Raw genomic sequence first — 72,089 nt, forward strand, 5'->3', positions numbered from 1 at the left:
TTAGTATAATCTCTATATGGTAAATATTAACTTTTCCCATTTTATACATTCATTCAAATTTTATATTTTTATGTTATCTTGATTTAACATTATCAGTGTTTCATCTTTGTTTTCTTTCATGGTTAACACTTTCAATATCTTGTTTGAGAAATTCTTCATAGTATTTTAGTAACAATGATAGTCATTTACAGTTTTGTTTATTGACTTTATAGTTTTACTTTTCATTAAGGTTTTATACCATCTGGAGGCCACCTTTCTATGGAGTTAGGTAGAAATCCAAGTTGGTTTTTGTTTTTTTTTTTCTTGTAATGAGCCAATTTTCCCTACACTATCTAATAAACAATCTGTTCTTTCTATATGCATTTGTGATGCCATCTTTATCATGCATTAAATTTTCATATATTCATAAGCATGACTCTGAGAAACATTAGGAGGAGGCAGTTGGCAAAGTCTGCTGTCAGAAAGAGGAGGTAGAAAATAAATGTCTATGAATGACTGGTCAGGCCATGTAAGATTACATCAATTTCACTCTTGCATAAGACATTGATCCTGTCCTTATATTACCCAGATTGCTAACATAAAAAGTTGATGAATAAAAGTACAGTGGAATTTAAAATGTTTCTTTGAGGGTATTAGCTCTTTGCTTTTCCTAGTCAAGGTCTGAAACAACCAATCTCCCACATACAGTGACTTTCCAGAGACTTCAATCTCCCTACAGATTTCCCAAGTTGGTTGCATTTGTTGCTGTTTTTTATCAGAATACACACTTCCCTTAAGCTATTGTAGCTACTTTAGGTTTATTTCTCTTAGCAGACTGAGTTTGCTATTATTTGTCATAAGCCAGAATCTGCTCAATGCCATCTTCATCTGTCTCATTTTTCCTAAAGCTTCTGAAACTATGTTATTATCATCCTTTCTTCTGTGCTGCAGCCAAGGAGTTTTTCTTCTTTATTTATAGAAAATTATTTTATGTCTTTTTTCTTTTCAGGTAGGCTTAGGCTTTTGGAAACATATCTTCTAGAGTCATTATTAAAATGGAATCATAAAACCTAGTACCTGATTAAATGTGAAATAAAAAAATTTTCATGTGCTTATTAATGGGAATTAAGAAGAGCCTGTATACCACATTATGACAAGTTCCAATGCAGTATGTATTTATATAATGCTTTATAACTGACAATGTGCTTTTAAATCCATTTATTCACAGAAATGTAAGTTGGTAAGGTATATTCACCTTACTAATGTGCATATGCATGAGGTCTAGTCAGTATCTCACAATGTAAGGCCAGAAATATTGATTCTCCACTTTAAAACACAGTAAGATTTCTTTATTATCAACAATTTTTGACTATTTCTCCAAGTATAGTGGTACTGCTTAAGGAATTTTTCATGTTAACTAACAAAAGTGCCTAGCCTTCCCTTATCATACATTATTTTACTGAGCTACCAATTATTATACCCTGAGGAAAGAAAAACTAATTTTATTGTTAGCTTAGGTACAACACAACTAGGAAGTTAAATCTACAACAGAAAATCAATTCATATAAATTCTTTCAAAATTAACTGCACTTTTAGACTATTCATGCCACTGCTTCTCTCCAATAGCATGGATAGTGAAAGTTGATGAAATTGCTAAATTGAGTTCTTCAGAACAGCAAACTGGAAAGTTTCCAGAAAGTTAACACTTTTCTTGATTGAAGATCAGATCATTTATTTTAAGGAACACTCTCTTCACAGTATCACCCCAGAGCATTTGAACCGGGGGTTTCAAAATCACAGTTTGAAGTTTCTCATCTCACCAACTCCCACATCGAAGCTAGGGTCAAATATGTTGAAGTTATGAAACAATATACTCTAAACTAGAACCAAAGAATAAAAAAAATGTGGAAGTCGTAGAAAGTCAAGAAAATGCAATCCTGTTTTTTTTCTTACTTGCAGACTTTGAAACTTAAAGAAGAATGATGTCTTCTGAAGTTTTTATAACTTGTTACATAAACACCATTTTTTAGGAAGGCATATCTACTGCTTTGTTTAGAGACTATACTTATTTTATCATTTGATGGATTTGCATAATTAAAACATATTGGCTTGCAATGCTGAAATGACTGGTTTTCTGATTGGCTAGATAAACATTACCTATTTTAACGTTATATATGTAATCAGATTATATTGCTCTGTTTTGGTTCTTTTGGTATATCATGATACACCCAAGTTTCTCATTTATTCACTCCCCTTCAGTTTTCTCAATATCTTAATTTCTGAACAGTTTCAGTAACCTAAATAAATTGTATCGCACTGCCATTTTGGTAATGGTTAGGTAGTTAGAGTAGAAAATAGGAGTCCAGAAAGACTGGAAAGGAAAAGCCCATGAAAATAGAACAAAGGAAGATCTGAGGACCAGAGTGAGGACCTCAGGTAAAGCAAACAGTACTCCTGGCTAGCCCCACTTACATAGTGTAAGCCCAGGGGGAGGAGAAAAATCATATAAAAAGAGTCAAAAGGCCGGGGGTCTCTCTTGCACTCTCACTCTCTCTCTCCCTCTTCTCTTCACATCTTTTGGGTCGGCATGCCCTCATGCCTTGAGGATGTATTTTCCTTTATTTTCTAGATAAAGCTGAGCCGTAACACTGGTCCATCCGAGAGCTGTGACACTGGTCTGTCCGAGAGCTGTAATGCTGGCCCGTCTGAGAGCTGTAATGTTGGTCTGTTGCTTCAAATTTTTGTTGCAATGAGACAGAACTGAGGAAATTACACACTCCCCCTACAGTAATATTACCCAAATGCAACTTTCTTTTCTTGGTTTCCTGGTGGAGTTCTTCTGGTGACACATCTCCCTGAGAGGTATTTTCATTAGCAATTTCTGGAGGACACTTTTACAGCAGTTTCTTCCAGTCTAGTCCAGTGATTTCTCTGTCATCCAATGGTCTGGACTGTTCTTAAACAAGGTCTGAATCAAGCTCTAGGTTATCTTCTGTGGATGTTCCATCTCAGCTCTAGGGTTAGTAGGTGCACTTACACATGTTATTTTTGTATTCTTTAGATTTCACTTCACTTCTTAGGCAATTCTCATTACTCTAATCCCCTGTTACAGTTAATAATACTTTATATTCTTCAAGTAACTGTGTGGTTTCTGCCTCTTGATTGAAACCTAATTTACATATACAAAGATTATAGTAGAATGAGGTTGAAGACAATCTTCACTTCCAGTTGATTACTTACAAATAGAAAGATGACTTAAAAAAATAGTAAATGCTAATGGAGTTTATTCTTATGGGAAATTTAATCCCACAAAAAGATGGTGAAACTTAAAATAAAGAGGGGAAGAGACAGATACCAATGCCTTTAATCAATAGTATGGGTTAAACAAGTGGTCAGGAAATGAACATGATTGTCAAGAGCACAGGGAACTTCATATGGTGAAGTATAGTTACATATTTCAAGATACAGTTTCTTCAAAGTTTTACCTCATAATATTTAAAGCAGATATCAAGAGCCCAAAAAATAGGTGCGTTTTGTAAGAGTGTGAGATTTAAACTTTGAAGCTAAAAATACAGAATTAAGAAAATACTGATTACTAATTTCTCCTTTTTTCTACCTCTGCTGTATAAAATATACATAAATGTGAGATTTTTCATTAAAGAAAATTTCAGAGAAATTGGTCTCCTTGATGGAAAGCCTAGGCTCATTTACCAGTGTTTTTTTTTTTTTTTGTCCACTTTGAAAAAGTATTATATTTTTGAATCATTGCTTAATCTGTAAAAGAATTTAGCTAGCAATTTTTCCCAGGTCAACAATAGGTACACATTTTTGAATAATGTCCAGTAGCCTTGGTTATATAATTAGAGCAGATGGCAATGTAAACAAAGTGAAACATCCCTAGCTGCTTACACACAACCTTTAATTAATTTAATATATATTAAAGCAATTAATTTTGAGATTTCAATTGAAAGTGGTTATGAAAAATATTTTGCTTGTTTCAAACCTGCCTAGTGAACTACAATTATATAAGATATCAAGAATAGTTTTTACATGTTCTCCAGAATTTTTATTGAACTGCCAAGCACACATAGGTCATGTGAATAGACAATCTACAAATAAATGCCAGATCATCATATGAAAAATCTTAGCTAGTGGACTCCAAACTTAAGAGAAAAATCTAGTGCAATATTTAAATATTTAATTTCATTTTAATTTTTTAAAAATCAGATGATTTATGGCTATTACCAAAGTCTCATAAATTAAAATCACAATCCTAGTGATTTCTTTAATCTTAAAAATAACAACCTCTAAAATCTATTTTAAACAGGTATTTTTGACAGCATATTAAAAAGCAGAGACATTACTTTGCCAACAAAGGTCCATCTAGTCAAGGCTATGTTGTTTCCAGTAGTCATGTATGGATGTGAGAGTTGGTCTATAAAGAAAGCTGAGCACCAAAGAATTGGTGCTTTTGAACTGTGGTGTTGGAGAAGACACTCGAGAGTCCCTTGCTAGATCTAACCAGTCCATCCTAAAGGAGGTGAGTCCTGGGTGTTCATTGGAAGGACTGATGTTGCAGCTGAAACTCCAATCCTTTGGCCACCTGATGCAAAGAGCTGACTCATTTGAAAAGACCCTGATGCTAGGGAAGATTGAAGGCGGGAGGAGAATGGGACAACAGAGGATGAGATGGCTGGATGGCATCACCGACTGAATGGACATGAGTTTTAGTAAACTCCAGGAGTTAGTGATGGACAGGGAGGCCCGGCATGCTGCGGTTCATGGGGTCGCAAAGAGTCAGACATGACTGAGTGACTGAACTGAACTGAAATGAACTATTTTTAAACAGTTCTTTGGATAATTTGTAGATTAAAAATTTCCAAAAGATTTTAAAGCAATCAATTCTAGATAATTCATTGAGAGTTATAATCTCACTCCCTTTAATTTAAATAAAGTGACTTACTGTTTCACCTTGAATGATTTCCTAATAATTAATATAAAAATATTTTAAAAATTTAATAAGCAATTTTGGCCCCCCCAAAAAATCACAGTTTAATTTAACAAAACAAATACACTGAACTATTTCTTACTATTCAGGCCTTGCTTGATACTTTAACTTTGTCAAACACAAGGGAACTTGAAAACAGACTTTTCTCTAACCAAAACTATAGTGAGGACACAGCCCACCAACACCTTGATTTCAGCCTTGTCAGATCCTATCAGAGGCCCCAGCTAAAACATGTTGAACTCCTAACCCATAGCAAATATGAGATGAGAAATCTCATATATCTCAATGTTTTCTGTTGGTTTCAAATTACAGATATGTTTCAGATCAGTCAGTTTCCTATAATTTTCCCTCTGGTTATGTTAAAATTCCAGCATCTGTACTAGTAAATAGAGTCGTTCCTGATCATCATAATCAGAAATTTCAGTGTTTCCTATTACCTACTTAACCAATGCCATTAGTAGTTTTATTGTCATGAAGTTGTAAAATTTTATCTAATTTCCCAGTTGTATGCCTTATGCCTAAGTATCTGTAAATGTGATATGATACTAGAATGGATCACACTTATATAACTTACTAACACTTCAAAGTGGACAATATACTGTCAATGACAACAGTGGAGCAAACCAGAATAGAAAATGTAAAGAAGTATAGTTATGATATTTTCTGTTCTGAGGAAGGCTTTGCTGGTAGTCTGAGGAGAAATGTATCCCATTGCAGGTAGATAATTGACATTCCCATTTTCATAAATAGAAGAGGACCTCTCTAAATTCCCAGAGATCACACTCAGATCTCTGCCACGTGGCCCTCTCATAGGCCATCTCCCATTTTAAATATCTTCCATTGCAAAGGGTTTAGTTCTTTTTAAGGGATCATATTATCTAATCAACATACCCAGGATAATCTCCTTTCAACTCAAAGTCAACTGATTTGAGATTTTAATTGTTTTTATAAAATCCCTTCAATTTTGCCCACATTCAAAGGGAGAAAGTAATACAAGTTGTGTATATCAAGAGATAAGAATCTTTGGAGCCATTTCAAAATTTTGCCTACCATGGTGGTTTTTTCTGATGGAGTAAGAGTGGCTAAGGGAATCCACAACGAGAGCTAAATGAACTACAGACACTCTTGAAGTAAAGTGTAAAGTGAAAATTGCTCAGTCATATCCAACTCTTTGCAACCTCATGTAGTATACAGTCCATAGAATTCTTCAGGCCAGACTACTGGAGTGGGTAGCCTTTCCCTTCTCCAGGGGATCTTCCCAACCCAGGGAGTGAACCCAGGTCTTCTGCATTGCAGGTGAAATATTTACCAGCTGAGCCACAAGGGGCAGATACTCTTACTTTTCATTATAAAAAAGTTGTTTTGCAGTAATTTTAGAAGACTAAAATAGATGAAATATTTTAAATTACATTTCTCTTTGTTCCTGTCTAATTCAGCAAATTAGCCTTAGTGTTTTAAAAGAAACATTCATAAAGAAGCATATATTTAGCTAAGATAATAATAACAAGAACAATAAATTAGTTTCATATTCTTTCATTTTGCACACAGAAAAGTCTACCTTGTAGTCGTCCTTATCTATTAAATCTCCAGTAGCATCTGATTAGACATTTATGTTTTACCTTTTCATCAAGTTATTATTTATAAACTGTCCAGAACAACACAGTCTTATAAAAAGTTTAATGATTTACTAATATAGAGATGATTACTAGTCCCCATTTAATGCACACAGTTTTACTTATTTTACCAAATTTGCCTACTACAAGCTTTAGACAATTGATTTATATCCTTATCTCTGACACAAATGTAATTTTAACAGTAATAAAGTCATAATATGTCTTTGAATTTTTTAAATTAATAACATATATTAAACTATTATTTCTTATATAACTATAAATATAGTTATTATTAATAACTATACTTATTAGATCATATCCCAGGAACTATTGTAGCTATTGGGAATACAGTAGTGAACACAGAAAAGGTTTCAAACAACTTTACATGGGTTTGGGAAGAAAAGAAACAAAACAAAAGTCTAAGAAAAATAGTATTCAAGAGTAGTAGGGACAATGAAGAAGTAAAATCAATCACCTTAACTTTATTAGATACAATTAGGAAAGTCTAGTATTTTATTCAAATATATTTCTGAAATGTGGATAATTTAAATAATTGAGCTACTGGCCACTTTTTAAGTTAGTGTTAGTTAGCTCAGTCATGCCCAACTCTTTGTGAACCCATGGACTGCAGCCCACTAGGCTCCTCTGTCCATGAGATTTTCCAGGCAAGGATACTGGAGTGGGTTGCATTTCCTTCTCCAGGGGATCTTCCCAACCCAGGGATCAAACCCAGGTCTCCTACACTGCAGGCAGATTCTTTACCAACTAAGCTAAGTTAAAAGGCATTAATTATGAAACAATGGTCCAATAATATTCATTTAATGGTGTTTGGAATGTTTCCTATGTTAATTGTTCTACATAAGTTTCCTACTTATTTTTGTATATATATATGCATTTTATTAGCAAGGAACAGATTTCTAAAATTGGGTTTTTGAACTTGTTACGGGCAGTAGGCACCCTCTAAAAATGACTCCTAATAAACCCTATCTACTGTTATTCATATTCTTGTATGATCACCTCCCCTTGAGTGAGAGCAGAACCTAAGGACTTGCTTCTAAATATCAGAATAAGACAAAAGTGATTGGATGGTACTTTGGATATTAGATTATAAAAAGACAGCCTGAAGGTTTGTCCCTCTTCCTTTCTGTTTCTTCTTGCTTGCTCATTCTAATGAAACAAGCTTCCATGTTGTGAGCTGCCACATGGAGAGTCCCAAATGGTAAGGAACTGAGGAAAGTTGCTGATTGACAAATAGCAAGGAACTAAGGCCCTCATTTCAAGCTGGTAGGATCTATATCTTAACAAGTGATCATGCATGGAAGTGAGATAATTCCCACCGTAGATGAAGCCTTTACTGCAGACTTATGAAAGGCAGTGAGCCAGAGAACACAGTGAAGTAAACACCTGGATTTCTAAGACACTGATACTATGCAGTAACGGATGTTGTCTTGAGGTACTAAGTTTGGGACAACATGTTACACGAGAATAAATATCACTAGAGAGTTGTGTATAACCTCCTTCTGCTGTTCTAATTTTTACTGATTGCACATTTTTATTCCCCCTCTAGTTACTAGTTTGCAAATTATGTCTTTCTTCTTTTCACTTGAGCAAGATCCAGAGGTACTCCTACTCTTTACTCTTCTTTTTTTCCCTATTCGAAGACCAAATATCACATTTACCAGTCTTTATGTGATTTATTTATTATATTCATTTATTAATCTATTATATCATCTAAAAGTTTAAGGTATGGGACAAAATTGTATTTCCTTGAAATGTTAAGATTTTCTTGTGGCAAAGTTGAGAAATTATTTTTGCATTTATCCCATGGATATGAAAAGAAAAGCAAAAATCCATTAATTCTTTAAAGAAAGTTATAAATATATCTAACCTAAGTTTTTTTAACTAGATGATTCTATAACCACACTGTCTACTAAGTATTTGTTAAAGTTCTTAAAGAGATGGAATACCAGACTGTCATACCTGCCTCCAGAGAAATCAGTATGCAGGTCAAGAAGCAACCGTTAAACCTGGGCATGGAACAACAGACTGGTTCCAAATTTGGAAAGGAGTATGTCAAGGCTATATATTGTCAATCTTCTTATTTAACATCTGTACAGAGTACATCATGTAAAATCCCGGGCTGGAAGAAGCACAGGCTGGAATCAAGTTTGCAGGGAGAAGTATCAATAACCTCAGATATGCAGATAACACCACCCTTATGGCAGAAACCTAAGAAGAACTAAAGAGCCTCTTGATGAAAGTGAAAGAGGATAGTGAAAAACCTTGCTTAAACTCAAAATTCAAAAAACGAAGATCAGGGCATCCAGTCCCATTACTTCATGGCAAATAGATGAGAGAAACAATGGAAAGTGTGACAGACTTTATTTTGGGGGGCTTCAAAATCACTACAGATGGTGAATGCAGCCATGAAATTAAAAGACACTTGCTTGTTGGAAGAAAAGCTATGACCAAACTAGACAACATATTAAAAAGCAGAGACCTTAGTTTGCCAACAAAGGTCTGTGTAGTCAAAGCTATGAATTTTACAGTAGTCATGTATAGATGTAAGAGTTGGACCATACAGAAAGTTGAGCCCCAAAGAATTGATGCTTTTGAACTGTGATGTTGGAGAAGACTCTTGAGAGTCCCTTCAACTGCAAGGAGATCCAACCAGTCAATCATAAAGAACATCAGTCCTGAATATTCATTGGAAGGACAGATGCTGAAGCTGAAACCCCAATACTTTGGTCACCTGATGCAAAAATACTGACTCATTTGAAAAGACCCTGATATTGCAAAAGATTGAGGGCAGGAGGAGAAGGGGACAACTGAGGATGAGTTGGTTGGATGGCATCACTGACTCGATAGACATGAGTTTGAGTAAGCTCTGGGAGTTGGTAATGAACAGGAAGCCTGGCTTGCTGCAGTCCTTTGGGTCACAAAGAGTCATACACAATTTAGCAATTGAACTGAACTGACTGTAAGAAGTAAATTATACTCCTTGCCATAATTTCATTCATAGATAATTCTCCTGTATTTTTAATAAATATACCTTTATGTATTTAGTTCTTGTAGAGTCTGACTTTTTTGTGTATTTACCATTTATCATTATCTAATGTCACTCTGTCCTATTGGTAGCAGTAATCATCTTGTAATTTCAACTTCTCCAGTATATATTTTTCCACTCTTTGATTTCTGTATTAGTTAGCTCAGGCTACCATCATAAAATACCATCAATTGAGTGGTTTAAACAATAGAATTTTTTTGTTGTAATTCTGGAGGCTTGCTGATTTGGTTTCTGCTGAGAGCATTATCACTGGCTTACAGAGAGATCAACCTTTTACCAAGGCCTTCCTTGGCTTTTCTTGGGGCTTTCAGGAAACAAGAAAGAGGTCTCTCATTTTCTCTTCTTATAGAGTAATTAATCCCATCATGAAGACTCTTCTTTTATACCTAACTTAACTTTGACCATCTCCTAAAGGTCCCATCTCCAAGTACCATCACGCTTGGTTAGCGAAAGGAGGACATTCGGGCTTCAGCATATGAATTTGGGGGGATAACAGATATTCTATCCATAAAAATTCCCAAACTTTTTTATCACATTTTTAAAAACTTACTTCTAATAAAAAGCATGAGTATAGTTCTTAAATCAGTCTGTCTCTTTTAAAGTAGAAATCAGTTCACTCAATCTTTAAAGAGTGTCATATGATTTAATAATTGCATATTATATTTTTTGAAAAGCGGATAAGATCTCTCATAAAGACAGTAGAACAACAAGAGTGAAAAGAAAAGCCAAGTGGTGATAATCTTGCACAAGCAATTTAGTACCAACTGGTCAGACAATTGGAGAAGGGAATGGCAATCCACTTCAGTATCCTTGCCTGGGAAATCCCATGGACAGAAGAGCCTGGCAGGCTACACTGTCCACACTTTTGAAAAGAGTCAGATACAACTGAAGCAACTTAGCACGGTCAGACAATATGATGAAATTAGTTTTACTTTTTAATTATTTATGTATCCATGCATTTATCATTGGATATTTCCATTGATTATTCATACTTTGGGAAATTATAACACTTTTCAAATTCTGTTTTTATATCATCTTTTATATGAAATTTGTATTTTAATTAAAATATTTCAACTTTTAAAATATTAATGCTAATTTTACTGCAGTAAAACTAAATAGCATACCTTGTTTCATTTCTACTTTAAAAATCATGGAGCTGTCATTATGACTTACTAAATTGTCAGTATTTTCTCAAAAATATTTTATGCAAAATTTTAAACTTATAGTTCAGAATATCATAAAGAATATAATATTTATTTACTAGCATTTGCCATGTCTGCTTTATTAATTTATATCCTAGAAATATACACATTCAAAGATAAACAATACAGCCATCATACATGTAAGTATGGCTATTTATTTGAAATATGCTCAAAAACCATTAGAAAAAAATCTTAATACTTCACCACTATGTATACATCTATTTTTGAAGAGTATATTATCCTCTTTTGATATTATCTGAATAACTTAGGCTTATTTCTTAAAATTATTTCATATTGAGAACATCCTAAAAGCCCCAAATGTAACACTGTGATATATCAATTATAATATATGTCTTCAAATGGGTTCATTTATTGTACTTGTTGCTACATTTTATTAACCTCACTTTTCTAAAAACTAACTTTGAAGTAAAGAGACATTGCTGGTTTGATTGACTGAAAAAATTCACATTCTATATTTGTAGGATTAGTTTCTCACAGTATTATTTAACATCTTTTTTATATTACCTACATTTTCTGTAGTGTAGAAATCAGAGTGGTCTAACCTAAAAGACTGAATGGATATGGATTAATATTTCTGGTTAGAGCATTTCATAGATGATGCTAGGAACTTTGTGTTGAATCACATCAGAGGGGGCTTGATCTAGGTCATCTTGTTTTTAGTAAAGCTAATTTGAACACCATTGAAAAATATTTATATATATACTCTAGATACAAATTCTGTATTTGATATGTTATTTGCAAATATATTTTTCTCATTTTGCCCATAATCTTTTAACTTTCTTGATGGTATCTTTGCCTTTTAAATTTTAGTGAAATCTAATTATCTATTTTTCCCAAGTCATTTGTACTTTGGGATATGATATATAAGAAAATATTCCCTAACCCAAGGTCACATATATTTACTTCTATTTCTTTTCCTAGGCGCTTCATAGATTCATATTTTGACATTAGAATGAGGATACATTTGGAATTAGTTTATGTATATGACATGAGTTGGGTATCCAATTTTATTTTTTTGCATGCTTATCCAGTTGTCCATGCATCATTTGTTGAAAAGACTGTTCTTTTATTATTGAATTGTCCTGCCCCTTGTCAAAATTTAATAGACCGTTAATCTAAATAATTTCTAGGCTTTAAATTTCATTCTGTTTATCTACAAGTCTGTTTTTAAGGCTACTCTCATACTATGTTAATCACAGCTTTGTAGTAAAGTTTGAAATTTGAAATTGTGAATTCCTGAACATTGTTCTTCTTTATTTAGATTATTTTTCCTATCCTGGGTTCTTCACATCTCCAAGAAAATTTTCGAATTAGTTTATTATTTTTTGGAAAAAAGAAAAAAAATAAACAGCTGAGATTTTAATAGGCATTATGTTAGCCCTAGAAATCAATTTGGAACATATTGCGATCTTAACAATATTGAGTCTTTTGATCCATGAATATGTGATGTCTTTCCATTTGTTTACATTGTATTTCATTTCTCTCAATAATGCTTTTCAGTTTTTAGTGTATAAATCTTGTACTTTCTTGTTAATTTTTTTTCTAAGCAATTATTTTGATGCTATTTTAAATGGGATTGATTTCTCAAATCCGACAGATTTTTCATTTCTTGCTTGTAGATTACAATTCATTTCTGTATATGAATCTTATATTATGCAAATTTAATTAGCTAATTTAATAATTAGATTAGTTTTTAGTGAATTCCTTAATATTTTCAATATAGAAAATCCAGTACTTATATAAATCAAGATAGTTTTACTTCTTTTATTCCATCGTTGATGCTTTTTCTTTTTCTTGTCCAGTCACACTGGTTAGGGCATCCAGCACACTATTTAACAGAGGTGGTTAGAGTCACTTAGTAGATTTTTCCTGACCTTTGATAGAAAGAATTCAATTTTTCATCATTAAATATGATGATAGTTGTGTGTTTTATTTTATAACTGTACTTTAGCAAGTTAAGGAAATTCCATTCTACTTCTAGTTTCTTTAGCATTTTTTATCATGAAATAGAGTTGAACTTTGTAGAATGTGTTTTTACATCTATTGAAAAAAATCATGTGTTTTTTTGTCTTCGTTATATTAGTATTTTACTTTACAGCAATTAATTTTTTGGAGGTTAAACTAACTTTACAATCCTTTGTATAGGAAAAGATTCACAGCTTAATCACATCAGAAAGTATTCTGATGTGATTCAATACAAACTGCCTAGCACATGTATGATCCTTCCAAAGTGTTGCTGAATTTAATTTGCTTGTAAATTCTTGAGGAATTTTACATCTATATTCATAAGAGATACTGGTCTGTACTTTTTATGTTATGTGGTAGTATCTTTGCCTGCTTTTGGTTTCAGGGTAAAATCTCCTTCTGGAATGAATTAGAGACTGAATGTCAGCAAGACGATAAGCTAGGGGATCCCAACACTCATCTCCCCCAAAGGACAATAAAGACAAACACATACAAACCAATGAAAATAACTTGAATGGACTAAGATATTAACTGTATGTTGAATGTCTCATTTTGTTGCCGATTTCATTAAGTGATCCATCTGTGTTCTCTCATTGCTTGTTGAGATTCCTAACAAACAAACAAACAAACAAAAAAATTGTCATGCAATTTGTTGATCTCCATTTCTTTGGACTCAGTTATTGGACAATTATTCTGTTCTTTTGATGGTATCATGGCTGCTTGATTGTGTTTCCTGACTTTGTATTCAAAGGAGACACTTCCTTCAGTTTTTATTGATAGGTTTAAAGAAATATAATCAAACAAGAAAGCAACAGTATAAAAATAAAATTTTATACACCAGTAACAGCAATGAATGAAAAAAAGCAAAATAGTTATGATTAATATACTTGATAAGTCCAAGATAATTAAAATATCATCTTTTTATCATAGGTTAGTTTCTCTAGATAAGATTAAGAATTTGAAGAAACAAAGTAAACAAGAATGTTTAAAAATCTAAGGTTTCAGCATATAATAAAAACATTCATCATTTCTTTTATCTCATTTAAAATTTTTGCCTTGACATCTATCTTATCTAGTTAAACTGTCACATTTCTTTTAAAATATATTTATCTATTATGCCCTTATCATGTTTTAATATCCTTTATTTTCAAAATTTCTTTATGTTTTCCATCAGATTTTATGCTTTTCTTGTTAGACACATAGCAGATTTATTATTCCAACAAAATCTCAATCTCTATCTTTTAATTAAGTTAATTATCTTATCTTTCTAATCCTGTTTATTGTAATTGTGATTGCTATTGCTTGTTGTTCAGTTTCTAAGTCCTGTCCAACCCTTTTGAACCTTATGGACTGTAGCCCTGCACGCTCCCCTGTTCACAGAATTTCCCAGGCAAGAATACTAGAATGGGTTGCCATTTCCTTCTCACGGGATCTTCCTGACCCAAGGACCAAACCCATGTCTCCTGCATTGCAGGCAAATTCTTTACTGCTGAGCCACCAGGGAATCATGATTACTTTGTCTAATTATTTATTGTCCCAATTATTTTTGTTTTCTATTTTTGCTGTTTCTCTCCTTTTTCCTTTTTTACTATACTTATCAAATTTCTTTCTTTCTCCTTTTGTCTAATAATATTAGATGTTAAAATTTTATTTTCTTTGCCTTTATACCCCCAAAATTTAAATAAAATAAAACAAAGAAAGTTCTACCTTATCTGTTCACTTAATTTATAAATAATTCTTCAGATATGTATAGTGACCTATTCATTCTCCAGACTCTGCTATTTTTATTTGGTAAAATCAGTCAACTGAGCCTAATACAAATAGATACCAATAGTATATATTAGGTTTTCTTTTTTTTTTTTTGATAGAAAATTTAATTGTAAAGAAGTCAATATCTTCTAATTAGAAAACCACCAATGCACTGTAAATTATGTATAATTTGACTTGCACAATTCAGAAGTGAATAAGTGAAACATTGATGGGGAAAAATGATTCTTTAGGATGTAGTTGGCAAACTAAGGCCTATTAGTAAATGTTGAGTGTATAATTTCCTCAGTTCTGTCTCACCACAGCAAAAATTTGAAATGGCGGGCCAGTGTTACAGCTCAGTTTTATTTGGCAAGCAAAGGAAAATACATCCTCAAGGCATGAGTGCAGTCGGACCCAAAACAAGAGAGGGGCTAAATTTTGGCTCCTCTTTTTGTACTTTTTTTTTTTCTCCTCCCCTTGAGCCTACCCTATGTAAATTGGGCTAGCCAGGAGGGCTGTTTGTTTCACCTGAGGTACTCACTCTGGTCCCTGGACCTTCCTTTGTTTCGTTGTCATGGACTTCTCCATTCTTTGTCTTTTAGCCACCACCATTTTGGGCTCTTTTTACCTATTTTAACTACCTACTCTTCCCCCCTCAAGAGATGGGAGGCCCGATTCTTGGGAGTAGGGGCGTCAAAGTCTCTCTGGCTACTTCCTGCTGAACCTGGATAGCAAGGGACATTGGGCTTTCCTCTCTTGCTATTCTCAAGCCTTAGACTCCTTATAGTGGTGTCCATCTAAGGGTGAGTGACATTTTCCATGGTCAGGTATAATTTTATATATCCTTGTTGAACTGGCAATGAATGCTGTAGATTGTTGACAGGTGTATTGAGTGACCTCTTCTGTTTTCCTCCGCAGCTTGACTCGTGAGCAGTGAATCCAGGAGTCGTGTTCTGGTACCTTGACTGCTGGTGGCAAAGGTTCGGTCTTTATGATCTGAAAATTGGAGACTACTGCCTATGCAGATCTTCTTATCCCATCCAAGACAAAGCTGCTTCCATCAGTGTACCAGATTTTCTCAGGATTGGCCAGAGGGTCTTCTGACAATCTCTCTTGGGATATTGTCCAGTGGTCCAAGGTTTCTAGGTGAGAGTGAAAGGGGAGAGCCCTCAGCAGTAGGCAGGAAGGTAGCTGGGTTAAGAACCTCACAAGGGGATATAGTCAGGCATGGATTTTTCCATCAGCACTACTTGATATCTGAGGATCCTTTGATCAGACATCAATAAATGGCCTCTCCCATTCAGGAGTTTCTTCATTTGGTAACTGGTAAAAATAGTTTGCCCTCAAGAGAGAATTTTAAAGCATCTTCTATCAGGACTGAAATAGCTATAAGATTTCAAAGGCGGGGAAAGATCTCTATCCTATAATGGAGTAGGATACTCAGGGACCACCAGAAACTGGTGGGAATATATCTGTCCATCCAAGCAACTTGTCCATCCAAGTGCTCAGGTGAACTTTTTGTTGTTTTTCTTGCAACACCTGAAATGGTACAGGTTTTGGGGGAGAAGTCTCAGAAGTAGGAGGTCAAGACAGAGTACGTAGCCCCTGTGTCAACCAAGAAATTCTCAGACCTAGCTGCCACATCCAGTTACACCCTTGGCTCCTGCCCTGTGATGATTATCTGTGACAGGAAGGCTGGCTGGAATAGGCCACTTCAGTCCTGTTGAACCATCATGAGGGAAGGCTTAGCACTTGACCTTGAGGCTCTTGGGGTTGGATATTGTAGCGTATTCCCCCCGCCAAGGGCCAGCTATTTTCTGGTTGTCCCTCCAGAAGATTGTAGAGGCAATATTGTGGGCATGGATCCTCTAACTGCAAGCTAAATGACACACCCAGAGGCACCTTGACAGTTACAAGGCACTATCAAAAGACCAAGGAGTAGGCGGTTCCCCAATTGTTGGAGTGATCCTCCAACTCATTAACATATGAAATCACCCAGCTCACAAAAGCTACCACACCACATTTCATGGCAGCCGCATACACCCTCTGTCATGGCACACACTCTGTAGACTGGGCTTCTCTATGAATCCAAACAAATCTACCTCTTACCTATAATTGAGTCTCTCACTGAATATTTTGCAATGAGACATCAAGAGCCTGAGCTTCCTTAAGTCCTACAGCCAGGCACCATGTGTTTCGGTCGAGCTCAAGTCCCAATCAGATACGACTGGGAAACTAAGCATAGCACAGAGTCCCTACTACATGGGTTTGAGTACCAATCATAAGTAAAGAGTTTCAAACACAACTTTCAGAAATGGAAAGATGATGACCTGCTCAATACTTTGTAAACCGTGGCATAGATGGAGACAGAAGCTGACAGACAGAGGAAAAGGCAGTGGGGAAATCATCCTGAGGATTCCCCTTCATAACCTGCTGGAAAATCTGCTAAATACCTGACCTGTGCTCACAGTTTTCATTGGCCTGATCCTTGGCGCAAAGATTAAGGACAGAAGAACTCTCACCTGTTTAGGCAACAGCTACTAAGGCACAGCAGATAGTCAAGTCTTTGGGAAAGACTGGGGAATAACCCTTGCCAGGTCCCTCAATTGCACCCACTGCTGCTCACCTGTTCACAGGGGGTTTGAAGAAATAAGAAATGAGAGATTGTAAAGGAATTAAGATTTTGTTAGCCATATGTCCTTCTAACTGTTAGAAGTTAGAATAGGAAAAAGGAGTCCAGAATGGTGGTGGCTAAAAGACAAAGGGAGAATCCCATGAAAATGGAACAAAGGAAGATCTGGGGACCAGAGTGGGTACCTCAGGTGAAACAAACAGCCCTCCTGGCCAGACAAGTTTATGTAGCAGAGGCTCAAGGGGAATAGAAGAAAATATATAATAAGAGGAGCCAAAATTGAGCCAGGAGGTATTTTGGGTCAACCTGCCCTCATGCCTCGAGAATGTATTTTTCTTTGCTTGCCAAATAAAACTGAGGTATAATATGGAGCTGTAACACCGGTTCATCTGCCACTTCAAATTTTTGCTGCAGCAAGACAAAACCGAGTACATTACAACTCCCCTTACACAGTCATAGGGGCGAGGGCCTCCTACCTTAACCAGAGGTCTTCTGGAATCTGAGACTGAACTGTATGAGCTTTCTGCCAAGTTGTTCTGTTTGTTTGTTTGTTTTGCTCTTCTGCTTCCAGCACGCTGGGCTTCTTGTCACTTCCACTGTGTTGGGTTTTCTTCATCTTCAGCTTCCATTGCAGGAGCTTTCACTGAATTGGGCTTCTGTTGTGGTTGGCCTGTGCCTTGCAGGGGCTAAGCTAAGGTTGTTTCAGCCACGTTAAACCAGAGAAATAGCACTAGATATGTTGGGAGAGTGCATAATTTCCTTGGTTCTGTCTTGCTGCAGCAAAAATTTGAAATGGCAAACCAGTGTTTCAACTCGATTACAGCTCAGTTCTATTTGACAAGCAAAACAATATACATCTGAGGCATGAGGGCGAGCTAACCCAAAGAAGAGAGGGGCTCAATTTTGGCTCCTTGTTGTATGTTTCTTCCCCTACCCCGAGCCTGCTGTATGTAAATTGGGCTAGCCAGGAGGGCTGATTGTTTCACCTGAGGTCTCACTCTGCTGCTCAGACCTTCCTTTGTTCCATTTGCAAGGATTCTCCCTTCTTTGTCTTTTAGCCACCGCCATTTTGGTCTCCTTTTTCCTATTCTAACTACCTAACAGTGAAGTTTGTCCTGCTGCCTGTTTTCATAGGACCTGAGAGTTAGCAAAGTTTCTTTACAATTTTAAATGTTTGAAACATATTTTTTAAAACTAAGCTTTCAGGACACTTAAAAATTATATGAAATTCAAGTTTCAGTGTTGTTATGAGCTGAATTGTGTCCTCCTCAAATCATCCATTGGAGCTTTAACACCCAGTAACTCAGAAAAAGACTGCCTTTGAATCCAGAGCCTTTAAAGAAGTAATTATGTTAAAATGAGGCCCTTAGGGCAGGCTCTAACCCAATCTGCTGGTGTTCTTAAAAGAACAGAAAGTTTAAACCCACAGAGAGACACCAAGGCTTGGACACATAGAGGAAAGGCCATGTGAAGGCACAGGATTAGGTGGTCTGCTAGTCAAGGAGAGAGACGTCAGAGGAAACCAAAATGCCAATGCCTTGAATCTGGAATCCAAGCCTTCAGAACTGTGAGAAAATAAATTTATGGTGTTTAAGCCTCCCAGTATGTGGAATTTCATTATGGTAGCTCTAGCAAACTAATACAAGTGTCCAGATAAAACAAACAGATATGCTCATTTGTTTATGTTTCTCCTCTGTGGCAGCTTTCACACTTCAAAGGCAGAGTTGTTGTTGTGACAGAAATGGTATGGCCTGCAAACCTAAAATATTTACTAACTGGCCTTTTTCAGAAAATGTTCGTCAATTCCTGGTGTAGAGATTGGGGAATATGTACTTGTAAAGCTGTGATTTTGAAAAGACTTTCACAAATGTTTTAAATATTAACTAGGGGAATGCTATGGCACCCCACTCCAGTGCTCTTGCCTGGAAAATCCCATGGATGGAGGAGCCTGGTAGGCTGCAGTCCATGGGGTTGCAAAGAGTCGGATATGACTGAGGGACTTCACCTTTAATTTTCACTTTCATGCATTGGAGAAGGAAATGGCAACCCACACCAGTGTTCTTGCCTGGAGAATCCCAGGGATGGCGGAGCCCAGTGGGCTGCCATCTATGGGGTCACACAGAGTCGGACACGACAGAAGCAACTTAGCAGCAGCAGCGGCAGGAAAATGCTAGCTGATAACAACTTTTCTCTTTCCTTGATGCTGCAACATGAGAGGGAGGGAAGAAAAGGAGGATCTAAATGCTAGGGCTACAAAACATTAGCAGTATATGTGCAAAATAATTTCTTAATTAAACATGCCATTATTGTAATTGTGAGAAATGAATTGTTACCTTCATAGTAAATCTGTAAGATTTTGGAAGGTTGTGTAAACTCACAGGAGGTAATTTTCATGCTGACATATCTGGAATCATTGGGCTTTCCTGGTGGCTCAGATGTTAAAGAATTTGCCTGCAATGCAGGAGACCAGAGTTCAATCCCCAGGTTGGGAAGGTCCCCTGGGGGAGGGCATAACAATCCATTTCAATATTCTTGCCTGGAGAATCCCATGGAGAGATGAGCCTGGTGGGTTATAGTCCAAAGGTTTGGACCCAACTGAAGTGACTTAGCACAGCACACATCTGGAAACATTAAGCCCTGGATCATACTGAGAATTGTTGTCAAAGAAAAACTCAGGTGAATCCAAAGAAGTATTTTAATAGAAGGATAATAATAAAATGACAGGTTACAGAAGTTAAATTGCAATTATAGTAAAGAGTTAATAATGGAAGCAACAGCAGTGTTACTATCAACTGGTTCTTATTTTCTCAAGAGTTGCAAGAAGTGTGAAAAAATAATGTGAGAAAATATCAATCCAAATTTTTCTGTTGAAATTTGGAAAAATCATGTATCTCTAGGGACACAGTAGGTGTAAAGAGTTGCCAATGCCTAAGCCTTCCAAGGAGAGAAGACTCTCTAAGTCCCAAGAGAAAGAGGTGCATGATGAAATGGAGCTTTCTTGCCAAAAACTGTTGGATTGGGTTTCTGAAGCTTTATTCAGTACAAAAACAAATTGTAGGCAGTAACCTAGGTCTCCCAGCAACACAGACACACAAGAGAATGCAAGATTTTATTCCATGAACTCACACAATTAAGTGCTCTAAACACTTGTGTTCTTATTCAGTATGGAAGGTACAAAGGAAAACAAATGAACAGGTACAGTACTATTGTATTCTTGTATTCTATAAGTGAATGCCCCTACTATGTGCCAGGTGCTTTCACTGGGTGTGAGAAAGTACTATCAAGCAGGCTCCTTGTACTCCTATATTTAATAGACTTATGGATGTATGAAAGTTGTCTTTCACTAATACATTTGCTAATGTAATAATTTCTTTAAAAAATAAAGATCATGAAATGTTAGCTTGATAAAAGTACTATGTGTAAGATAAATTGAATTATTTTCAGGAATTATAGGGAAGAAAACAAAGTATATCTAACTTATAAAAACTTTTATTGAACACTCTTTAGAAAAGCCCTCATATCTACCAAAATATAGATGCTAAAGAACAGTTCAATTGTAAAAGTTAAAAGAAAGTTAAAAGAAAGTTAAAAGAAAACTAAAAAATCATTGATTAAACCTATTTCCGATGCTCCAGATTTTTGACAGATATTCAGCATGCATGTGGGTGGAGAGGACTGCTATGCGCATCATATTTAGATTTTTTTCCACTTAACAAGAATTATAATTTGATAGGCAACTGCAATTTTACTTTTCATAACAGTGTTCCTTATAAATCTACCAGCTAACAGCCAGAATGTGTGAGACATATACATTATAAAAAATGGAAAAAATGAGAACTTGAATAATGATTTTTAAAATGTGGAAATTATGGCCAAAGTTAGTTTCTCACTTTAAATATCATGAAATTAGGGAATTTAACACCTCTATTCAAAATAAATTATGATTAAAGACTGAAATGACTTTCTTTAGATTTCATCCTTTAGAATTAAACAAATTGAATATATTTTATAAACCTTTTCTAAGAATTTATGGCTCAGGTGCTATAATAGATGCAACAATTTTGTACCTTTGCATTCCTAGCTCGTGTAATGTTGAGCTCTAATATTGTGCTCTTGCTTTAATTGTGATAAATATGCCTTTGGTGTTTTTCTCCAAATCATAACATTTTCTACTACTTCTGACTCTGGATATTTGTAATATTAAGTGTCAAATCTACCTGAAACAGAACCTGTCTTCATATCCTTAAGGTAATTCCATCAAATAAGGCTTATATTCAGATGAAAGAGCACTGGCCCATCTCCACTACTATTATATTCCCTAAGGTAACAGCATTTATGAGCTCATCATCTTTTTTAGGCACTAATATCAATAAATAGTAAAATAGTAGAAAATAGTAGTAAAAGTTACAATAATTACAATAAATTACAGTAAATAGTAAGGAAAAAAAGGGGGGTATTTAATTTACCTGCTCTTTATTTCAAATTGTTTATCAGTTCATTTATCTATTTATTTATTTGTGTGTGTGCGTGTGTCCGACTATTTTTTTTTTCCATTTATTTTTATTAGTTGGAGGCTAATTACTTTACAATACTGTAGTAGTTTTTGTCATACATTGACATGAATCAGTCATGGATTTGCATATATTCTCCATCCCGATCCCCCCTCCCACCTCCCTCTCCACCTGATCCCTCTGGGTCTTTCCAGTGCACCAGGCCTGAGCACTTGTCTCCTGCATCCAGCCTGGGCTGGTGATCTGTTTCACCCTAGATAATATACATGTTTCGATGCTGTTCTCTTGAAACATCCCACCCTCGCCTTCTCCCACAGAGTCCAAAAGTCTGTTCTGTACATCTGTGTCTCTTTTTCTGTTATGCATATAGGGTTATCATTACCATCTTTCTAAATTCCATATATATGTGTTAGTATACTGCATTGGTCTTTATATTTCTGGCTTACTTCACTCTGTATGATGGTCTCCAGTTTCATCCATCTCATTAGAACTGATGCAAATGAATTATTTTTAATGGCTGAGTAATATTCCATGGTGCATATGTACCACAGCTTCCTTATCCATTCATCTGCTGATGGGCATCTAGGTTGCTTCCATGTCCTGGCTATTATAAACAGTGCTGTGATGAACATCAGGGTGCACGTGTCTCTTTCAAATCTGGTTTCCTCTGTGTGTATGCCCAGAAGTGGGATTGCTGGGTCATATGGCACTTCTAATTCCAGTTTTTTAAGAAATCTCCACACTGTTCTCCATAGTGGCTGTACTCACTTATCTATTTAATTATTTCTCATTTTTAAGCATTTTTCATCATTCTGCCTCTTTTTACATTGTTAGTATAGATGATAATGACAAAATTTTTAATAGTAACCCTAATGAGACTGCTAGCTGGAAAACCTGAAATCTCATCCAGTATGTATTGCATATAATTAAAAGAAAGAAGATAAACTAAGGAAGGCTGGAGAGAGAGCAGGTACGAAGAAGGACTAAAGAAGTAAAGGCGAGGGTGGGATGTTTCTTGAGAACAGCATCAAAACATGTATATTATCAAGGGTGAAACAGATCACCAGCCCAGGCTGGATGCATAAGACAAGTGCTCGGGCCTGGTGCACTGGGAAGTCCTAGAAGAATCCAGTCGAGAGGGAGGTGGGAGGGGGGATCGGGATGGGGAATACATGTAAATCCATGGCTGATTCATGTCAATGTATGACAAAAACCACTACAATATTGTAAAGTAACTAGCCTCCAACTAATAAAAAATAAATGGAAAAAAAATAAAGAAGTAAAATGGAAAGGAAATAAGGAGAAAAAAAAGGAAAAAATAAAGAGTAAGAAAGAATTTAATATTAGAGAAAAATCTAGCAGCTCTCACAGCATTCAGGTTCTTTTTCACCAGGACTCAAGAATAAACAGTGTTAAATGGGTAGATATCAGCTGGCCTGATGTAAATCAAACTATCAAAATATTCATTGGAGCAATTTATGTTTACTTACAAAACACATAGAAATATATATTTCAGATGCATTTCTATTATTTCAAATATGTCTGTATTTTGGGAGATTTAAAATACTCTTTATCCATTATAATACTTATACACAAGTATTTTCTAATTTGTTATCAATATGTAATCTTATATTTTCTAATAGGAAGTCAGCATTTTGCTCCTTCCCTCACTATCTCCTTTCCTGCCTTCTTTTTCTCTTTCTTGCTTTCTCTTCTGTTTTTTTTTTTTTTTTCAATACACTTCTCTTTTATTCTTCCCTACATAAGATCATAGGATTCACAGCTGAACCTACAGAAATTGCTTAGAAAACTATTAGCAATAAGGAAAAGTATATTTACTGATATACTTCTTTAAAATGTCCCTTAAAATTTTTAGTTCAAATTCAATTGTCTATATTATAGATGCAATGAGAACATACAAAATTTCCAAATATTAAATACAAGCATGGGTGGATATTTCCCTGGGTATTAAAAATAAATACCATTTGCCATATTATATAAACAGAGTCTTAGACACTTCTCTTGATACAGAGAATTCTGAATCACTTGCAGGGAATAGATGGAGGATGTTTTTCTCATATTCTTTTATCATCCAGGTTTATATCTAAGGGAAACTGATGCATTATTAGTCACTGTTATTCTCCATTCACCAAACTGTGCAGTAGAAGAAAGAATCAAGCTTCACCTAGGACATATTGTAGTCTACCGGCCTTTGCTTTTCTCTAGGTCTACACAGTGGAATAGACATTTTCTTCCTTTTCCTCAGGCATTATATTTCATGAAAAATTCATTTCTTCCTTCCCTACCTCTGAGTAACTCTTTGTAAGAAACATAGACAAAAGGAAGTGACCTTGAGTCCATTTGAATGACTAGTCCTGAACTGTCGGCTTACTGTTTTCTGCTTTCACTGTGCATGTCACAATTCTTATACTGCCTCTTGCATACTAATTGAGCTGCTATCTTCCACTGTGCTTTGCTCATAGCAGTTAGATCCTCCAGACAGACCTCAGTCAGCTGGCCATTATTGAAGTAGGTTGGGTTCAAAGTTCCTCAACAGACTAAGTACAAAATCTCAGCTTTTCAACCTTGTTAAATAGAAGCATTGGAAAAGCAAAATGCTGTTGTTCTGAAAAGTTAAAGGAAATGCAATGTCAGAAAATTTTAAGTTAGAAAGATATCATGACACATTACTCTGGGTTTAACAACAATTAAAATTATGAGTTCAGGAATGGTTAACTATGCAATGACTCAATATCAGGATAAAACTTCCCTCAAACCCAACCAATAAACAAAAATATATATATATTATAATATTTGTCAATAAAAACCAAATAAATATGTGATACTGTTAAAATAATGCTAAAGTAAATTCCTAACATTTTATATACACTCCTTAGCATTCCTGAGTCACTGATAAAAATGCAGATGTTTATTATCATGTCAGTTCTTTTCAAAGAATAACAATGCATCTGCAAATTAGATGAAATCTATTAGTCAAAAATTATCAACAAGGAATAACAAAGACAGAAATATTTAAGGAAATGCCATCAAATTTTGAGAAGGTAGTAGTTAGACATCTGGAGAAAGAGTTGGAAATAAAGATAAACAATACTTCTTAAAATTCTGAGGTAAAAGGGAAAGTCTTTTCATTCTGTACTTTATAGCCCTCTCATAATGGAATGTGAGACTAGCTGCTAATTCCTAGCCTAAAATAATCACTCCTAATGTCCTTCTCTTTTCTTCTTAGGATTTGATTATCATTATTATAAAGCATGAAACAGAAGGTGTTTCACCTTGTTTCAGAATTCCTTTTTAATATTATGATGTAGAACTAGCCAAACAGGTATTCATTGTTTTTTGTTTGTTTGTTTTTAAGCTGTTTAAAGAGCTACACATGTGGGCTTCCTGGTATGATTATCAGATGAGGAAATGATACAATGACCTTGATGTCTCATTTGGCATATATAAATCATGGACTTTCAAGAAATTTATTTATTTTGTGTGTATAATCTTTCATGACCTGCATGTGAGTAAAAATAGGGGGGCTTCACTGTCATCCCTTTGCTTAAGGATAAGTCCAAATACCAACCTGATTCTTAAGGTCCGTCATGACCTAGTCCATATTCCATTTAACCTGGGGAAAATATGTATTATACTGAAGTTGCTTGCAGTGTTCTAGAAATATTAATTGGGGCAAAATTTTCTGGTCTTTTACATCCTTACTAGTTTTCTCCTTTCAGTTCAGATCCATTCAGTCCCTCAGTCATGTCCGGCTCTTTGTGACCCCATGGATGCAGCACGCCATACCTCTCTGTCCATCACCAACTCCTGGAGTTGGTTTTCTGCCTTATTGTTCATTAAATATTATTGTGAGAAAATTCTTTCTGAGTTTTCCACCTTCTCATTAAGGGTTTAAAACTGCCTGCAGGCAGTATGTAAGGGTTACAATGACAAGACTTACCATTTATGCCCCATTTATCTGGGACTCATGTTTTGTGCTCCTTATTATTTAATATTTGAAGATAGTTTTTCTGATGTCATCCAGATTTCTATTTGTTTAAGTCAGAATGGTAATTCTGGTTCTTCTTCTCTGTCTTGTCCAGAAGGTAAAAAAAAAATCCTTCCTTTGTTAAAAATTTCTGTCTCTTCTTTGTTTTTCTCTAGAATTATATATATCACTACAAATAAAAAAAAATATAAATATATAAAATAAATATATAAATATGTGTATATATATATATAGTATCTATATAGTATCTATATAAACATTAGTTTTAAAAGAGGAAAAATTACAAGAAACTTTCACTTTTCATCTTTTCTAATAGGTATAGCACTTCTTGCAATCTGGCAATATTCAGATAAATACAATCTATTTTACATGCAATAGGTCATTTCATATTTTTAAATTCAGCCTTTAAGAACAAAAAACACAATTGACATGAACTGTCCTATTTTGCAGAAGAACCTGAACTTGAAAGTTTATTTAAATTGTTTAAAGTCATAGCATTTTTATTTATAGTCATAGGATTAAACTCTACTTCTACTGTATTCTTAATACTGTTATCTCCAAGAATGCATACATCGTTACTTTGCATTATTTATTTCCATCATAAACTTATTCAGCTGTTACATTTTCCTTCTCAAAAACCAGATTCATTCTCAAAGGAAGAATTACTGATACTGTCAGACCTTTAAAAAAATTAAAATAATAAACAAAACTCATACATTGAAATATAGTGTCTGTAACTGACAAGGATATCAGTGGATTTAAAGCTTCTCAGGGTGATTATTTTGAAGACTATAATTCTTTTCTATATATTTGTTTAAAAATAAATAACATATTCAATGACATTAAAATAATATTTAAGTCACAAATGCAACTTATAAATAATCATCATTTCAATGCATGATTCTGAAATCATAATGCATCCTTATATTGTTCTCTGTCTTCTAGCGAAGTTAACAGAAGAATTTTCCAGGGGTAAAGAATGTAATTAGCAAATCAATGGGCTAATTTAAAGATATGGAATTTTCAATAATAATGAGGGTTAATATTTCTTATGGGAACTGGCTTAAACTGGGTTATAAGAAGGTATGAAAGTTGAAATAGATTAATTATCTTTGAAATTTGGGATACTAAGATTGAACAAAATGCTTTGTAAACTCTATGAAAATGATATCCTGTGTCAGCAATTCAGGTCATAGATATAATTTTCTTCCTTTATTTGCCCTTTTAATTTACATTTTAAATATTTTAACTGTATACAATTGAATGGTAATGATAGTTTATGGGATTCTTGCCAATGACACTGAAAATATACTAGTAGTTATATATACCTTGGTACAGATTGACTGGGAATTCTTGAACAAGCAAAGTTTCTTAGCAGTCCCATTTATTGAACAGAAGATAAGTGGGATCCATTTACTGGATCTCTAGATCCAGATTTTAAACTTATATTCTGCATCAGAATAAAACTTCATTAATACACAGGCTGATTTCTCAAATAAGCCTTAAAATTAGACTCCCAAGTTAAAAATTTTATCTACCCTTAATTCTTCACTTATTAATTCTATGAAAAAATGAATTCACTTTTATGAAAAATGTGAATTAACTATTACTTTTCATGGTTTCTAGTTTTCTGTAACTACTTTCCACTTGTAATATCAGTAGCTGTACAATTTTTACTTGGAAATATGGCAAATGGCTGACTTCCAAAACTTCCTGACAATATAAATTAATACATACTATGAGAGGTACCCCCATGTGGTATAAGAAAGCAGTCTTCTGGGCTGTTTTTACAGAAGCAGCTTAAAGCAAAACTGAATAGTTCTGGCTCCCATACAACAGGCATGAAAACACTTGTGTCTTTAGTGTTGTCCCTGATGGTATGTAATAATTCACTCTAAATAATTCTAGTTTCTACTTTAAAAAACAATGAGAATGAGAAAAAAAAGGCATTCAATATATGATACATTTATGCGTGCTTTTGCCCATAAATGTATACATAATATTTCTATCTACTTATCTCACAAAAAGAGCTTTGATGATATATCTAGACTCTTCTATGAAGACCACTTTCATATATCAATTCTTCACTGTAAGGAAAATATTAATATAAAATTCTGATTAATGTATTTCAACATATAATTTCAAAATTATATTTACTTTAAATAGCAAGCTTTCATCTTACATGCCAAATTATAATATTAATTATGATTTAGGAAGATAAATATTTATCCTTTTTTTTTCTTTAACTGGCAAAGATGTGTAAGATATATTTTAAGATCATGAGTGAAATTTTTCTATTAAAATAATTCTTAAAAAAAAATTACCAAATGAAATAACAGTCACTGTTCCCTAAAACTTCCATAACATGCACAGACTCAGAGGGTACACACATCAATATAACTTTATAAAACATTTAAAAAAAATATTTCTAAGTACAGCCACTCTGGAGAACAGTATGGAGATTCCTTAAAAAACTGGAAATAGAACAGTCGTTCAGTTCAGTTCAGTTCAGTTGCTCAGTTGTGTTGACTTTTTGCGACCCCATGGACTGCAGCATGCCAGGCATCCCTGTCCATCAACAATTCACAGAGTTTACCTGAACTCATGTCCACTGAGTTGGTAATGCCATCCAGCCATCAAATCCTCAGTCATCCCCTTCTCCTCCTGCCCTCAATCTTTCCCAGCATCAGGGTCTTTTCAAATGAGTCAGCTCTTCGCATCAGGTGGCCAAAGTATTGGCGTTTCAGCTGCAACATCAATCCTTCCAATGAACACCCAGGACTGATCTCCTTTAGGGTGGACTGGTTGGATCTCCTTGCAGTCCAAGGGACTCTCAAGAGTCTTCTCCAACACCACAGTTCAAAAGCATCAATGCTTCGGTGCTCAGCTTTCTTTACAGTCCAACTCTCACATCCATACATGACCACTGGTAAAACCATAGCCTTGACCAGATGGACCTTTGTTGGCAAAGTAATGTCTCTGCTTTTTAATATGCTATCAAGGTTGGTCATAACTTTCCTTCCAAGGAGTAAGTGTCTTTTAATTTCATGGCTGAAGTCACCATCTGTAGTATGACCCTGCAATCCCACTGCTATGCATACACACTGAGGAAACCAGAATTGAACAAGACACATGTACCCCAACATTCATCGCAGCACTGTTTATGACAGCTAAGACATGGAAGCAACCTAGATGTCCACTGGCAGATGAATGGATAAGAAAGCTGTGGTACATATACACAATGGAATATTACTCAGCTATTAAAAAGAATGCATTTGAATCAGTTTTAATGAAGTGGGTGGAACTGGAGCCTATTATACAGAGTGAACTCAGAAAGGAAAACGCCAATACAGTGTATTAAAGCACATATATGGGATTTGGAAAGATGGTAATGATGACCCTATATGCGAGACAGCAAAAGAGACACACAGATAAAGAACAGACTTTTGGATTCTGTAGGAGAAAGTGGAGGGTGATTTGAGAGAACAGCACTGAAACATATACGTTACCATATGTGAAATAGACCGCCAGTCCAGGTTTGTTGCGTGAGGCAGGACACTCAGGGCCTTTGCACTGGGGTCACCCTGAGGGATGGGATGGGGAGAGAGGTGGGAGGGTGGTTTAGGATGGGGGACACATTTACACGCATGGCTGATTCATGTCAGTTTATGGCAAAAACCACTACAATATTGTAAAGTAATTAGCCTCCAATTAAGATAATTTAAAAAATGATTTCTTAAAAAGAATGCTTTTTTGGGACTCATGCATGGACATTTCAAAGAATAAAGCTTTTTCTATTTTCTTTTTTTTTTTAATTTAAATTATTTATTTATTTTACTTTACAACATTGTATTGGTTTTGCCATACATTGACTTGATTTTGATTTTTGGCTTGTTTTTTTTTTTTAAACAGAATTTTTGAGAACCTCCTGGAAAGTTGCTATATTTTCAAAATTTAATTTTAACTGTTTATATAGAAGTTTCTCAGTTAAATAGCACATTCCTAGTAATACAGTATACATATTACTTGAAGTAGATGAAAATATTATAGACTTTCCACTTACTACTTCTTAAGTTACACAATATTTTGATACACTAATACAATATCAATTTCCTTAATTTGAATTTCAGACTTCCTAAATAAGTTTTGATGCATGGAATACACTATAAAACAAGGACAATGTTACCATTGATTAAATTAACTATGGTAGTTTAGTTGCTAAGTCGTGCCCGACTCTTTGTGACCCCTGGGACAGTAAGTAGCTGGCGCCAAGATCCTCCGTCCATTGGATTTTCCAGGCAAGAATACTGGAGTGGGTTGCTATTTCCTTCTCCAGGGGATCTTCCGGACCCAGAGATCAAACCCGGGTCTCCTGCATTACAGGCAGATTTTACTGATTGAGCCATGATGGAAGCCCTAATTTAGCTATATATAAGGATATTTTCCAAAGTCATATATTTTATTTTTCTGAAAGTCTGTCACTTTAGCATAGGCATCGTATCCTCTTTATTGTGTCATCCACTTGCTAAAGATGCATATGCCTATTCAGTAACATTTACACTTCACTGGGGGCTCAGACGGTAAAGCGTCTTGTCTACAAGGCGGGAGATCTGGGTTCGATCTCGGGGTTGGGGAGATCCCCTGGAGAAGGAAATGACAACCCACCCTAGTACCCTTGCCTAGAAAATCCCATGGACGAAGGAGCTTGGGGCAGGCTACTTACTGTCCATTGGGTCACAAAGAGTCGGGCATGACTGAGCGACTTCACTTTCACTTTTCATTCATATTATTTACTCAAAATAATATTCTATTGATACTCTATTTTAAGGATTCTAAAAGCTTCTTGGCTGACAATTATTTTTTCTGTGTACTCTTCCTTTACCTATCTGTACTTTGCAAGTCATGTCTTAAAACCATTAATAGAGTTAAAACCAAAGTGGCAAATGAAAGGTTACATATATAATGTGAGCTACATGGCACTGATGTGAGTAAATTTATTTTTGTGTAGCTATTTTAAAAAATTAATAACTGAACTTTTTCACAAAATTAGCTCATTTTGTACATAAAAATCTATATGCTCTACATTTTAAAAAGCATATTTGCCTAAATTCAATATCCTTTCCTTCTAAATAATGAAGAAATTGTAGTTTAGAAAGTGAAAATATATAAATAAATTGAAAGTTAATTATAAAGTGTTCTTATCTCCCTATCCATTCTATATTATTGGGGTACTGTTCTTTAACATCATAAAGGATACACTGAAATGTAATTATGAAACTCATGACTTGTCTTTTCTAGTGATTAAAATAATACTAATTAAAAGCACAAATGTAGAGGTTAGTTTATTTTTTCAGTTTTATCCATAAGTATAATCAATACTTATTAATTCCAAATTAGTACATTAGATAAATTAGATATTTAGTATGTGTCTACTCTGATATAGACATCTTCTAAGAGCTAATGATAATGATGTCTCAATTCTTATGAATCTTCTATTTTAATGAATGATACAGACACAAAATAACAGAGATATGTGATGTGTGAAAGTTACAGTAAAACAAGAAATAGAAAAACATTTCAGATCTGAATGTACTTAGGCAGCAAAACATGTAGCAAAATACATAAGATAAATTTGTTCTTGGAAAAGGGAAGAATGAGGGCAAAAGGTCTGTATTAGTTTCTTGAGGATGCTAACACATTGCTATAAACTGGATGACTTAAAAGGATAGGTATTTGTTGTTTCATAGTTTTAGAGGCCAGAAGTCAGAGATCAAGTTGTCAACAGTATCATACTTCTCCTGGTAACACGTTTGTCCCTTCAGTTAGTGCTGTCACCAGGAATTCCTTGACTTATGACTGCATAACACCAATTCCTTCTCTCTGTTCTCTTACTGCCATCTCTGTGTCCTCCTCCAGGTCTCTAATAAGGACATTTTTGTTGGCATTAAGACCCACCCATATAGTCGAGGATTATCTCACTTTGAGATCATTAATTTCATTACATCTACAAAGATCCCTTTTCCAAAGAAGGCCACATTCACAAATTCCAAGAATTAGAATCCTTATCTTTAGTGGGGTGTCTATTCAACTCTACAGGCTCTAAGGCAAAGACATCTATGGATTCTCAACAAAGAATGTCATCATGTTGTTTTAGAGTGAAGAACAGGTTAAAACATTACCAGGGACAGTGATGTGCATTAAGTTATAACCCCCAAGAGATATGTTGAATTCCTTACAATCAGAATCTGTGAAGTGAACCTATTTGGGGATAGGGTCTTAGCAGATGTTCAAGTTAAGATGAAGTCAATAGGGTGAGTACTAATCCATTATGATTGGTGTCCTCATAAAAAAAAGGAAAATTTGGAGATAGACACAGATATTCACAGAGGGAGAGTGATATGAAGATGGTTCTGTACAGAGATTCTCCTGATGTAACTGCAAGCCAAGGGATGCTAAACATTGCTGGGTACTGCCAGAAACTGGTAAATAGCAAGAAAAGATTGTATCTGGAGTCTCAGATAAAATTTGACACTGGAGAACCTAGACTTTTGTCTTCTAGACTCTACAACTGTGATGTATTAAGTTTCTGTTGTTTTAAACCACTCAGTACTTGGTAGCACTAGCAAAGTAATATAGGAAGGTATTATCCAGGGCATTAGGGAAAGATAAATCTAGAGCTTTGAAGACTATGTGTATCCACGAGGGACTAAATTCAGCCACATGTAATAGAAAATTTAAATGGCAATGTAATTCATTTCTAAATATATATTTTTGGAAAATTTATTCTATAAAAAGAAGTCCAGGGCTGTTATGATGGATTTAGGTTTTCATTAGATATTCAGAAGGATTCTAGTTATCATCTACGTTATCTTATAGAAAGTGATCTCTATCCTTATGAGATAGCTGCCAAGGTTAAATGATGCATCCACATTGCAAAACACTGAAATGAGGAAAGACCAAAGACAAAATAGCATTTCCAACTGAATCTATTACTGTAGAAACATTCCTGAAACTACCACAAAAATACCTGACCTTACCTCTGTCTTACTTCTGCAAGGTATGATAAGAAATGAAGTTATGGAGATAATCATAGAACACGTCAAGTAAAATCAGAATTCTATTAATGAAGAAAGACTAGAATGGGCAAACATGGATATAGGGTAGCCTCTGCAGTGTATGATGATAAGGATCTGGAATTTTATGCTGATTAACTTTACAATCCATTTCAGGTGACTGTGAACAGTGGATATGAAAAACTGATCTATATTTTTAAAGGTTATCTCTGCTTGCAGTGTTGTCTACAAACCACAAAAGAACAAGAGCAGGGACATGGAAACCAATTAGGACATTTACACAAGAGGTTATGGTGGCACAGATTAAAATGCCAGCCGTAGAGGAGGGAAAAGTGGTGATTTTGGATATATTCCAAGTTAAAGTTGACATAAAGTTGTAAAAGTTTAAATCTGGGATGTTTGCTTAAAACAGGAGTGAATGATGACTCCAAGATATTTATCCAGGAGACTGGAAGGTTGAAGTTTTCACTTCCTGGAATGGGGGATATTGCAGGAGAAACAAATTTAATGGTAGAAGTAAAGAGTTTTGTAATGTTAACTTTGAAATGCCCATTACACTTATCAACATGAATATTCATATAAATAAGAGGTTATGAGTCTGACGTTTAGAAATATACCAGAGTTAGAGATTTTTATTTAGGACTCATATACTAGATTTTTATTTGTTTTGTAAGGAAAAATCAATATGGTAAATATCAATTTGCAATAATACAAATATAAAAGTTTAAGTTGCATTGTTGTCATTAGTATTTTAGTGATATTTATCTAGACATTCTCTATGCATTGAATTTTACATATAAGATAGATTATTGTATGGTACAATAGAGAATTAAAAAAATAACTCTGTACTGTCCTCATAAAATAACAATTGTCTTTTCTTTTCCCATTTATGTTTATTAGTTGGAGGCTAATTACTTTACAATATTGTAGTGGTTTTTGCCATACACTGACATGAATCAGCCATGGATTTACATGTATTCCCCATCCCAATTCCCCCTCCCACCTCCCTCTCCATCCGATCCCTCTGGGTCTTCCCAGTGCACCAGCCCTGAGCACTTGTCTCATGCATCCAGCCTGGGCTGGTGATCTGTTTCACCCTTGATAATATACATGCTTCGATGCTGTTCTCTCAAAACATCCCACCCTCGCCTTCTCCCACAGAGTCCAAAAGTCTGTTCTGTACATCTGTGTCTCTTTTTCTGTTTTACATATAGGGTTATCATTACGAAAATAACAATTCTTGAAGGATATATTGTGCAGTAGAACGTCCTAAACTCTCTTTGAATGGCACATCAGGAAAACTTTATTATATGAAAACATGTTTATTAGAATGTGCTTAAATATGATATTGTAAAAGCCAGATTTTTTTTTAATTTGAAGATTATTTTTCTTCCCTCTCATTTGCATGAATACTGCTCTCTATTACTTTTCATTTTGAATTATGTTGGGGAGTTGCTTTCTTTAATTGGTTTTATTTCTCTTTCTGACATTTTCATATATTGTCCTGTAAAAGATGAATTTTCAAACAGTTAAGACCTTTACAAATTATCTTAGGAATTACAAATATCTATTCTGCCATTTTGGATTTTCTTCTTAGCAGGAGGATTGAAGGTTGTGATTTCCTTGCAGCTCAAGGCAGTTGATCCTCAGTAGGAACAAATGCTCACAGCAACCATAAAACTTGAAAAGATTATTGTCTGTACTCAGATATGCCTTTTCATATGAAAACAAAGATTCTGAATGCTACAGATAGCTGCAGGGATTTAAGGTTTTGCTTTTGTTTTTGAAATAATACAGTAGTTACAAGCTATGAAACTATATAGAGTGAGTATCATTAAAGAGAGTCTTTCATGAACATTTCATTTTAATTCACTTCATGTGAAACAAAGGCTTATATAGCAAGCAGTCAAAAACTAAACACACATCAACATTGTGTTATATAGTACATCATTGTAAAAAAACATCAATTCTTTTTTGCTCCTTGAATATTGGGCCTTTCTACTTAAATAAAATTTTGAAAATGGATATATTATTTTCTCAATTTTAATATAAAATTTGGTTGAACCTCAGAAATTACATACAAGTTAGTTTTGACTTTAAACAAACATTGGTATTCATTTTGTACATAATGGAACATATTCATATCAATGAATAATGCCAGGATCATTTCAAAATAATTTGAAGATATTTGTCTTAGGATAGTTATATAATAGGTTGCTTGATGTCATGCAATAAAAATTTAAAAGAAGTCAAGTGACCCATGAAATAGTCTGCTCTCCCACTACGTACATATGAGTAAGTCATTTCACCTCATTTCCCATTTTATAAAATAAAATTTTATTCATGATTATTAGAGATCTTTAGAGGAAACTCTACAGGAGTCCTCAAAATGGTGTTAGGTATGTCACAATGGGTATTTAACAAAGATGTTAATGACTTGTACGGTGACTCTAATTTTAGTTTTGAATAATTATAATCATGCAATTATGATTTTCAAATCTGTCATTTGAAAATATTCTGGAAAATTTTTATGCTTTAAATAAAAAGCAATAGGTACTGTGAAAAACTAGCTATGATTATAGTACTGGATAACCTATGTTGTCCATATAGTAAGAACTCTTAATGAGAGTAAAGTATAACAAAGTTAACAAAGTCAATCTGAGAAGATATGGATAGGATTGCTAGAACTAGAACTGAAACATTGTAAACCATAGTAGATCTCTGAAATTATGTTTACAGATAAGCTTAGGCCTATGAAAGGAATAGTTTCCTTTTACATAAGAATAAATATTATTATGCTTTTATTTATTTTTAAAATTTTATCTGAGGATTTTAGTGAAAAATTGTGATCATGATAGCTTTAAATTCATAAAAATAATTGGAAGATTAACATTTGGAATGAGGAAAGGAAAAATCATATAGAAGAAACTGATCATTAGGACTGTGTGTGTGTGTGTGTGTGTGTGTGTTAGTTGCTTAGTCGTGTCCGCCTCTTTGCGACCCCATAGACTGTAGCCCACCAGGCCCCTCCATCCATGGGATTCTCCAAGCAAGAACACTGGAGTGGGTTGCCATGTCCTTCTCCAAAAGGAACTATAGAAAGAAAGAAAGTGAAGTTGCTCAGTCTTGTCCAACTCTTTGCGATCCCATGGACTGTAGCCTAACAGGCTTCTCCATCCATGGAATTTTTCAGGCAAGCGTATTGGAGTGGGTTGCCATTTCTTTCTCCAGATCATTAGGACTGGCAGAGCTCAAATCCAATGATTATTTTAAGGATCATTTCAAGCACCAAAAAATTCAGTAATTTTCTGCCCCATAGGTCGTGTGTGCATTCGTGCATATGCTCTCAGATGTATGACTCTTTGCGGCCCCATGAATGGTACCCCACCAGGCTCCTCTGTCCATGGAATTTTCCAAGCAAGAATACTGGAGTGGGTTGACATTTCCTTCTCCAGGGGCCCAATAGATCACTTTACTATAAATATGATTTAGAAGGCACACCTTAAGTACACACATGTATCTTAACTTGCTTATCCTAGCATCCTTTCAATTTTTTTTTACAGTGATAATATTTTTCTCTATATCTTTAAGCTTAGATCTGTGAAATATCCCTTCAGTTATTTTTTTTCTTTACTTCATTCCATTATTGTTGTTCAGTCGCTATGTCAGGTCTGACAGTTTGTGACCCCATGGACTGCAGTACACTGGGTTTCCCTGTCCTTCACTATCTCCAGAGTTTGCTCAGATTGAGTTGGTGATGCCATCTAACCAGCTCATCCTCGGTCACCCTCCTCTCCTTTTATATGTTTGCATATATATTTTAAGTAGTACAAATATGTCTATTTGGATAATGTGGGATTATAGGGGGGATATATTATCATGGTCAGAATTGTGTGCCATATTTATACGTTGAGGTCCTAACCCCAGTACCTCAGAATGTGACTGCATTTGGACAGAGGGTCTTTAAAGAAATAACTAGCATAAAATATGTAGGTCTTTTGGTAATATGAATGGGTCTTAATCCAATATGACTGGTGTCTTCATAAGAAGAGTGCCTTTGAGCACAGACATGTGAACACATAGAGGAAAGACCAAGTGAAAACAAAGGGAGAAAATGGCCATTTACAAATCAAAGAGAGAGAGAGAGAATACTTAGAATGAAACAAACCAGATGACACCTTGATCTTACACCTCTAGCTTCAGTAACTGTGAGAAAATAAATTTCTGTTGCTTGCATCACCCACTATGTGGTATATTTTATAAAAATCATAATGAACTAATACATATATATTCAATTATCTTAAATAAAGGAAAGTAAATAAAAACTACTTAAATGAAATCCACCATGGAAAATAGAACTACTATAGAGTTCTTGAAGAATGATAAGGGCAAAGAGGTGAAATAATTTCTTAATATTATTTAGCTATGCTAATACTTATTTCTACCTCCATGTTGTTAATATTGCAATATATTATTATCTTTATTTCTTTATCTATGCTAAGTGAGTTATACTTAAAAAAAAAATTTTAAGCACTGTCAAGCACTATAGTGGAAAAACCTTTATTTCCCCCAAAGATTAGTACTGTTTTTAGATATTGATTATATTCTAAATAGTTGCTATATGAGACATTCATATACATCATATATTTTTAAATAGTTTAATTACCAATATTTATTAGGATTTGGGGAAGATCCTGCTGTGATAAAATATTTTCCACCTGCTGAGTACTTATTTTACCACAAATTGATTTTCCTTAGTTCAGTTCAGTTCAGTCACACAGTCATGTCTGACTCTTTGCCACCCATGGACTTCAGTACACCAGGCTTAGTATGCCAGGCTTCCCTGTCCATCACCAACTCCCAGAGCTTACTCAAACTCATGTCCATTGAGTCAGTGATGCCTTCCAACCCTCTCATTGTCTGTCATCCCCTTCTTCTCCTGCCTTCAATCTTTCCCAGCATCAGGGTCTTTTCAAATGAGTCAGTTCTTCGCATCAAGTGGCAAAAGTATTGAAGTTTCAGCTTTAGCATTAGTCCTTCCAATGAATATTCAGTACTGATTTCTTCTAGGACAGAGGGGTTGGATCTCCTTGCTGTCCAAGGCACTCTCAAGAATCTTCTCCAATACCACAGTTCAAAAGCATCAATTCTTTGGCACTCAGCCTTCTTTATAATCCAACTCTCACATCCATACATGACCACTGGTAAAGCCATAACTTTGACTAGACAGACAGACCACTGTTGGTTGTCTCTGCTTTTTAATATGTTGTCTAGGTTGGTCATATATTTTCTTCCAAGGAGCAAGTCTCTTTTATTTTTATGGCTGCAGTCACCATCTGCAGTGAACCCAGACAAATCAAGTCTCTCACTGTTTCCATTGTTTCCCCATCTATTTACCATGAAGTGATGGGACAAGATGCCAGTCTCTTAGTTTCCTGAGTGTTGAGTTATAAGCCAACATTTTCACTCTCCTCTTTCACTTTCATCAAGAGGCTTTTAGTTCTTCTTTGCTTTCTGCCAACATGGTGGTGTCATCTCCATTACTGAGGTTATTGTTATTTCTCCCAACAATCTTGATTCCAACTTGTGTTTCATCCAGCCCAGCATTTCTAATGACATACTCTGTATATGAGTTAAATAAGCAGGATGAAAATATACAGCCTTGACATACTCTTTTGCCAATTTGGAACAAGTCTGTTATTCCATGTCCATTTCTAACTGTTGCTTCTTGACCTGCATACATATTTCTCAGGAGGCAGGTCAGGTGGTCTGGTATTCTCATCTCTTTAACAATTTTCCACAGTTTGTTGTCATCCACACAAAGGCTTTGGCATAGTCAATAAAGCAGAAATAGATATTATTATGGAACTCTCTCTCTTTTTTGATGATCTAATGGGTGTTGGCAACATGAGTTCTGATAACTCTGCCTTTTCTAAATCCAGCTTGAACATCTGGAAGTTCATGGTTCACATACTGTTGAACCCTGGCTTGGAGAATTTTGAGCATTACTTTGCTAGAGTGTTAGATGAATGCAATTGTGCAGTAGTTTGAGCATGCACAACTGGGTGTTGTTTTTGCTTTGGCTTTGTCTCTTCATTCTTTCTGGAATTATTTCTGCACTGATCTCCAGTTGCATATTGGGCACCTACTGACCTGGGGAGTTCATCTTTCAGTGTCCTATCTTTTTGCCTTTCATATTATTCATGAGGTCCTCAAGGCAAGAATCCTGAAGTGTTTTGCCATTCCCTTCTTCAGTGGGTCACATTTTGTCATCATGACCCGTCAGTCTTGGGTGGCCCTATGTGGCTCATAGTTTCTTTGAGTTAGATAAGGCTGTGTTCCAAGTAATCAGATCAGTTAGTTTTCTGTGATTGTGGTTTTCATTGTGTCTCCCCTCTGATGGAGAAGGATAAGAGACTTATGGAAGCTTCCTGATGGGAGAGACTGACTGAGGGGGAAACTGTCTTTTTCTGATGGGTGGGGCCATGTTCAGTAAATCTTTAATACAATTTTCTGTTGATGGGTGGGGCTGTGTTCCCTCCCTGTTATTTACTTGAGGCTAAACTATGCTGAGAGACTGAACTGAGCTGAATTGAACTGAAACTATAGTGGAGGTAATGAAGATAACAGTGTGCCCCTTCAAAAAGGCCCCATGCAGGCACTGTTGCATGCAGTGCCCCCAAACCTGCAGCAGGCCACTGCCTCCGCAGTGAGACTCATGCCTCCGCTGGAGAGTCATGGACACTCACGTGCAAGTCTGGGTCAGTCTCTGTGGAGTCACTGCTCCCTTCTCCTGGGTCCTGGTGTCCATAAGGTTTTATTTGTGCCCTCCAAGAGTCTGTTTCCAGTCCTGTGTAAGTTCTGGCAGCTCTATGGTGGGGTTAATGGTGACCTCCTCCAAGAGGGCATATGCCATACCCAGTCTCCTGTACCCAGAGCCGCTGCCCTGCAGCAGTCCACTGCTGACCCGCACCTCTGCAGGAGACACTCAGACACAGTTCTGTCTCAGTCTCTGTGGGGTCTCTGGGTCCTGGTGAGAGCAAGGCTTGTTTGAGCCCTCTGAGCATCTCTGTCAGGTATGGGGTTTGACTCTAAATGTAATTTTGCCCCTCCTACCATCTTGTTGGGGCTTCTCTGTTGCCCGTCGGATGTGGGGTATCTCCTCAAAGTCACTTAAAGTTTATATAAATATGAATGACCAGTTTATTAAATGGCCATATTTACAGATTTGAGAAGTAGATACAGAAACTGAAATGATGAAAATGAAAATCAAGAGGCTAGAGTTCTCATAACAGTAATTAGACATATTTAATTAGCCCCCCTTTTTTTAACACTTTAATTCCATTTCCTTACTGGTAAATGGAAAATGAAATATAAGTTTTATCTCCTTTTAGTTCTAAATCCTATTACCTACAGTCTGTGATAGGGGTCAGTATAGGACAAGACAGTACTTACTTTAGGTACTTTAGTCCATACAGTCTCTGTTGTGAACTCAGCGCTGCTCAATTCAATTGTTGAGCACAAAATCAATTTTAAGTAATATATATATATATATATAAAAGAATATGTCTATATTTAAGTAAACTTCGTGTATAAAAATAAGAAGTGGGCCAGATTTGGGGCATATGCTGATTCTTGTTCAGTTTTACCTAGAAGTTTTACATATCACTACCTACAACAACCTCAGATCTAAACATATATATATATATATATATATATATATATATATATATATATACACACACACATATATATATAATTTACGTTTATATGTAAATTATATGTATATATATATTTTCCTTTAGTAGAGTTATACATATATTCCTACTAAGGGAAACAATAGCTAAGATCTATGTCTCACTTAGAATATAAATATGAATAATAAAAGATTGTATAAAAATAAATGATTAAGCAGGTTGTAAAACAGTACATTCAAAATAGCAATAAATGTAAATAGTCACAAGTACTACCTAGACATAACTAGTGGAATTAGTGTAAATCAAAATAAGAATAAGATAATGCTTTTTAATGTCAGTAAATTTTAAATAGTGTGGTTACTGCTACTTCCTTAGCATTGCAGTAAAAACAAAACTCTCAAATACTTTGACCACCCATATAAATAAAGGATGAAGAGTGTTGCATTAAAGCATTCATTTATACTTTTGTTTACTGTTGTGTTCATATTGTTCAGGTGTTGTGTTTGCTTATTGTTCTGGGCAGGTTTTACAAAGCTTGGAAGGATCAGAGGCATCAATTTAAATGGGCATTACAACTCAAATGAGAGAAATAAAATAAAATAAACTTTCTGGGAATATCCATGGGCAGTGAAAGGAAATATAAGAATGCCAACCATATTTAAACTACTTTTAAATAAAAATAATTTGGCTTAAAGTATTTCACTCAATATCAGTCCGTCATCTGTCAGTCAAAGAACGCCGCTAACACACTATGAACACTTCACAATGTATGGCCAAATTGTGTACAAGCCACTATTACATTATAGTTACATTATACCGAATATTTCCATCTTTGGGAAATCTGTCAGCCTTCCACGTTGATCTCGCTGCCTTTTCTCACAGGTGCTTTTCTATGTCATAAAAGTTGTGTGTGTGCTAAGTCACAGTTCGACTCTTTGAGATCCTATGGACTGCCGCTGTCCATGGGACTCTCCAGGCAAGAACACTGGAGTGGCTGCCGTCCTCTACCTCCAGGGGATTTTTCTGACCCAGGAATGGAACCATAGTCTCTTATATCTCCTGCATTGGCAGGCGGGCTCTTTACCACTAGCACCACCTGGGAAACCCGTCATCAAGGTTATCCGTAGGTTTACTTTCAGTCTCTCCCTTGGCTTGGCTCTGGCTCAGTCCTTCCATTGTCGATGTTGTTTCGGAAGCAGCAATGGCTGCAAGGTCAACAGTGCCTGCAGGAGAAGTAGCCAGTCTTTCCCTTCTTGCTTTTTCTTCTATTACTGGGTAACATACGGGACAGGAATGGAGATGCCATGGCCCAGAGGATCCCGAAGCAGACCCTGAGGATGAGACCTTCATAAAAGGCTGAGGGCTTGTTGAGACTGTCTTGCTTTTTGTTGTTGCTGTCATTTTGAAATCTAGAGTTCTGGTCCTACGACTTGAGGATGTGGACTGCCTTCTTCCTAGCATGCTGCTTTTCTTAGGAAAGAAGTAGGGTAGGGGTGAGTGTGGGAAAAGGAGTGAGAGGCTCCTAAGGTGGTCTGAAGAGCTCCACAAGTTAGTGAAGGCAAGTGCTGTTTGACTATGGTGATGATTTTTACATAAACACTTATGTAAACTTGATCAGGGATGATCCTTTTTATACCTTGATGATATTGCAGGCAAAAGTCCTTGGTGACTGGGAAGCTTCTTTTAGAGGTGGGAGAATGGTAGTCCCCATATTTCTGTGGTCAGGTGGTGATGCCTTCCTTTGGGAGCAGGGTGGGAGTTCTCTTTGAGGGTAAAGAGGAAAATCTCCCCTGTATTCCAGAAGAGCATTTCCTTAGGCAGGAGAAGGGCGAGGACTGAGAGACAGAGGGTGGGGAAGGAAAGAGAGGTCATCTTCTGATTGGCAGCAGGGGCAAATTCTCTGTCTACAGGGAGGGAAGTCTCTTTCTGGAACTTTCCTAGAAAAGCACTCCAGGAAAGAGAATGTATCCACAGCCTGCCTCAGTTCAGTTCAGTTCAGTTCAGTCACTCAGTCATATCCAACTCTTTGTGACCCCATGAACCGCAGCATGCCAGACCTCCTTGTCCATCACCAACTCCCAGAGTTTTCTCAAATTCATGTCCATTGAGTTGGTGATGCCATTCAACCAGTTCATCCTCTGTCATCCCCTTCTCCTCCTGCCCTCAGTCTTTTCCAGCATCAGGGTCTTTTTCAATGAGTCAGCTCTTCGCATCAGATGGCCAAAATACTGGAGTTTCAGCTTCAACATCAGTCCTTCCAATGAACACCCAGGACTGATCTCCTTTAGGGTGAACTGGTTGGATCTCCTTGCAGTCCAAGGGATGCTCAAGAGTCTTTTCCAACACCACAGTTCAAAAGCATCAATTCTTTTGTGCTCAGCTTTCTTTACAGCCCAGCTCTCACATTCATACATGACCACTGGAAAAACCATAGCCCTGACTAGATGGACCTTTGTTGACAAAGTAATGTCTCTGATTTTTAATATGTTGTCTAGGTCAGTCATAACTTCCCTTCCAAGAAGTAAGTGTCTTTTAATTCCATGGCTGCAATCACCATCTGCAGTGATTTTGGAGCCCAAAAAAATAAAGTCAGCCACTGTTTCCCCATCTATTTGCGATGAAGTGATGGGACTGGATGCCATGATCTTAGTTTTCTGAATGTTGAGCTTTAAGCCAGCTTTTTCACTCTCCTCTTTCACTTTCATTAAGAGGCTCTTTAGTTCTTCTTCACTTTCTGCCATAATGGTAGTGTTATCTGCATATCTGAGGTTATTGATACTTCTCCCAGCAATCTTGATTCCAGCTTGTGCTTCCTCCAGCCCAATGTTTCTCATGATGTACTCTGCATATAAGTTAAATAAGCAGGGTGAAAATATACAGCCTTGATGTACTCTTTTTCCTATTTGGAACCAGTCTGTTGTTCCATGTCCAGTTCTAACTGTTGCTTCCTGACCTGCATACAGGTTTCTCTAGAGGCAGGTCAGGTGGTATGCTAGTCCCATCTCTTTCAGAATTTATCAGTTTATTGTGATCCACACAGTCAAAAGCTTTGGCATAGTCAATAAAGCAGAAATAGATGTTTTTTCTGGAACTCTCTGCCTACTTCATTATAATAATTCTAATGAGACTTCTTGAGTAGAAAGTTGTTCAGAATAGATGGAGCCAGCCATTTAAAGACTGCTGATTTTTTTAGCCATGTTGATATCCCTGCTGTACCGAATCTGCTGCTCATGTTTTGCCACTTTCTCCTTTGGGGGTTTAGATGATTCTAGTATTGTAGGTTCAGGTGTAGTGAGGGGCGCTCTTACTTCTGGTGTCATTTTGTACATTTAAGATTGGTCATTTTACCTGAATTTCCCTTTGGGGAGAGAGAAGTCCATCTTTTCCATGTGTGGTTGGACTGTACGAGGTTAAAAACAACTTTTTGGCAGCAGAGTCACTGGAGGTCACAGCCGGTACCTTTGCCTTGGACTTGCTGAGGAGACAACCTGGTAGTTTTTCGTTGACCCTTAGGAGGTTCCTTTTGTGGTGACCTAGAAGGTAAGATAATAAACTGCATTCAGATAAGGTTGTGGATGAATGTATTTTTGATTTACTGGAAATCTGTGCCTTTTATTCCTTGGTGGAAGAAATATCTGCCTTTGGTGGAGTTCTCCTGAGAGGAATGTCCACCTTTGGGACTCAACAGCCTTTGTCATGGCTGTGAGCTTCAGTAGCAGGTGGTGCACTGAATTGGTTGAGGATCAGGAGAGCTAGAATACATGCGGGTCTTCAGTTTAAAATGTGACCTAGAGAGTCTTCTCCTTTTATATATGATATATATGGATAGTATATATATATATATATATATATACTTTTCTGTCAGCATGTTTATTTTTCCTCTCTGGACTTTGATATAGGTTCAGATTTGAGAAATTTCAGGCTGTCACTAATAGTCTTGGCCTCCTTCACTAAAGCTTGTTTATTTTCTCTTCAGATTTTGGAAGCTCTGGAGTCTTCTCCTTCATTTCTGGAATGAGGAATGAACTCCCCAGTTCTTGATTCCGTAAAAATGAAATATTCAATGACTTTTCTGTCTCTCTCTCCTAGCAGGAGAGATTGGTCTTTTAGGGAAAGATGGGTTAGCATCTTCTGGACCTTTCTGTTTTTCTGTTCTGCTTCCCCCCCCCTTATCTCTTATCTTTGTCTTTGTCTTTATCTTGCTTTCTTATAGATGGCAAGTTTCTTATGCAGTCTATCTCTGTTACATTTATTCTTCTTTGTGTTGTAGGAAAACAGAGTGGAATACGGTCATGTTTTCTTGTGCCTGCAGTAGCAGCGGCCATAATTCATCAATTATCTAGTTTTTCTTTCTTTCTTTCTTTTTTCTTTTTTTTTGTTTCATTCAAAAACCAGTTAGGGTGATGTGATATTTTGGAGTCCTGAAATTTTCACTTCTAGCTAGTTGGACATAAACTTAATCATGATATTTTAAAATCCAAGGATTTCTGTCATTTGTTTTGCTATCCAAGGCTTTATAACCTCACGATCTACTTTGCTCATGGTTTCTCTCTTCTTCACTTGCAGATAGCCAACTTTTGTTGTATTCTGTATAGCTTTTTTCTCTGTGCACACACTTTGATAATCCCTTTTTCTTCTCATAAGCACACTACTTCTGTTGGATTAGGGACTTAACCTTTGTGATGTCATTTAACCTTAATTACATCCATAAAGGCTCTATTCCAAATATAGACACATTAGGGGTTAGGCTTCAACCTAAGAATTTGGTGATGTACAGTTCAGCTAATACAGAGGGAACTTAAAGTATAATAAAAACAGTTAAAAGCTGTGTATTTCAAAGTAATCATTTTACAATGAATAAGATGGGGATGAAAAGAATTGACTTATGTAACTTTGGAAAATACTTAGTATTTTGACTGAGTAATATAAAACTAAAGACAAAATGAACTGTACAGAGTACTGCATTCTATAAGTAATATTTAGTAATGTTTCTGCAAAGTGTATAAGTTACAATTCTAAAACTCTTTAATCTGTGTATTAGTTTTAACAAATAAGTAAATGTAATTTTAAAGCCTAAATTGGACTTTGGAATAGAAAAAGAATATTAGTTGAAAAACAAGTGAAATAAAAATAAAATATAATTTAGTTATCAGCTTTATGCTAATATTAATTTCTCTTGTTTTAATAATCATATTATAAATATTTAGGATGTTAATATTAGGGGAAAATGGGTGAAGAGTACAAATTTTTTGTAATTTTTCTGTACATGTAAAATTATTTCAAAAGAAAAGAGGATATGAAACATAAATTTAAGTCAAATTTTCAATTCTGAAATTTACTAACAACTACAGTGTGTTTTCTTGCTCTTAATGTCATCCTAGTTTATATCTAGATATGCAAAAAATAAATTGTTCATGTTTAATTTTTCAGTTGCAATTATTACATTTTGTGTATATACTTTGATTTCCTTCTAAAGTACTCAAAGTTCAAGATAAATTTTATTTAAAACTTAAATAAACTTTGTGAAAATATTTTCAGAAAAAAAATTAAAGAATTCAGAAATGGCAACACTATAGAATAGGGTAGATTGGGATATTGAGTTGGATGATTTTTTTCTACTTCTTTTCAAATAAGACAAAGGAAGTTTGAACTTAATGATGATGAAATGACTAAGACCTTGCTAGCAATGCATTCTGTAGGATAGGTAATAAGAATAATGATCTAATTCAAATTATTTCTCAGGAAGTCATACGTACCCAGCTTAGCATGTATCATTTCAATATGACAATAATTGAATCACCTCAAACAGTACATGGAGGTGTGAGTTAGTTTAACACTTAATGAGTGTCTTAAGTTTTACAGTTCCAGGGAATGTTATTTGAGGTGTGCTTTGAATAGATGCTTTTAATACATTGATTTGATATATTTCTTACTTTCCATGGTTCATAAATTTTTAAGACTATTTTTAAATTAAAAATTAAAAAATAATTAAAAATTCAACACAGCCCTTGCTTTCTTAAACATTATATTTTCTATCAAACAAAGGATGACTTAGACTTTTTGTTGTGATGGTGACAGTGGCATTGATTCTGAAAGAGCAAAATTAAAGACAACTAAGTATAACACATTCTAGTAGATTCATAAAGTTTCAGGATTAAAAAACACTTTTATGAATTATAATGGAATCCTTTTCTAACCCAAGATGCCAGTATTCAAAATAAAAAATAATTTCACATTATCTTTAATACATTTATGGGATCATTTTTAAAAGCCACTTATATTAATCAGATATGAAGACAACTAGAAAAGAAATGGCTGTGTAGATATATTACTTTGACTAATACAGTTCAATTAAGTGAAGGTAAATGAGATTTTTATACTGAATATTTGTAATAAGAGGAAAGAAAAGTTAAAGAAGCAAATTAACACTATTAGTATTTCTTCAGCCTACAGCTACAAAAAAAGAGTTTGAAGAGTTACAGATACATCCTGGTTTCATTCCTTTTTATTCATTCCTTAAATAATCAAGTCAAAATATATTAGGCTTCCTTAAGCCACCTTTAAATCACCAACAGGATATAATATTTGTTTTTTGAGATTTTCAGGTAAATGTTTATATTATTTTCATGCTTAATGTGAAAGAAGATAATTTGAACCCTGCCATTTTTAGATTGATTTACATAAAATAATTAATTGAAGACTCAGACTCACAATGACAAACTTTGTAAAAATTTGGATAAAATTATTTTAAATTTCTGAACTGAAAGGAATTATAATCCTCTGAACTCCTAAATCTTTAAATATACTACAGAATAATACATATTCTAAGTAATTAGAGTAAGTGAATATAGAGAACCATCTACCAAAACTATATCTCCTTACATCATTAAGTGTTTCTGAATTATTTAAATAATTTAAACAGGATCAACATATTTTAATATTAACAAATATACTATTAATCGTATTGTAATATAGTACCAGTTTTAGAGGAAAGAAGTCACAAATTTAATATAGCACTTTTCTATCAGAAAACATATATTGTGTTAGACTTTCACATGGTATTTGAGTGATATACTGACAAAGATGCTCTGAGGCCTTGCTTATCAAGGTGAAATTCAAGGACCTGCAGCAATTGCATCATATAGAAGTTTGTTATAGATGTAAAATCCTGGACCCAGCCTTGAAATTCTTGGCTTATAAACTGCATTTTAAGTTTGGCAGATATTATTCTAAGAAACTGATTATCTAATTTGGCTATGCATTGGAAAAACTGAGAATTAAAAGCAAGCAAACAAACAAAAAGCACTGATGCCATTTAAGCCCTACAACTCCTGATTTAGTAGGCAGGAAATGCAACTTAGACATGGATTTGTAAAAAGTTGCAAGTGATTCTAATAAGCAGCAAAGTTTGAGAACCACTGCTCTAAGAAACATTATCAATTGTCAGTAGGTAACTTGTTGACACCTGCTATCCACCTATTGGTCATTTAGATCGATAGTAATTTTATTTCTGTTAAAAAGAAATTAACTTATTAATATGTCCTTGGAAAAGTTGTGTATAATCCATAAGATTATTAATTAGAAAGAGTTACTTCATAAAATTTTCTCTTTAAAGAGATGGTTGATAATTCATTTGTAGTTAAGAATTTCATTTTAATTATTATTAACATGCTTTTCATCTATAACTTTATAGTTTTCTTAAATTGATCATGTTTTAAATATCTTTGCTTTAATCCAATTTCCAAATATATATATTTTGAAATAAAAAAAACAGCATTTATTTTTTTTGACAGTTTCAGTATTTGGTTTTGCTGGAGTTAGTGTTTATTTACAGCATTTAATAGTAAGTTAGTAGAAAGGTCATATAGTTTTTCAGTACCATACAAAGTACATTTAAGCTTTTTCCCAATGAAAAGTGCCTATTTTAATCTATACTAGGTGTTTTTTAGTAGAGTTCTATTTGTTTCAAGTATTATGCCCTTAAGGAACAGGTGCCACTCCTGAAACCTGTCTTATATCATTTTAGATAGTACCAATGTATAAATGGCTATTTAATAAATACCTATGGTGAGGCTTTTCCTGATGCAATTAAAGCATGCATTATGTATAATAATATAGTATTTATTTCAGCTGAATTATCTGAAGTTAATAATTCTACATCATAATTTAGAGTTCACCCCGAAGACCCTTTCAATAAATATATAAATGATATGTTTCTTATTTTGTTTTAATAAGAACCATGCAAAAAGAACTTTTTAAACATCTCCTCCACTATTATCTTTAACTTACATTTGTCCTTGTGTGGAATGTGCATTTTTACAGATTGTGGTCATAAAAGGTAAATAAGGGAGAAGGAGTAAATAATATAGAAAAACAGAGTGCAAATTTAATTATCACTAACTAATTAGTCGGACATGACTTAGCAACTGAACAACAACTAGCTAATTAGCATCTTAATGAAAAGTCTAAATGTACTGATTTTAAGTAGTTAATTAATGTATTGTATCAAACTATAGTGTCAAGATGACATAAATTATGTAATCACCTTTAATCTGATAAAAGTCATTCTATTACTCATACACAATCTAATTGCTATGTAATCATCAATATAGTTATAAAATATTTTAAGTGTTTAAATATATATGAAAATATACAAAGAGAAATATATATCCCTGGCTCTTCCCTATTTTAAAGAGAGCAAAAGCCTTCATCTGTACAATCCATCCCACACTGTTAGCTTTAGATTTTTGAGACCAGAAATCCTGATGCCTAGGTTAATGTCCAGTCAGTTTTGACTGGCTATTAATCAGTCAATCAGCCAAAAACTGACTTGCCATTAATCTAGGCATCAGGAGTTCTGAGCTTTTATGATAAGCACATTTGGAAATCTTGAATTTTAGATTCCTATTAATACATATAGTTGTAATCAAATTTGTGGGTGGAATTTTGATGTTTTAAGTAAAACAGATATTTTGGAAGTTGCACCATAATATTTAATGATATATGTCACTATATACTTTGCCTTTGTCTCATTTAAAAAATAAAATTAATATAATAAATTATGTATATTATATACCTGAGAAATCCTACATGAACTTTTTTCCATAAGGGAAATAAATAAATAAATAAATAAAGCAAGCACCCTTTCACCCAAAAAATTCCACTGAATGAAGGAAACTGTCTCATGCCAGAAACACAAAAAATGAAATTAAAAATAAGTGTGTGTGCGTGTGTGTGTGTGCACGTGTGCATTCTCAGTCATGTTTGACTCTTTATGACCCCATGGACTGAAGCCCACAGGGCTTCTCTCTCCATGGGATTTTTCCATGCAAGAACACTGGAGTGGGTTACCATTTCATCCTCCAGTGAATCTTCCCAACCCCAGGATAGAACCCACATCTCCTGTGTGTCCAGCATTGTAGGAGGATTCTTTACGACTGAGCCATAAAAATAGCATTGTAATGCTTATATAAAAACTGAATTTCAAGGAGAATGCAGTATGATTATAAGCACTTACTTAGGAATCTTAATTCCTTCTATACCTAAAATGTCAGCAGAATTAGTTCAAGATAACTGTTGAAATTTTGGTTTCCACTAGTTGGAATTTAATATAACCACCATCATTCACTTCCTAAGACTGTTATGCACTAATTAAAGACTATAAAGCACCTTGCAAATAAAGTGCTACATACATGCCTAATAAGGCTAATAACATTTATAATGATACCAGCTGTTGAAACCCAACAGATATACATAATTAATGGCAGTTGAAGTTTACCTACAGGTTTTCCATCTGCTTCATTAGAATACAATTTCCAGAATTTAAAAATAGTACTTTTAATTTAGAAATTAAGGTTTTCCTTCACACCCATTCTAAAATATATATAATTTTATATATGGCCTAAAAATAAGCTTAATTTCTTGTTACAAGAAAATACCCAAAGTGAACCTTATTAAAACACACACACACACACAAACACACACACACATCTGGAAATATCTCTTTCTCTAACCTTATTTGTATGTATGTCATTTCAATATCTTTAATTTTAGATGAATATTAACATTAGTTTAATTTGACTGTGTCACCAACTTTGTACAAGACTATATACCAAACACTACATGGTCCCTTCTTTAGGCAGTATCCAGAATAAGGCTGAAAGATAAGCATTGCTAATACCTAGATGATATATTTTAGGAAACTAAAGGTAAATGAGGTATTTATAGAGAGATAACTTACAGCAATTGGAGAAAAATACCTTCATAATTTAACAGAAGACAACAAATAGAGAAAAAGTCTGAAATTTACTGGCAACAATAGAAAGAGAGTGGACATAAACCTAGATTACACATTATGCACTTTGAAAAAAATCAACTCTCTGTTTCAATATGAGGGGGGTGATATTCCTTATAATAGTATACTTTCCTATTGCAGAGAGGTTGAGCTGGCAAAATATTGAACATCTTCAAATACAGATTTCATATTGGAGAGAATAAAATCATAAGTAGATGTTGGCAAAACAATTAACATCCTCAAAAAATGAATATGTCTTTGGCTATTTGGAATGGATTCTAGAAGACCCTAAGATGCAGGAGAGCACATAATGGAGGAACCTATACCCAGAGGGACACTGTACCATTTCTTCTCAATCTCTCAAGCCTTTGTGTCCCAGAAAAAATATATGGAAAACACAATTTAGCCTTCAAGTTCAAACTTAGTGTTGTAAAATAAATTTGTCTTAATCAAATGATATTAATTAAGAATTTTCAACCACACTGAGTCAGAGTAAAAGTGGAAGTTCTGGACAGAGCCATCAATAAAACTTAAGCATGAATAAGAAAATAAACATTATTAGGAATTATGGATATTCTTCTGTAGAGCAATGAAAGAAAAAAATCCAGCATCATGATGAAGAACTCCGTAAGGAAACATAACTCCAGGTAGTAAGTACATATAGCGGTAAAGCAGATAGCACAGATAAGAGTATACACAAACTTAATGAAAATACAGGGATGATAGAGTTCAAAACCCATATAAGAAAACAAGTAGATGAAAGTATAATTTTTATAGTTGAGGAAAGCAATTCAGAAAAAATAAACAACTTTAATGCAATAAAGAAATAAGAAACATTGAGACACATAAATAGCTGAAAAATGGAACTATGGCATGGAGGAAAAATTGAGATAATCATACTGAATGCAAAGAAAAAAAGGTGAAATAAAACAAAGGAGGGAATGAATGAAAAGATTATCTAACACAAGAATAATTGTTACTGTTGAAGTAGAAAAACTGAACTGTAGTAGAAAAAGTGTTGAGAGGTAGGCTACAAAATGAAGTAATCAGAGGAAGAAAGGGCACACATATATTAGAAAACAGTAAAACAATTATCATCAAAATGTAACTAGTTTCAGTTATTTAGATTCTAATAAGAAGGAAGAATTCTTCAATCTGTATGAAGAAGTCACCCTGAAGGGGAAAGACTAGGTAAAATTTCTCTATCAATGTTATTGTAGAAACAAAGCTGGGCTTTGGGGTTTTGGATGATATTTGGCTTTTGTATTTTTACATTTTGAATTACTTATTCTGTTGTTAAGAGAATATATAATTTCTATAGATATTATAAATTCATCACTATAAATTATACATGTATATCCATAATCCTTTTTTCAAAAGTAAACATGATTCTATAATATTTGTATCCTACAGTAAATATTTCATTGATATGAAATCATTGTTTGGTGTATAATCTGCATTAGCTTGCTTTCTTTAATATATTTAAATATGTTCTATGATTGGGTTTTATCTTTTAGGTACTATTGTAGGTTATGAACTAAAGCTAATTATAAACATATTAGAAGTTGATGTGTTCTATGGAGGAAAATAAGAACGAGTACACAAGATGCAAGGTGGTGATTGCAGGCTCTTGCCTTGGCATTTTAGGTTAGGTTGTATGGAGAGCACCTCTGAAATTGAGCCATTTGAACAAAGCATTGAATGAGGCTACAGGAGTAGCCATATCTCAGGGAAGTAATCTACGGTGAGAGAGAAACATAGGTAAGTCATAACTTGCCTGGTATTTTGAATAAACAGTGAAGAAGCCAATGTATCAGGAGCTAATTGAGAAAAGGAAATACATTAATATTAGGAAACAAGAACAAATAAAGGTGGTTACAAATAGCTGTGAAGAGAAGAGAAGTGAAAGGCAAAGGAAAAAAGGAAAGAAACACCAATTTGAATGCAGAATTCCAAAGAATAACAAGGAGATATAAGAAAGCCTTCCTCAGGGATCAGTGCAAAGAAATAGAGGGAAATAATAGAATGGGAAAGACTAGAGATCTCTTCAAGAAAATTACAGGTACCAAGGGAACATTTCATGCAAAGATGGGCTCAATAAAGGACAGAAATGGTATAGACCTGACAGAAGCAGAAGATATTAAGAAGAGTTAGAAAGAATATACAGAAAAACTGTACCAAAAAAATATCTTCACGACCCAGACAATCACGATGGTGTGATCATTCAGCCAGAGCCAGACATCCTGGAATGTGAAGTCCAGTTGGCCTTAGGAAGCATCACTACGAACAAAGCTAGTAGGTGTGACAGAATTCCAGTTGAGATACTTCAAATCCTAAAAGATGATGCCATTAAACTGCTGCACTCAATATGCCAGCAAACTCCAAATACTCAACAGTGGCCACAGGACTGGAAAACATCAATTTTCATTCACAACCAAAGAAAGGCAATGCCAAAGAATGCTCAAACTACCGCACAATTGCACTCATCTCACACACTAGCAAAGTAATGTTCAAAATTCTCCAAGCCAGGCTTCTGCAATATGTGAACCGTGAATTTCCAGATGTTCAAGCTGGTTTTAGAAATGGCAGAGGAACCAGATATCAAATTGTCAACATCTGCTGGATCATCAAAAAAGCAAGGGGGTTCCAGAAAAACATCTGTTTCTGTTTTATTGACTATGCCAAAGCCTTTGACTGTGTGGATCACAATGAACTGTGGAAAATCTGAAAGAGATGGGAATACCAGACCACCTGATTTTACTGTTTAGAAATGTTAGGAATCAACAGTTTAGAAACCCAGGTCAGGAAGCAACAGTTAGAACTGGAAATGGAACAACAGACTGGTTCCAAATAGGAAAAGGAGTATGTTAAGGCTGTATACTGTCACCCTGCTTATTTAACTTATATGCAGATTACATCATGAGAAACGCTGGGCTGGATGAAGCACAACCTGGAATCAAGATTGCCGGGAGAAATATCAATCATCTCAGATATGCAGATGACATCACCCTTAAGGCAGAAAGTGAAGAAGAACTAAAGAGCCTCTTGATGAAAGTTAAAGAGGAGAGTGAAAAAGCTGGCTTGAGGCTCAACATTCAGAAAACAAAGATCAAGGCATCCGGTCCCATTACTTCATGGCAAATAGATGGGGAAACAGTGGAAACAGTGGCTGGCTTTATTTTTGGGGGACTCCAAAATCACTGCAGATGATGACTGCAGCCATAAAATTAAAAAACTCTTACACCTTGGAAGGAAAGTTCTTTCCAATAGAATAGCATATTAGACAGCATATTAGAAAGCAGAAACATTGCTTTGCCAACAAAGGCCCGTCTAGTCAAGGCTATGGTTTTTCTAGTAGTCATGTATGGATGTGAGAGTTGGACTGTAAAGAAAGCTGAGCGCCGAAGCATTGATGCTTTTGAACTGTGGTGTTGGAGAAGACTCTTGAGAGTCCCTTAGACTGCAAGGAGATCCAACCAGTCCATCCTAAAGGAGATCAGTCCTGGGTGTTCATTGGAAGGACTGATGTTGAAGCTGAAACTCCAGTACTTTGGCCACCTGATGTGAAGAGCTGACTCATTGAAAAAGACCCTGATGCTGGGAAAGATTGAGGGCAGGAGGAGAAGGGGACGACAGAGGCTGAGATGGTTGGATGGCACCACTTCTCAATGCACATGAGTTTGAGTGGACTCCAGGATTTGGTGATGGACAGGGAGGCCTGTCGTGCTGCAGTCCATGGGGTCACAAAGAGTCGGACATGACTGAACAACTGAACTGAACTGAGAAGTGGTTAAGGGGGTTGTACTCTTAAGTAAAATGGAGTGCCATTTGAGATTCTGAGTTAAAAAGCGACATGTTTTGATTTGCATTTGGAAAGAATTACTGGTGTTGTGGTTAGAATAAACTTCAGGGGCAAGGTTTGAGGAGGCAGAGGACTTTGGAGGCTCAAGCAATAACCTGGATGAGAGAAAAGGATTATTTGGACCAGAAAGCAATGATGATGGAAGTGGAGTATTCAGATTTTGAATGCAATGCACACACATGTATATATGCACTTGATCATCTTTATTGATCACTAATTCATTTTCTGTCATAAATATGTTTTTTAACTTCATGTCAATGAGCATATACATGTGTGATTTTGAGATTTTTTGTTTCTGCATATATCTGTAGTTTATTCATTTCTTGCTGAGTGATACCTTATTTATGTATACTATAAGTTGCTTGTTCCTTCACTAAGTGATAGAAATTTGGGTTATTTCTAATTTAGGATTATCAATAAAATTGCTCTGAATATTCAAATATAAATATTTTTTGAACATATATTTTCATCTCTCTCCCATAAATATATGGAATTGGAATTGTTGGATCATATATTAGCTATAGGTTTTACTTTTTAAAGAAATTGTTTTCCAAAGTGCTTGTGCCATTTTGCATCCTTATCAACAGTGGGTGGGAGTTTTAGTTACTCAAATCCTTGCTAAAACTTGCTGTGTATTATGTTAAGTTACTTCAGTTGTGTCTGACTCTTTGCAGCCCTGTGAACTATGGTCTGCCAGGTTCTGTCCATGGGATTCTCCAGGCAAGAACACTGGAGTGGATTGCCGTGCCCTCCTTCAGGGGATCTTCTTGACACAGGGATCAAATGTATGTCTTTTATGACTCCTGCTTTAACAGGTAGGTTCTTTACCACTAGTGCCACTTGGGAAGCCCCAAACTTGCTATTATATACCTATTTTCCAGTGAGCAAGTAGTGGAATCTAGTGATTTTAATTGTTAATTGGGCATTTTTTCCTGTGTTTATTGCCCATTTACATATTTTTAAAAATTATCTGCATGGATTGTTTTGTACAGTCACTTGTCTTATTTGAGATTTAGAAATCCTTCATATATTCTGGATTCCATTACTTGTCATGAATATGTTAAGTAAGAGATGTTTGTCATCCAAATGAAGAGGCTAAAAATGAAGTTCAGAGAAAAGGCCTGTGCTAGATATCCAAATTTTAGAGTTGTTAGTGTATACTACATGACAGTTAAAGCCAGGAGATGCATGAAATATAAACTATAAACTCTTTATTAATAAAAAAGGAGAAGATATCTAAGGACTGAGAAACACCAACAATAATATTTGGAATAAAAGAGAAGTCAGAGGAGAAAGCAGAATGAGTGGCTAGTATGGTAGGAGGTGGCCAGTGATAAAAGTCTATTAAGGATGAAGGTGCATAAACTGTAGATGTTTCCAGTGGGTTAAAATAAGTTGTGAAAAGAAAAATTTTAGCATTGTGTTTAATAGTGAAGGGATCTTGTGACTTTAATTAGAATGATTTATATGTAGTTATGGGGTCAAAAACATAATTGGTGTGAAATTAAAGACAGAATAGATGACTAATGAATTAATTTGCTAAGCAGTGATCATCACTTTGCCGATATTACAAAAAAAAAAAAAAATCTAGTCACAGATTATAGACTTCATAATAGATGCTCACAGCACCATCTGTAAACTAGTTCTACAAAAAAATGAAACCTGAACCTATAAAGTGTTAAGCAGCATCATAGGGTTGCTATATATAAAAACCAGACTGTAGCGAAAATAACTTGATTTTGAAAATAAATAAATGAGAAAAAAAAAGCAATATGATGGTGACAGAAGCTATATGCCAAAGTGAACATAATAAGTTTACAATCAGTTACAAAAAGTGATTACTTTCTTAGATATTGACTCAGTCAAACAGACTGGAAATAAACGTATTTGTGAGAAATTTGAGAAATATTGAATATTGATTGACCTTTTAACATTATTAAAGAAGTAACTTTGCTTTGAAATACTTTGGATTTTTGAAAGGTGTTTGTCTTTTGAAGACATATCCTGTAATATTATGCATAAAGAATTATATCTGCAGATTGTTTAGATTAATTCAAAATGAGGAAAGAGAGTGGGGGTACAGATAAAATAACACTGTCTATGAATTAATAATCAGTGAAACTGGGTAATATATAAATGTACCCATGATTTTATAACTCTGATTTTTTTATATTTTGATAATTTCTATAATGAACAGTTAAAGAACTCAGATAATTTATTTACTATTACAGGAGAGAATGAATAGGAGGAGAGACATTAGAGAAAGCAAGTTTCAGTAACTTCCAAGGAATTATTTTAACACTATATTTTTCAAAACAATGAAACCTCAAGAGGGTTGTTGAAAGAGAGATAAAATTTTGCTTACAGGATGAAAGCTGACAAGATGAAGTAAAGTTGAAAAGTTAATGATGTGGGACAGAGAGAAGATGCCTGGTGAACTAAAGTCCTTGGAAAGGCAATATTGGCTCCCCAGATGGAATCTGGTGCACAAGTGGAGTAGTTGTCTTTCACCTACAGCACAAATTATTCATCTTTAATATAATGAGAGAAGGTGGCTGATATGGCTATATGTGTTGGAGAGTAAGTCATATGGTAATGGAATTTTGAGCAAGTTCTCCTCTGCTAAAAAATGGAATAAGAAGCAAGATCACCAGCTAAGAGATAAGTTAGCAGAGAAGAAAGGAGAATTCTTAAAGATTCATCTAGAAGAGTGGAAGAAGAGGTAACTAGAGAAATGTAATGTACATGCCAGAAAGCATCTAAGGTTCACTTGAGACTCATGGTAAAGAATTTGAGATTAAATCAGTGTAGTTTTGAAGAACTTTGTCCATGACAATCATCATAGATCTAGCTGCATCCAGTTCTTTTATCTCTAATTGTTTTTCTACAGTGTCTTACTATTACAAACGTGACTCATTAGAAGAGACCCTAAGCTGGGAAAGATTGAAGGCAAAAGGAGAAGAGGGTGGCAGAGGATGAGATGGTTGGATAGCAACATCAACTCAATGGACGTGAATTTGAGCAAACTCTTAGAGATAGTGGAGGCTGGGGAGCCTGGCATGTTTCAGTCTATGGGGTCACAAAGAGTCACACATGACTCAGTGACTGAACAACAACATATATGATAGTAATCTCCCCCTTAGAACTAATGGTTTTTCATTCTTAGGAAAAAGGGAAATCATGAGAAATAATGCCATACATAAGCTTATTTTAACCTAAATTTCCATGCTTATTTTAACCTCTCCCTAGTTATCTCCATTCTCTTGTCAAAAGCCTTTTTTTACTTGCTTTGCCCAAATAAGTTTCCCAACAATATATGTAATTAAGTTAACAAAGGACATGATTAATTAATGGATAGCTAATACACAACTGTTAGTCATTTAGATTGTATAAAGTAGTTTCCCAGGCCAACTTTCTGGGAAAGTTATATATTTTAGACTAGAGCCCATAATTCATTGATTTTTATACTCCCAAAATCTAGTAAGATGCCTGAATTAGGTATGTAGGAAGATGCCTAAGCAGTAAGCTGTTAAATAACTGTTGGTTGAATGAAAATATTTAATACACCTTTTCTACATTGTATATATTGCCCTCACATAGAGAAACTGGATCTTAAAACTTTTTAAAATTAAACAATGAAATATTCATCTGTAAATTTGCTACAAAGTTGATGATACTATAGGTCTTAAAATATATTTAATCATCAAAATATAGAAAATATATAAATTAATTTAATTATACCTTCATATATATTATAGGCATATGCCCTTATTTAAGTAAAATAACCTATATACCAGTGCCTAGAACAATCTGGCACATAGTAGTACAGGGTAGAAAAAGTTTTCCTTCATCTTCTGAAGATAAAGCCTGGTTCTGAAAATTAAGATGGCAAAGATTAATTGGAGAAAAGCATAAAAATTGTATTAAGTTGTCATATGCACATAAGAACCTTCATAAGAGAATGAAGACCTGATGAAGTGACCAGTGTAGGAAATGTTTATATCTTTGTAGACAAGGAAACAATACAATTTGTGAAAAATTGGCAATACAAAAGGATATCAGCTAGGGCTAGCAAATGATGAAGTTACTAGAAAGACAAGAGTTGGTTTAACAAATTTTGTTTGTACAGATTTCTTGGCCTTCAATTCCCTATGATTTCCCTTCTCTTGGTACAAGGAGGGTACCTTTTACATGGAAGTTTTATGATCTGTCTCAGGGAAGGATGAAGGCAGGAGGTCAGAGTGACCTTACTGCTGCTGCTTTTATTTTTTTTTTTTGGTAATTCCTTTAGCTTATGATATTTAATATATCAAGGTGTCATATTTTAAGGTAGCGTGTCCTAAACCTTGTCAATAGCATAACAGATGCTCAACAGACACTTTTTGATGGAACAAATAAGGAAATGAGTGGATGCCTTGTAAATATATATGTATATATACAGACATAATCTGTTGGATATAGGTACACACATATATGAAGACATGATGAAGTGACCAGTGCAGGAAGCTGGTCAGTTTAGTTTTCAGACCCAAACAGAATCTGAAAGACCTGAAATGCCAGAGTACATCCAAATACAGCACAAAAATAAAAGAATGAGGGCAGCTCTTTTTGAGGCTAAAGCAGTCTACATAACATGCCAGTGTCTGGTGATTAAGTTGGATCCTTTCAATTCTTAGTAAGTTTGATACTGGGGAAGACCTTTGATTCTTTTCAATTAAATGTGGCAAGCTATCTCTTCCTTAACACAGTGGTACAGTTCATAAATGTCTGAGTCACCATTGGCTAAGAATTGGGATGAGATGGAAAGCACGTGTGGATTTGATGCCACAATGGTGTCTACTTTTCTTTGATGTGATGTGTGAAAGACTTGAGGCAGGCTTTGTGGGACAGTCTGACCAATGGAATTTAGAAAAATAAGACTTAAAAATTAGGCTTAAATTCAAAGAGCTAGCTAAATGGTGGACATAGAATTGCTGCTGGGCAGAAAGGGAAATTAGCAAAAATTTCAATTTTATACCTGTTGTTAGTGGCTAAGCTAAAAAATAGATGTCTGAAAGATGCTTTCTTAATGTAGGATAAAAATAAATCATACTAGAAATCTGTCAGTGGAAAAGGCTTCTTGTGCTTTCACAGCCACCTGGGTGCTGGTACATTTATGACTAAATTAACTCAGTGAAGACCACTGATTAAATGGGATGGTATATAAGAACAAAAGGTTATGGTCAGGTGACCATGAAGTCCCAAGCTATTCTGTTAAAGAATTAAGGTTTTTTGTATCAGAGGCCTGGCAAATCATTGCATAGATGCATAAATTCTTAGAACTACCCATGGGGGAGGGTAGAGGATCTCTATTTCCAGAAAAAAATGCTAAATGGAAGCAGTTCCTTAGGTTGATAAATAAATAAACTTGTATGAACAGGAATTTCTGGATAGTGGCTATTTATTAATTTGCTGCAGCTGGTGAATTAGGTATTTTGGCAGATCTGCTCTGATAGGGGTAACTGCGCACATTCCTTTTGAGGTAATATAAATGTTATAAATGCGGCCAACTCTAAACTGGCTTTATGATGACACATTTAATCATGGGGACTATGATATATATTATAATAAGACAAATGATCCCCCAATTGTCTGTGCTTTCTGTAAGCTTGCATTTCAAGTCTAGTGAATATATAAAGAGGCAGTAACTCACTGTTTTACCCTCTAAAGAAGAATATGCCAGCAATTTCAAAGAAGCTATATAAAGGCAAGAAGCAGAAAAGATAAAAGAAGAAAATGTTGAGATACCTGACCCAACTGGATGGATTTGTTTAGGTGTTCAGTTCTTTTTAAAAAATATGACTAAAAACCAGAGAAACTTGACAGGATTCCCATTGAGGAGTCAGCTGCTTATTGTCAGCACAGGGTGGGATGTAGTGGTGAGAGAACTGCTCCACCCATCTCTTGCATTGTTGCCACGTCTAGTATTCTCCCTTTATTCCTAACTTCAATAAATTTAAACTCAGTAAAGAGGATTATGCTTTAGAATGAAACAAGTTAAATGAACAGGGAGTGGGGGAGAAGGGTTGTAAATTTACACTATAAAGTGAAGTGAAAGTAAAAAGCCTGGATTTTCTTGTCTAACCCCTGAATGGGCATCTTAAGACATATGCAAAGAATTGAGTGACATGTTCAGAGGATAGTTTGAAACACATTTTAAATTTTCTAGATACAGGAGTTCAACATAGTCCCTTTACCAGATACAAAAAGGCACTCTGATAGATCTGAAGGCTACATTGGTAGTATACAAAGAAGTGTGGTAGAAGAAATTAAATGGAAACTTGAAAAACAAATTGGAAAATTGTACTGGAAAGTTTAGTCTGTAGTCATAGACTTTACCAGAGTCAATAGTTTGGTTGGATATTGTATGTGAATGAAGCACATTTCCCCTACCCTTTACATAGACCAATTCAGCTCTTCAACCATTAATTGGTCAAACTAAATATTGTTTTTGTCCCATTTCTCCTCTGTACCAAATATTAAGCAACACAGTATTCCATTAGGTTGATGAGAGATCACTATTATGATTAAGGGAATGGTTGAAGGGAGATGTTTAACTCCCCATAAAGCCTTTTTTCAATCTTATATGGCCAGTATGCAAAACAGATGCCTCCAGAAGTTTGACGATACATGAACAGAATTAATCAAGTTGATTTCTTAGATCGATTCAGCTGTGATTGATATAGGGTAGGCTCCATAGGAAGTACAACAAGCTAAGGGGGACAGCAGATCACAAGGCTAATGCATTTATCTCCGTACGAATTTGGAGTCCATCCAGGCACAAAAGTAAGATTGCCAGATTGAGCAGGTAAACGATAGAAGCCCAGTTAAATTTGAAATTAAGATTAAAAAAAAAAAAAAAAAAAAAAAACTTTTGTACTATAAATATGTCCTAGAGATTGCATGGAACAAATGATGCATTTTATTTTGCAACTCTGTGTGACATTCTTCTAGATTAGAATTTAATATATACTTATTGTTTTTGCTACAGGGATATTTGAATTGCTATAATTTAGTGAGACAAGGTTTGGATTTGGCATCCATTTAAAATATTTTAATGCACAACATTGATGATATTATGAATTGCATCCTCTGAGAAAGAAGCACAGGAAGAGTTAAGGACTATAGTCACTCGTATACAAGTAGAGACTAACTGATAAATCCAACTAAAATTCAAGTGTCAGTCCAGTCTGTGAAATTCCCAGAAGTTCTTTACTCAGAGGCAGTGTGTGCAGCTGCTTTTCACAGCCTGTTAAATAGACATTTACTACCTTGCTATGAGATGTTTGCGTAAACTGCCTTAACCATAAAAGGGCATCAGATAATTCAGGAGCGAGAAATGATGATCATGGCTGGGTTGATATGAGACATATATATATATTCAAATATAGAAGGAGCCCACCAAAGATTACTCATAAGATGGAAGTCACATATTTCTGAACATTCTAACCAGGGAAAGTTCAAAGGAATCCACCTTGCTCATGAGGAGATTAATTCACACCCACAGAACTGAATATAGAGCTTTCCAAGTACTTTTCTGTGCTCATTGCTACTTGAGATGAACAATATGATTCTCCCCAGCTGAGGAAACACAGACTTCCAGGTTCCCAATTGAGGATTTCATTGTTGGTTGGAAATCATCTGCAATATACCTTGCAGATGGTAAAATCTTAGTGACAGAAGGTCGGAGCTGAGAGCTGTTTATTTCATAGCAGAAGAGAAATTAGGCTTGGGTTGCTTAGGGCACTTTTTGAATATTTACATACTGTTGGGCAGTAGCTAGTGGCCTTGCAATATGGAGAGGCAAACAGAATCCTAGATGCCTAGACAATAAAATCACCATCCTATGGGATTCTCAGTTATGGAAATATCTATGGGAATCTACAGAAAAAATGAAAATGGTCCATGTAGATAAATGTGTGTGTATGTGATTGTCTATGTGGCAGACAATCACAGACAAAAATTGCTTGCCAGCTCTGAAGGGGATTAGAATGTTAAGGCAAATGCCTTTGTCAGACCTCCACAGCTTTCTCCATAAGTATATGAAACATTCAGAAATAGAGGTGCTCATACCATGTACTGATGGACAAAGAGAACACGCATTATCTTACATGTTATGAAACTTCTATAAGGAGAAGAAACTATCACATTTTAGACAGAAGAGAGCTAACTGAAAATGGCTTGAGGAATAATTCCCTAGTCAAGAGCTCTCCCATATCTAGCAAGTGGATTATATTGGATCTATACCAGGAGCTCCGTGGACCTATACTGATAGCCTCTGCAAACTTGTTAAATGGGATTGACACTTATTATACTTTATGGTTTACTTGTAATAGAAGTAAAAGTTTGAGAGAGTAAATTTTCCATCAATTCAGATAACCTGAATATATATATATATATATATATTTAATTGTATTATACACTTTGTTGCTGCCAATATACCAATAACAACAACAAAAAGTGGCAAGGAAACAGTACAAAGACAACAGACAAACTATACTCTTACAATATCCTCAGAATGCTGATCTCATTTAAAGTTAAAATGGGTAATTGAAGTACCTGTTACTCAAAATAAGCAATGAAAATATTTTAAAGTATAGATCAATTATTTAAATAATTGTGCTATGCTGCATATAAAAGTAAGTAAGCCAAGGTCTTAACTAGAAAGGTTTCAAAGACTACACATGAGAATAAGAAATGGAGGATGATGAAACTATGAGATATTCTATCTTTCTGACCTCAAAAATTTTTCTTTGATTTTGTTTGATCCCAAAGTCTCAAGCTCAGGTGGACCTATATAAATCCCAAGAGATTAATAGTATAAATACACCCTATGTGTTTTATAGGCTGTTACATTTGATAGCTCCTGTTCCTAAATCTACTGTAAAATGTATCATCACTTCACCCCATGTAGCCAAATTGGGGTTGATTGTGATTGCAACTGCATAACCTATCAACAGACAGTCTGTGTTTTTTGTTGTTGTTGTTTGTTTGCTTTTACCAGTCAGATCATTTGGCATCCATCTCAAGTGGATCTGATAAAAAGTGTCCATCAGTTTTCTGCGTTGTTTGCCCTTGGCTCTCCTCCTGAGCCAACAGGAGGAAGCCTGAGCAGGGAGAGAGGGATGTAGATGAAAAAGTGATACATAGGAACAGAGGAGATCCTGCAAACAGGGGAATGCTCATAAATAGATCAGAGTACTAGGAATTAAGTCAATCATGCCATTTTCTTGAGAGTATTTCACATCTAGAGAATAATCTTGTTCACTATTTTTTTTTCAAATCTAGTGCTGTCTAGAGGTTGATGCTGAGAGAAAACCCCTGTGGAGACTGTCAGTTTCACAGAAGGAAAATTAGATTTCTACTGATTTATGTTATTCAGTCACTAAGTTGTGTCTGACTTTTTGCATCCACATGGACTGTAGCACACCAGGCTTCCCTGTCCTTCACTATCTCCTAGAGTTTGCCCAAATATGTCCATTGAGTCAGTGATGCTATCTAATTATCTTATCCTCTGTCGTCCCCTTCTCCTCTTGCCCTCAATCTTTCCCAGCATCAATCTTTTCCAATGAGTTGGCTCTTCACATTAGGTGGCCAGAGTATTTGAGCTTCAGCTTTAGCCCCAATTCATCCAGTGAATATTCAGGGTTGATTTCCTTTAGGATTGACTGGTTAATGAGTTCTGCCTAAATATTATACTTGGATAATTTGGGAGAGCAAAATGATTTTATATATCCTGATGACTCAGCTTCAGGGTAGTCCAAAACAGTGAACCATCAAATTGTGCTATATAGACTTTACTACCATTGAGATTTATTTATGAATTAGTTGAGAGAACTACTTCAAAGGAATAACATAGGTGGAGAATTCTGACTAGCTGCCTCCTTTGGGACCACAATCCATGATGACACTTCATGTATAATGAGAAATATATTGCTGACATGTGACTAGTGTCAAAGCTTGGTTTGCTCTTCTGATTATACCGAGTGTGAATTTAAATAGAAGACATAAGTTGGAGCAAACTCCAGGGGATGGTGAAGGACAGGGAAGCCTGCATGCTATAATCCATGGGGTCACAAAGAGTTGGCAACAACTTAGTGACTAAACACCAAAAACATTTAAGGAAAGCAAAATTTAAATTAAGATAATACTAAGAGATAAGATTTCTGATGTTACTTAGTTTCTGTATATCACCAAAATTATTCCTATTAAGGTTGATGAAAGAGATTTATGTGAAATCTTTGAGATGGGGTTATATTTGATGACAGAATATTATCCTATAACAGGTTCATGGAATATAGGATAATTTAGACTGCATAAATCCCAGTAATACTTACTGATAACATATGTGGTGGTTTGATCATCCCTGAATCAGCTGTGCTAGTGCTATGCTTTGCTATGTTCTAAAAGGACTTTAGGAGCTGGTCTAGGGGTCTGAGTTAGTCTAAAATAACTCCTAGAGGCTCTTTGCAATCATACAATGCACTTTCAATCTGAATAAAGATTCTAGCAGGAATTTCCTTCCAAGAAACTTTATAGACTTAACCTCTAGAGGAAAATAAAGTTGTAAGTAATTGGACTAATAAAATAATTTTTCTAAGGTAGTGATGCTAAGAGATAGCATGAACTCTCACCCAACTGCAACAGCTGGATGATTTAATCATCATAGATTATTTTAAGATCAGTGATTAAGATTTCTAGAAGATCAAGTTAAATAGATCTATCTATGGGTACATTATTTATTATAAGCTTATGATTATATTATAAGTTCCCACCTGGGTGATGGCAACTTTTCTTTTGCATTGTGACTTATCTGGGACAGGATAGATAAAGGAATAACACTGTGTCATCTCTATGAGAAGTTACATGATAAGATCTGGAGGCTGATGTACTAGTAATCTGTTCTATGTAATGACCAAGTTGGCCTAAATGTTCCCTTGAGTGTTACCAAACTTTAGACAGGTTTCTTCCTTACTGGAGGGCCTTGATTTTCCTTTCCTTAGAGTATTTATTTTAGTAACATTGCCATTGTAAATTATCTCTCTATCATTTAAATGCATATCTTTAACAACCCAGAATTGCTTTTTTCAAAGGCCTTGGAGTCATCTCTTTGAAATGTAATCATTAAGAAAGGTAGCACCTCTATCACCTCTTCTCTGTTGAGGGTAGAAGCCTAGCTTCCACAAATGCCAGTCAGCAAACATAAATGCCAAATGACCTCATCTCTTTGATCAGCCCTCCTCCTCATGTTCTCCATAAGCTAACTGAAAAAACTTTTGTCTTTTATTTCAGCAGAATTGTATTCTATCTCTCTCATCTATAGTCTTGAATAAGATATTCCTTATTATTTTTAACAATATTTTTACAATTTCTCTTTGACAGCAACCATATTACCATGAACTCGGTGTCTTGAGACAACGCATATTTACTATAGGAATAGATGTGAAGGTATGAGCAATCTGGAAATTTGAGAGAGAGCACCAATTAGCTATTTCCCTCTGAGGTACTGAAATATACCATTAGTCACCATTTGTTAATAGGATACCTAGATTCTTTAATGGGCTTCCCTGGTGGCTCAGACGGTAAAGCATCTGCCTGCAGTGTGGGAGACCGGGGTTCAATCCCCAGATTGGGACGATCCCCTGGAGAAGGAAATGGCAACCCACTTAGATTCTTTAACCAGTTGTAACCAACTATCTCTCTTGTCTCTGTCACCTTATATTGTTTTACTTTATTTCGTCCACTGATAACCAGCCTCAATTAGGGTTAGGGTTAGGGTTAGGGTTAGGTTATGATAACCGTCTGTAAAATTATGTATTTATTTGTATGTTGTTTTTGTTTTTATACAATAAAAATGTAAGCTTCATGAGTGGTAGGACTTTGCATTTTTTATACTCATGCATTTTCAACAACTAGAACAATAGCAGGTACATTATATGTCCTCTATAATATATTTTGATTAAATGAATAAATGATTATTATCGTGCTGGGATGTTTCATTGCTGATGCTCTTAAAAGATATATGTAAATAAAATCCTTTAGACAAAGTGTTTATCTATTTTGTAACTGTTATGGTTAGTTTTGCTTTGTTTTTTTTTTCTCTTTGTTGACAAAACTGGAGAAAATCAAGCTTGATCTTCTATTTTATAAATCTCTGGGGAAAATCTGCCTTTTCAGTATCTGCTAAAATAGAAACAACTAAAATGAATTTACAAGTTTAATGTTTCCTGGGGGCATTCAGTACTAGAGCCTTCAATCATTTTCTCATCCTTGCTCTCAAATGCTTGAGTCTTTTAGGCATCTGGTAATTTCTGAAGCATTTTTCTCCATCTGAAAATTTTTACATGGATAGAGTGCTTTTCTTCATGCTCTTTAAATATCAGTTTTACTTTATTACTTTAGCTTCATAGTTTTATATATTTCAGTGAATGATGGTTGATTCTTCCCATTAAAGCCTGCTCAAAGCTTAAAACCTTCTAGTTCAAAGCCCTGGATAATAATTTGCCAACATTTTTGAAGTCTGTCAAAGATCTTGAAACACTAGGATGCTCTAATACTGAGTTACTCTTTCATTTTGCTGACTTACTACTTCTATAAGCTTATACCCAGAGGTTCTTGAATTTAGTTGAATTTAGATCTTTTCAGATTTGTGTGTGTGTGTGTGCCTGTGTGTGTGTGAAGTTTCAGGAATCCTGATAAACTAAGAGATGTAAGGAAAAATAATCCCGTTGGTCTTAAAAAAAAAGGATAAGAAGAGTAGAGATCAGAATCCAGACCAAGATGGTAACATAGGCAGTTCCTTAGTTTCTCTCTTCCTTCAGGTTCACTGAATGTACAGCTACACACGGAGCAATTCCCTTTAAGAGAAATCTAGAAAACCATCTGAGTATCTTCCTGGGTCAGGAAGATCCCCTGGAGAAGGAAATGGCAACCCATTCCAGTCATATTGCCTGGGAAATCCCATGGACAGAGGAGCCTGGTGGGCTACAGTTCATGGGGCTGCAGTGGGACAATACTTCTCAACTAAACAACAAACAACAACAAACACACCTACACGTTGAGTGAGGGAGAAAATACCTGTATCAAAATGTTGAGACAAATTCTTGCCACAAACCTCATCACCATAACATAACACAGCTGATAAGAAGGGAACCCCCAACTTGCAGACTGTCTCTGAGGAGAGCATGGTTTGGACTGCACATATAGTGCTCCAACTTTTAAGGTGTCATCCAAAGGACAGACCCTCGAATTGCCTAGGTTTGAAAGCTGATGGGTCTTGCATTCAGGGGCTCCACAGAATATGTCAAAAAAGATTGTTTTTAATGGGCACAGCTATGGTTGTTTCCCCAGGGATCAAAGCAGGGGGAACAGGCAAAAATGTCCATATCCAAGTCTTTTTCTGCAAGGGTTTGACTGCATACCTTATGAACTGTGCCTAAGTTTCTAGCTTCTAATTAACATGCATCTAGGTGCTGGCTATAATTCTCCTTAGAACTGAGATGGGGCTGGTGTATACTTCCACATTCTCCAGGAGAAATTCTGTGCTTTATAACAACATGGATAAACTGAAGGACATTATGTTAAGTGAAAAAAAAAAAAAGTCAGATAAGACTAATACTGCTGGTATTACTTATGGGGGAATCTAAATTTATGTCCTCTTGGAAATAGAGAGTAGTAATTGTGGTTGCTATGAACTGGGTTATTGGGAACATTGGGAGTGGTTATTGCAGAATCTGGTTCCTTGTGATTGTGGAGTTCAGGATTCCATTTCCCTGCTGTTGTCATCTGATGATTATGGCTAATAATGGGGACTTTGCAGGTGGAACTAGTGGCAAAGAACCTGCTTGCCAGTGCAGGAGACGTAAGAGACACAGATGGGTTCAATCCCTTCCCCAGGTCAGGAGGACCCCTGGAGGAAGGCATAGCAATCCATTCCAGCCTTGTTGACTGAAGAATCCCATGGACAAAGGGGCCTGGTGATCTACAACCCATGGGGTCACAAAAATTCAGACATGACTGAAGAACTTAGCACAGCATTACTAATTGTGGGGGGAGATGAATGAAGAGATTAGATAAGAACAAGAAGTACTGTAAATCAGCACAGATGCTCATTGAAGAGGAAAGATATGAAATTTTAAGCTGAAAACTTGAATTTTCAGCTCTTCTTATTGATTTTCTTCAATAATGATCAACGTCCACACCAAATTTCTGTTTACATAGAATTTTGGACCACATTTTCCATTCCTCAGGAAATGAAAAACCAGACCTTAGGCTTATAGAAACTGTAGAGATAAATGCTAGGCAACAAATAATAATGGAGAACAAAGAAAACCCAGGTAGGCTTAGAAAAATCTAGCAGGTGGCAAAGAGAATTTCTGGCTCTTTCAATTGCAGGAAGAAAAAATGCATACATACATACAGAACCAATTGCATTCTGTGAGAACCTATAATCATGCCAGTGTTTTAATATCATAATTGAAAGCTTCATATTAAAAATAACAAAATGCTAAGCCAAGCAATTCAGTGATCAAGGTATCAGAATTGATATGCCTATCTGGAAGCAAATACACAAATCTTACCTGAAAAAAAATTTTTTCTAAGTCTAAGCCTCTTATGCTAGTTCACTTCAGTCACTTAGTCATGTCTGACTCTTTGTGACTTCATGGACTGCAGCATGCCAGGACTCCCAGTCCATCACCAACACGCAGAAATTACTCAAACAAATTACCATAGAGTCAGTGATGCCATCCAACCATCTCATCCTCTGTTGTCCCTTTCCTTTCACACCTTCAACCTTTCCCAGCATCAGGGTCTTTTCAAATGAGTCAGTTCTTTACATCAGGTGGCCAAAGTATTGGAGTTTCAGCTTCAGCATTAGTCCTTCCAAAGAATATGCAGGACTGATTTCCTTTAGGATGGACTGGTTGGATATCCCTGCTGTCCAACAGACTCTCAACAGTTTCCTCCAACACCACAGTTCAAAAGCATCATTTCTTCGGCACTCAGCTTTTTTATAGTCCAACTCTCACATCCATACATGACTACTGGAAAAAACATAGCTTTGACTAGATGGACCTTTGTTGGCAAAGTAATGGCTTTGCTTTTTAACATGCTGTCTACATTGGTCATAACTTTTCTTCCAAGGAGTAAGTGTCCTTTAATTTCATAGCTGCAATCACCATCTGCTGTGATTTTGGAGCCTAAGAAGATTAAGTCTGTTCCTGTTTGCACTGTTTCCCCATCTATTTGCCATGAAGTGATGCGATCAGATGCCATGATCTTAGTTTTCTGAATGTTGAGTTTTAAGCCAGCTTTTTCACTCTCCTCTTTCATTCATCAAGAGGCTCTTTAGTTCTTTGCTCTCTGCCTTATGAACGGTGTAGTCTGCCTATATGAGGTTATTGATATTTCTCCCGGCAATCTTGATTCCAGCTTGTTCTTCATCCAGCCCAGCATTTCTCATGACGTACCCTGCATATAAGTTAAATAAGCAGGGGGACAATCTACAGCTTTGATGTAATCCTTCCCCCAATTTGGAACCAGTCTGTTGTTCCATGTCCAGTTCTAAGTGTTGCTTCCTGAACTGCATACAGATTTCTTAGGAGGCAGGTCAGGTGGTCTAGTATTCCCATCTCTTGAAGAATTTTCCAGTTTGTTGTGATCCACATTGTCAAATGCTTTGGCATAGTAAATAAAGCAGAAATAGATGTTTTTCTGGAACTCTCTTGCTTTTTGGATGATCCAACAGATGCTGGAAATTTGACCTCTTGTTCCTCTGCCTTTTGTAAATCCAGCTTATTGTTGGAACAGTGACTTGGAGAATTTTGAGCATTACTTTGCTAGCGTGTAAGATGAGTGCAATTGTGTGGTAGTTTAAACATTCTTTGGCATTACCTTTCTTTGGGATTGGAATGAAAACTGACCTTTTCCAGTCCTGTGGCCACTGCTGAGTTTTCCAAATTGCTGGCATATTGAGTGCAGCACTTTCATAGCATTATCTTTTAGGATTTGAAATAACTCAGCTGGAAGTCCATTGCCTCCACTAGCATTGTTCATAGTGATGCATCCTAAGGCCCAGTAGACTTTACATTACAGGATGTCTGACTCTTGGTGAGTGATCACACCACTGTGATTATCTTGACTGTGAAGATTTTTTTTTGTATAGTTTTTCTGTGTATCCTTGTCACCTCTTCTTAATATCTTCTGCTTCTGTTAGGTCCATAGCATTTCTGTCCTCTATTGTGCCCATCTGTGCATGAAATGTTCCTTTGGATCTCTAATTTTCTTGAAGAGGTCTCTAGTCTTTCCCATTTTTTAGTTTTCCTCTATTTCTTTAATTGATCATTGAGGAAGATTTTCTTATCTCTCCTTGCCATTCTTTGGAAGTCTGCATTCAAATGGATATCTTTCCTTTTCTCCTTTGCTTTTCACTTCTCTTCTTTCCACAGTTACTTGTAAGGCCTTGTCAGACAACAATTTTGCTGTTTTGCATTTCTTTTTCTTTGGGATATTCTGGTTCCTGCCTCTTGTACAATGTCACAAACCTCTGTCCATAGTTCTTCAGGCACTCTGTCTATCAAATCTGATCCCTTCAATCTATTTGTCACTTGCACTGTGTAACCGTAAGGGATTTGATTTAGGTCATATCTGAATGGTCTAGTGGTTTTCCCCACTTTCTTAAATTTAAGTCTGAATTTGGCAATAAGGAGTTTATGATCTGAGCCACAGTCAGCTCCTGGTCTTGTTTTTGCTGACTGTATAGAGCTTCTCCATCTTTGGCTGCAAAGAATATAATCAATCTGATTTCGGTGTTGACTATCACCAGATAAATCACCAGGAAAAAAAGAAAAAAAAAATCCAAAAGAATCTACAGAACAAGTCAAAACATAAGAATAGTAAATGTTTTTGTCGAGTCACTGCTGTCAGTGTCCTTTCCCTCACTGGGAGTCATAGTCCACTTCACCTCCATTAGATGCCCTCTAACACTGTGCTCATCCCTGGGCCTGCTGTGGGGCAGCTCAAATTCTAATCTGGTCCCACTCCCGTGTGTTCTTCCCTCCAATGTCCACAGCTATCAGAACTAGTGCATTTTTTTTTTTTTTTTTTTTGTGGGAGCTCTCAATGGCCTTTTATATATTCCATAAACACAGAGTCTGCCAAGTTGATCATGTTGATTTAATCTTCAGCTTGTAGAGCTGGTTGGAGGGTTTGGGTCTTATTCCTTAGTCACACTGCCCCTGGATTTCAATTGTGGTTTTATTTCCAGCTCTGCACGTGGGTTGTCCACTGAGGTTTGTTCCTGAGGCTACCCTGGAGGACTTTGGTTGACCCTGTGAGGGTCAGGTGTGGAGATGGTGCAGCTGCTTGG

Source organism: Odocoileus virginianus, chromosome 25, assembly GCF_023699985.2.
Source record: "Odocoileus virginianus isolate 20LAN1187 ecotype Illinois chromosome 25, Ovbor_1.2, whole genome shotgun sequence".
Classification (NCBI taxonomy): Eukaryota; Metazoa; Chordata; class Mammalia; order Artiodactyla; family Cervidae; genus Odocoileus; species Odocoileus virginianus.